Raw genomic sequence first — 72,089 nt, 5'->3', positions numbered from 1 at the left:
GAACAGCACCTCATCTTTCGATTAGGCACTTTACAGCCTTCTGGACTCAACATCGAGTTCAACAATTTCAGACCACAACCTCTGCCCCTATTTTTTCACATGGCAACTGTTGATGATTCCGCCATTCTCATTTACACCTCTTCTAGACTCATCTATTGTTTCTTTACTTATTCTATTGTCATCTCCTTTTGCTTTGTACAATCATACCTTTTGTCTTTTAATCACTCTTGCCTTCCAGCCTATCACAGACCTTCCCTTTTGTTCTTTCCTCCCCTCCCCCCTTTCCCTGCCACTACACTTGCTTAAAATCTGTTACATCTCACATTTTTTCCAGTTCTGATGAAAGGTCATCGACCTGAAACGTTAACTCTGCTTCTCTCTCTGCAAATGCTGCCTGACCTGCTGAGTATTTCCAGCATTTTCGATTTTCCTAATACAGCTTACCTCAAGTGATTTCCTCAAAAAAGGAGTCCTTCAAACATAATTATTAATGATTATTTAGTAAATTGTAATGCGGAACAATTTCAAGCATAAAATGACAATACTTTTTTAAACCATCCACTCTTATGACCGTGAATTCATGAAAACTTATCAAGCAATACTATTGCACATTCATCTTATGAAGGTTAAATATTGGGAAGAGTGAAGCCATTGTCTTCGGTCCCTGCCACAAAATCCATTCCGTAGACAATGACTCCAATCCTCTCCCTAGCATCTGTCTGCGACTGAACCAGACTGTTTGCAACCTTGGTGTCATATTTGACCCTGAAATGAGCTTCCGACCACACATCCACACCATTACTAAGATCACCTATTTCCACCTCCGTAACATCGCCCGACTCCGCCCCTACCTCAGCTCATCTGTTGCTGAAACCCTCATCCATGCATTTGTTACCTCTAGACTTGACTATTCCAATGCACTCCTGGCTGGCCTCCCACGTTCTACCCTCCGTAAATTTGAGGTCATTCAAAACTCTGCTGCCCATGTCCTAACTCGCACCAAGTCCCGTTCACCCATCACCCCTGTGCTTACTGACCTACATTGGCACCCGGCTGAGCAACGCCCCGATTTAAACATTCTTGTTTTCAAATCCCTCCATGGCTTCGCTCATCTCTGCAGTCTCGTCCAATCCCACAACCCTCCGAGATATCTGCGCTCCTCAAATTCTGGCCTCTTGAGCATCCCTGATGTTAATCGTTCAACCATTGGTGGCCGTGCCTTCAGCTGCCAAGGCCCTAAGCTCTGGAATTCTCTCCCTAAACCTCTCTACCCCTCTACCTCGCTTTCCTCCTTTAAGACGCTCCTTAAACTTACCTCCATGATCATCTGTCTTAATATCTCCTTGTGTGGCTCGGTGTCAAATTTTGTGTTATAACACCCCTGTGAAGCACTTTGGGATGTTTTATTACATCAGCAGCACTATCTAAGTACAAGTTGTGGTTGGTGTTAAAGGCTTTATGCTAATGGCTACAACTGAGCTCCACCTAAAACAATGGGCAAGGTGTACAATAAGAGTATTTTCTAAAGGAAACTAACTGTATTTTGGAATGTAAAGATTATTTATCTATTTAAAGTAAGTATTAATATTATTGTTAGCATCTTCCCAATAAAATAGATGTTATCAAAGATGATCATTTTTCCATTGTATCAAATTACCTAAAATCTACAGCACAGAAACAGGCCATTTGGCCCAACTGATCTAGGCCGGTATTTATACTTTCCACGAGCCTCCTCCCACTTTAATTACCTCTTCTTCCAATCCAAAGCAGTTTCCGTTGTGCTTCAGCAATTTAACACAGGAGTCAGGAGGCAATGTGACATCCTGGTGAATTGACGCTGAGGTTTTGAGGCATGCTCTGGTAGGCAGCCTCACATCACCTGGAATTAGACTGTACCTGCCATATAGACTATATTAGTGACCCAATAAAGAAAGAAAGACCTTGGGCAGGATTTCCATTGGACCGTGGAGGCAGAATTGGAGGCGTGTGGGGGGTTAAAATCCCGAAATCGGGGGTCCCGAACCCATCCTGCACCCAACCCGCCTCCATGCCAGTTTCAAAGGAGGCGAGTACCCGACCCGCACTGGGACCCGTCTCCCCAAGGCGGGAAGGGGGATTAGTGCCAATTAACTGCCTGTTAACAGTTAGTTAACAGGCAGTTTTTAGCCTAATCCCTATTTTTAATGTTGAAGTGTGGGATTCCCAACGACTCCAAACCACGCCAAGTTAGAGGAGGCGGACCGTCGGGATGAAGGGCTTGGAGGGTTCGAGATTACCTTCCAACAAGGTAAATCAAGTCAAAATCGTGAGGGTTGGCTAGAACTCGATGGATGCGGGACTACAACCCAAAAGTTGTAGTCCCGCCTCCTACCCAACTCCTGAATGAAAATCCAGCCCCTTTAATGCCTCTCAAGACCTCAGGATGTCCCAAAGCACTTTAAGTACTTTTGAAGTGTAGTCTCTGTTGTAATTAAGTTCATTTGAAGTGTAGTCACTGTTGTAACGTAGGAAGCACGGCAGCCAATTTGCGCACGGCAAGCTCCCGCAAACAGCAAAGAGATTGAGATTAGGAGAAATCGAATGCTGTCACCCACTCCCTCATAACAATAAAAATGTTGCCACCCAAAGAACAGAACACTGCTTTCATGCTGGGTCCAGTGCAGTGTGCAGCAAACACTGACCAACAAGGTAACTCAGGCCTGCTGGATGCACATTTCACTTTACAGATACCAGTCTCAGACCAGTATAATGACACCATAAGGTTCAAGAGTTCTTAATCATTTAAATCTATACTTATTTCTATGACCTTCAAGACCTTTCTTAACCAGATACTTTCAAATTTTGTTTAGGAGTTAATCAACAAAGCATAATTCATTTAATAGGAATCTTGCTCCTAAACAGTCACACAGTAGAAAGTACAATACTCTCCTATCTTTAGGCTTGCCTGAAGTTTTCCAATTTTATGCTCGTGTTCTCCTGTTCTGTGATCTCTGTTCACATTAAATTACCTGCTTGCATCCTCATTACCCATATCTTTCATTACTTTATGTTTCCCCCTTAATCAGTTCTCAAACAAGAATTACATTTAAATCTTTTAGCCTTTCTTCTTAACTTTGTATTCTGGATCAGTAATTAGTTGGGAGATAGAAGTAGGGATAAAGGATTGGTGACATCTGACAAGTGGTGATCCCCAGGGATCTTTTCTGGGGCCTCAGCTTTTCACCATTGTAGGGGGGCATCTTTTACCTGGTTTACGGTCATTTACCTTCCTTTACCTGGTTTACGGTAATTCACCTGGTCAGGCAGCCTTTTTCCACTGCACGGTGACCAATCCCAATCAGCGGTTTTGAATCGCTAAACCACCCCTTCCAGTTCTTACTGGAGGAACTTATAATTAATGATATATTAAAATGGACAAATGGTCTGGATGCGTGAAAGTCATATTTTATTAAACTAAAGAAACTACACCACAGGATTAAAGTAATCATGGTAAAATGGCTTAAATAGGGGAGGGAAAAATGGACACAACGAGGGAAAATGACTAAAATAACAATTCTTAATGAAATCCCCACTTTACCCCCACCCCTAAGCCTACCCTAAGTTGCCTTGTGGAAGGCCAGGAAAATATATGCTCACCACTATAATGCCAGCTCCGTGCCCCACGAGATCTTCACTGTCCTGAAGTAAAGAAACACCCCAGTGTTTTAAAAGTAAACTGCTGGTGTTTTTACCTCTTCAGACAGACTCCACGCTGTAGAGGGCACACGGAGGCAAGCCAGAGAGAGAGAGATGCCTCTGAGAAGCTATCTCTTATACTCCAATTTTGGGGCCCAAATATTCCCGTCCAGATCCGGAAGTTTCTGGGCTAAAACAAAAGGGATCCAACTGTCCCCATTGTCCAGTAATGGGTGATTCAAACCCATTCAATTTTAAACTGTTCCTCTTCTCAGTTTAAGTGTCTCTTCTGTGATAGCTGCAGTTTTGAATGTGTCTTCATTCAACCTGATGGGTTTGAATGGAGTTGTATTACTATGTAAACAGAAACCCATTGTCTGTGGTCAACTGAGACTGCAGTCTCAACTGGTTACTCCTTGTGCAAACATCCTTGTAGCAGTTTCTGTAAACAAATCAATTGTCTCTGCAGGGAGGGGCTTCCTGAACTGCCTTTGATTGGCAGATTCAAACGGGCTACTCCCCAGTGTAAACAAACAGCTTGTAGGTTACCTGACCCGCCCAATACCACAAGGTGATTGACAGCTCGGGCTCCATTGACATGCTAATGACCTGTCTGTCCTTTTTTTCATGCTGAAAATTCTGTTTCCATGAGGTTCAAAACTCAAGAGTACATCCTTTTCTTTAATAAAATGTATTATCTTAAAGTGTGCGATTTTTACAAAGTCCTTTGATTCCAGTGTCCAAGTGCTGCTTAGCTCATGGACTCCTTAACGCAGCCTTTTGCGGTTCTGGGCACGTTTTAAAACATTGTCCAACCCAGAGACAATTTAAATCACGCAGTCTTCATCCACGATGTGGATTAATATTTCCCGATCTTCGGGGCTGAGGGGATTTTGCAAACCCCTACATTCCGCCCTTGGACACTCCTAACTTGCTTGTAGTATCCTCTTGAAGAAGTGAGCAAAATTTTCTGACCCCCGACAAACAACCATCCCCTGGCCTAGAAATTCAGTTAAGGCCCGCCAGCAGGCTAACACCCAAAAGTTAGCGCTGCGCGCGGAGCCACTTGCGCCCGCCGGAAATTCAGTTTCAGCGCCCCAAGTCGAAGGCGGCCACTATTCAAGGGTTTCGGCGCCCCCGCTTGGGGCGCTGAAACTGAATATCGGCGCGCTAGGTGGCGGAGCGGCAGGCTGCGGTAGTGCAGGCCTCCTCCTTCTCTTAAGGGGGAGGTGCCTGCAACAGCGAGATCGCCGCTGGATTGTGCCGGGACATGAGCCCGGCACCACGGAGAAGTGCCGGGCTCACGGAAAGCAGCCGGCAATGCCGCGGGGGGGGGGGTGGAGGAGGCCGGGGAAGGAGGTGCGGGCAGGCGGCCGCCAAAAAAGCGTCCGGCCGCACCTCCACCTTAAAGCGCCCCAGTAGCACAGCAGTACGGCCCCGTTTTTCCAGCGCTGTTTGCGGCCGCTGCAGAAGAGGCGGCCGCAACTAAATATGGGGTTTGGGCCGGAAGCGGGGCGCAACCGGGGCACTGCGCACACCGATGATGTCATCGGTGTCGGCGCAGCGCTACCGGCTACCGCCGCCATTACCGCAGCGCTGAATATCAGTGCACCCTCTTACACTGGCGCAGAAACCCTCTTTGGGCGGTAACTGGGCGCAAAGCCCACTGAATTCCTAGGCCCCTGTATTTACCTATAGCTACCTATCACTGATTCCCCGACCCGTCTATTCCCCTCAAATCCGAGAAAAACCGTGTTACAGTAGGCATTTACAGATACATCAATTACAAAATGTTACAATAAGGGGTCTCATACCTCTGCACCACTTGTTACATTATAACATATTACAAAATGTTGCAATCTTGGTTATACAATGTAAACTTAAACCCAAAACTACTAGTAAATTCTAAACTTACAATTTAAACACCTTAAAAGCAAGCTATAAACATTGGTTACTTAACACAAAGCTATAATACAAATGCCGCCCGTCTCCGGATGGCCAGGCTAATCTCTGGTGTCACTGTCACAGATTACTGCTGCCTGCAGCGAAGCTGGACTGCCTCCTGCTTGTTGTCCCTGGCAGCTTATGGCTGCTGATTGGGGACCTCTGCCCTTTGGCTTCTCCCTGCTTCAGGAGACCACCCTTCTCCACTGTAAAGTGGGTAACCATGCTTTCTTGGGCTGGGGCACCCAAAGAGACCTTCTGAGGGGTGTCTCTGTGGGGGAAAATTTGGCTGACGGACCCTGAGCTTGGGTCACAGCCCTAGCTGGCTGGGAACCTTCTCCCCCTGATGGAAGCAGCCCGCACTGTTTAATATACCTGGCAGCCTGCCGGTACTCTGTGTTTGTCTCCTTTTCCCTACCCACTCCTGTACTGGGGGCAGGTATCCCCTCACCACCTGCTGCTGGTGGCTGAAAATCTTTCTCTCCAGGTCCAAAACCTGGCACCAGTCCCTTCCATGTGTCCCCCGCAAGAGGAATTGCAATCCCTTCCTCTCCAGAGTCCCACACCATAGGAGGAACCACTCTAGAAGCGGGCTGGGAAGCTTGTCCCTTTAAACAGGCGAATGCGCCTGCACGAACCTCCTCCCTGGAGTCCCACGGCAGAGACTGTGAAACCTCTGTATTCAAACAGGCGTCTGCGCCTGCGCGGGAAAACTGAAGAGGAGCCACTGGGGTCACAGGCTGGGGAACTGCGCCTGCGCGAACCCAGCGTTGGGAAACCTCTCCCCTCAGGCGCATGACTGCGCCTGCGTGAACCTCCTGTTCAAAAGACTGGGGAATCCCTGTCTCCAGACCCGGGACTACGCATGCGCGGGCAGTCTCTTTTGTGAATGAACTCGCAGCAGCCTGCAGATTTCTACTCTCAGTTCTGTTTCTGAACTAGATAACTGGTTCAAATTTAAACTTTGGCCAAAACTTAGGTCCCACTGGGGCGGGGAAGTGTCCCAATTGGTGGGCCGGACAACTTTTCCCTTGTAACAAGCCACAGTGCCTGTTTTTACAGCCTGTGAACTTGAACTTGTATGGTCAGATTTATACAATTTACATTGGTTGGCGTGGAACCACTTTGTGCACCGGGGTAGTTTTACTGAATAGACCATGGGGCTGGCCTTATAACTATACTATAGGATCCCATGTAGAGTGGCTCTAAACTTCCCACCCGGGCATAGTTTCTTACCATCACTAGGTCTTCTATCTCCCACTGGTGGCTCCTGCTGGGCTCGAGCAGCAGCCGGTTATTCCGATGCTGCTTCCCCATGCAGCGAAGATTCACCAGGCTGATACCTGGGATGGCAGGAATGACGTATGAGGAGAGATTGTGTCGATTGGGATTATACTCACCGGAGTTTAGAAGATTGAGAGGGGATCTCATCGAAACCTATAAAATTCTGTCAGGCCTGGACAGACTAGATGCAGGAAGGATGTTTATGATGGCCGGGGAGTCCAGAACCAGGGGTCATAGTCTAAGGATAAGGGGTAAGCCATTTAGGACTGAAATGAGGAGGAATTTCTTCACCCAGAGAGTGGTGAACCTGTGGAATTCTCTGCCACAGAGGGCGGTGGAGGCCAGTTCATTAAATATATTCAAAAAAGAGTTGGATATATTTCTTAAGGCTAAAGGGATCAAGGGATATGGGGAGAAGGCAGGGACAGGGTACTGAATTTGGATGATCAGCCATGATCTCATTGAATGGCGGAGCAGGCTCGAAGGGCCGAATGGCCTACTCCTGCTCCTATCTTCTATGTTTCTCTGTTTCTATGTCTGCTGCCTGAATAGGTAACTCCTGGACCGCTTCCCTCCTAGCCTTATCTATTGCCCTCTCTCCTGTGCGGACAGTCAGACCCAGGAATTTAACCTCTTGCTGCGATTTCTTGGGGTTGACTTTAAACCCCTTTTTCTGCAGCAGCTCCAGCAGCTCAGCCAGCAGTGGGCCATGCTCCCCGACCAAGTCGGTAAATAAGAGCAGGTCATCCACATACTGCAGTAACTGAGTGGGCTGACTGAACTCTTTTAAACTATCCTTCATGCATTGGTGGAAGATGCTGGGGTTGTTGTGGAAACCCTGTGGCAGACAGGTCCAGGTATATTGCTGTCCCTTAAAGGTGAAGGCAAACTTATATTGGTCCTCCCGTTTTAAAGGGATGGACCAGAACCCATTTGAAATGTCCAGCACCGTGAATGTGTTCGCTGATGCTGGAATACTGCTAATAAGATTAGCCACTGCTTCTACTGTGGGGGCACATGCGGGGGTATTGCTGTTAAGCACCCGATAGTCCACCATGGCTCTCCGAGAATTGTCCGGTTTCCTAACCGGCCAAAGTGGAGAATTAACATGTGTGGCTATGCGCCTCAACACTCCCTGTTTAACTAAGGAGGTGATGGCTGCCTCCATGTCGGGTTCTGCCTCCTTGGGGAAATTGTACTGCTTCTGTGGTCGGGCCATGGGGTCCCCGTCCATTTTAACCTCAAACCCTGTGATCCTCCCGCAGTCGTGTTTATGGGTGGGAAAGGCTGTGAGGTTTGCCTGCACGACTGCCTGCAGTGCCTCCGGGACACCATTTACCATGAGCCCGAGGTCGTAACCTTCTTTGGGCTTCACAGTACATAAGGTCCCCTTACCCTCCTTGGCTGGGATGCCCACTACATTTTCTTCCCTGTCTGTGCTAGCCCCCCAAAGGCAATGGTTGCGGAGATCCACGAGGATCCCGTGGCCCACCAGGAAGTCGGCTCCTAGGATCCCCTTTCCTTCCTCCTTATTCCACCTTGCCAGGATGCACGTCCACATAGTTTGGAGCGTGCCCAGATGGACTGAGAGGGGTCTGGAGTATACCCCCGCCTGCTCCTGACCGGTGAATCCCGATAGTATGTATGGAACTCTGTCAAACAGAGGTGAGGTGGTGGGATTATCCGTATGGATCACGGTGCATGATGCCCCCGTATCCAATAGATAAGTCCCTGTAACCTTCTCTACCTCCATCTGTACGAGCGGTCTCTTCCATTCTCGTACCGGAGATTACACAGATGGACAGGCTGCGCAGGCTCCAGTCATTGTGGGGAGGCAGAGGTGGGCGACAGGGCTACAGCACCACTGATGGCTGCTACCTTTCCCTGATTGGCCCTGAGGAAAGATTTTATCGACTCCATGACGGACTCGAATGTATCGGGAGGAGTTTCTGTCTCTGCCTTCTGAGTTGGGACTGCGGGGGTCCTGGCTTTATCGTCTCTCCCAGGCTTTTTACAATCCCTGCGCCAGTGGCCCTCCTCCCCGCACCTGTAACAAGTGACCTTGTTCTGGGAGGGACGGCTCCCCTCCTGGCGCCACTCTTTCTTGTATTGAGCCCCAGGTTTAAACTCGTGGACCTTACCCTTTTGCTGGGGGGTCCCACTATTCCTACCATTCCTATATGCTACCGTGAGCTGCCGGATTACAGTCTCTTCGGTTGCTAGGGGGTCTCGGTGGTCAAACCAAGTATCAGCCTTTGCTTTTATCTGGGGCAGGCAATTGGACACCAGGCAACAAAGCCATTGCGTCCGCTGCTGCGGGTTTATGTGTGCCCTATTTTGTCCCCCTGTACACGCGCTGTTGTAGACTGGCCACAGCCTGTCTGCAAATGCCTGTGGGGTCTTCCCTTCCTTCTGCAGTGTTTTCCCTATGCGATCGAACGGACTGCCGTCGTTCACACCCATGGCTTCCAGTATTTCCTCCTTTAGGTCCTCAAAACCCTTCTGCCCTCTCTTAGCCTCATCTGAAAGGGTCTGCTAGAGTTTACTATCTACAGAGAAAAGCAACATTTTGGCTTTCTCCTCATCATCACAGCCGTTAACACAGGCTGGCTGTTCTATCCCTTGGAAGTGCACTGAGGGGTCTCCCTTTTTGGAGAGCAGGGGAATATGTTTCACCAGGCCTCTGAGCTGTGGGGTATCATAGGGTACCAAGTAGGTATGCTGAACAGCCCCATGGTCATTATCATTCACGGGCGGACCGTACCTCCGTTGTCGGAGGGGGTACACTGGTCCTGGTCCCCGCCTGCCTAGTGGGACATGCTGGCATTCTCCTACCACCCCATTGTCCATCCCTTCTTGCTGCCAGAGCTCCTGAAAACTCAGAGCTGTGGGCTGCGGTCTTGGGATCTCTAATTCCCTGGCCAGCTCTGTTCTGGGTGCTGCCTGTGGGGCGGTTTGATTTGGGCGGCTGGTACTGTCCGACGGACTTCCCTTCGGACTTATGAGACATACCATCCCTTTAGTCCTTAATAACGCCATACCCAAACTCTCTATCTTTCTGTTACATGGGGTATGATCTGCTCCACTAAACCTTTGGTCGCAGGCCAGCTTATAAGCTGCCTTTACCTCCCGAACCATTTCCTCCTGCTCTGTTACTTCTAAGGTGAGGCGGGCATTCTCTTCCCGCAGTGTCATTTCGTTACTCTTAGCTTCTGTAATTTGGCACTTTAGGAACTCTATCTTGTGCCTCGCATGGCTTTTGCCCTCGCTAGCTTCTTGGGTGAGGTGTGCGTTTTCCTCCTGTAGCCTCATCTCACTGTCCCTAGCCTTTGTGACTTCCTGCACAAGGCGCTCTATCTCTGCCTGGCATTTCGTGACCTCTAGTGTGAGGCGTGCATTTTCTTCCCGCACCCTCATCCCACTATCTCTGGCCTCATTCACCTCTCTTATGAGGCATTCTACCTCCGCCTGGCATTTTCCAAACTCTGACTCCCGATTCTTGGCCTCTATAACCTCCTCCCGCAACCTCATCTCACCCTTCTTAACCCAGCCACCTATACCATAATAGGTCAGCTTACACGCTGCTGCTAACTTCTGCAGGGCTACCCACAGACTAAAAGCAAGAAAAGCAAGAGCTGATGCTTTCTCCAGATCCAGACCACTTATCATATCAAAAACTGCCTCCATTCCTGCCGCGGTCGCAATTTGTAGGGGGCATCTTTTACCTGGTTTACGGTCATTTACCTTCCTTTAACTAGTTTACGGTAATTTACCTGGTCAGGCAGCCTTTTTCCACTGCTCGGTGACCAATCCCAATCAGCGGTTTTGAATCGCTAAACCACCCCTTCCAGTTCTGGCTGGAGGAACTTATAATTAATGATACATTAAAACGGACAAATGGTCTGGATGCGAGAAAGTCGAATTTTATTAAACTAAAGAAAATACACCACAGGATTAAAGTAATCACGGTAAAATGGCTTAAATAGGGGAGGGAAAAACGGACACAACGAGGGAAAATGACTAAAATAACAATTCTTAATGAAATCCCCACTTTACCCCCACCCCTAAGCCTACCCTAAGTTGCCTTGTGGAAGGCCAGGAAAATATATGATCACCACTATAATGCCAGCTCCGTGCCCCATGAGATCTTCACTGTCCTGAAGTAAAGAAACACCCCAGTGTTTTAAAAGTAAACTGCTGGTGTTTTTACCTCTTCAGACAGACTCCACACTGTAGAGGGCACACGGAGGCAAGCCAGAGAGAGAGAGATGCCTCTGAGAAGCTATCTCTTATACTCCAATTTTGGGGCCCAAATATTCCCGTCCAGATCCGGAAGTTTCTGGGCTAAAACAAAAGGGATCCAACTGTCCCCATTGTCCAGTAATGGGTGATTCAAACCCATTCAATTTTAAACTGTTCCTCTTCTCAGTTTAAGTGTCTCTTCTGTGATAGCTGCAGTTTTGAATGTGTCTTCATTCAACCTGATGGATTTGAATGGAGTTGTATTATTATGTAAACAGAAACCCCTTGTCTGTGGTCAACTGAGACTGCAGTCTCAACTGGTTACTCCTTGTGCAAACATCCTTGTAGCAGTTTCTGTAAACAAATCAATTGTCTCTGCAGGGAGGGGCTTCCCGAACTGCCTTTGATTGGCAGATTCAAACGGGCTACTCCCCAGTGTAAACAAACAGCTTGTAGGTTACCTGACCCGCCCAATACCACAGGGTGATTGACAGCTCGGGCTCCATTCAAATGCTAATGGCTTGTCTGTCCTTTTTTTCATGCTGAAAATTCTGTTTCCATGAGGTTCAAAACTCAAGAGTACATCCTTTTCTTTTAAAAAATGTACTATCTTAAAGTGTGCAATTTTTACAAAGTCCTTTGATTCCAGTGTCCAAGTGCTGCTTAGCTCACGGGCTCCTTAACGCAGCCTTTTGCGGTTCTGGGCATGTTTTAAAACATTGTCCAACCCAGAGACAATTTAAATCACGCAAAGTCTTCGTCCACGATGTGGATTAATATTTCCCGATCTTCGGGGCTGAGGGGATTTTGCGAACCCCTACACCATATATACCAATTACTTGGCTGAAGGAATAGAAAGTTGTATATCCAAGTTTGAAGATCACACTATATTAGGTGGCACAGTAAGTTGTGTGGATGGGAGCAGGCAGTTGCAAAATCGACTTAGACAGACCAAGTGAGTGGGCAAAACTATGCAGTTCAATGTGAGGAAGTGTGAGGTTATCCAAAGGCAAATCGATATATTGTTTTAAAGGTGAGAGACTAGGAGCTGTGGAGGTGCAAAGGGATTTAGGTGTCTATGTACACAGATCACTAAAAACTAGTGCGCAGGTGCAAAAAGTAATCAAAAAGACTAATGCAATGGTTGCCTTTATCGCAAGGGGTTTGGAATTTAAAAGTGAGGAAATGATGCTTCAGTTGTACAGAGCCTTGGACAGACCCCGTCTGGAGTACTGTGTTCAGTTTTGGGCACCAAACCTCAGGAAAGGTATAACAACAGAAAACGCTGGAAAAACTCAGCAGGCCAGGCAACATCCGTGGAGAGAGAAACAGAGTCAACGTTTTGGGTCGAAACCCTTCGTCAGAACCCTTCTCAGGAAAGGTATAATCACTTTGGAGAGGTTCAGTGAAGATTCACCAGAATGATACCAGGGCTTAAAGGGTTAAATTGTGAGGTCTGGCTACATAAACTTGCCTTGCATTCCCTTGAGTTTAGAAGGTTGAGGGGTGATTTAATTGAGGACTTTAAAATGATAAAGGGATTAGATAGGGTAGATACAGAGGAACTAGTTCCAGATCAAGGGGGAGAACTCTCTCCCCAAAAGTCTTTGGACATTGGATCAATTGAAATTTTCAAGACTGAAATCGATAGATTTTTGTTAGGTAAACTTTTTTTTATTATTCGTTCATGGGATCTGGGCGTCGCTGCCCATCCCTAATTACCCTTGAGAAGGTGGTGGTGAGCTGCCTTCTTGAACCGCTGCAGTCCGTGTGGTGAAGGTACTCCCACAGTGCTGTTAGGGAGGGAGTTCCAGGATTTTGACCCAGCGACGATGAAGGATTGGCGATATACTTCTAAGTCAGGATGGTGTGTGACTTGGAGGGGAACTTATCAAGGGATGTGGAACAAAGGCAGGTAAATGGAGTTGAGGTACAGATCAGTCAGGATCTAAATAAATGGTGCAACAGGCTCAAGGGGCTGAATAGCCGACTCCTGTTCCCATGTTCTCTGAACTATCTTCAATGTCCATATGAAAGCAGTGTGCCCAAGCAGCAGCAAACTATTGTCCTGGGGAGGGAGCGGGGTGGGGTATAGAAGAGACCAATTCTAATCTTTAAATTTGAAGCTAATTATCCATACATTTTCTCACACCCTGAGGAAATATCACTTGTCAGTTATTACCCAATTATTCAAAGTAATAATGGTCTTATTGCACTTTTTTGCCGAAATTACATGTTTTGTTTCTAAGGAAAATTTTCAGCCATTTTAGTGGGTACTGAGGCAGGCTGCAAACTTTACTATGCGGCGGTAGAAAGAAATTTTGCCTGTAGGCATCACTGACCAAAGACTAGAGACAACAGTTAGCAAACAATAATGAAAATTGTTTTTTTAACAGATGACTCAGTCCGTTCCATTGACACTCAGTATTTGACATTGAAGCACCTTATCCTTAATTCTTTTTGACCGTGAAATGTAGGAGTATGACCAAAATTGAACATCAAACTAATCTATTGTAGTTTTCTTGTTCAAATAATGCTTTAGCTACTATGTCAAACAGCTGGAGTATGTAAGATTCTTCGAAAACAAAATGACACGAGATTAAACCTTGCATTTGGCAGGTTTCTTTTCTCTGGGGAGATTACATCTATGTTTTGACACAAAAATGTACAACCCAATTTAATTGTGTGGAGGGAAAGACAAGACGAACGAGGGGATGATAGTAAGGAGTAGCGAGAGTCAAACTTCCTTATTTATACCAACAGTTGTCTCTTTAGATTTAAGTGCAATATCTCTGAATAGCAGCCAAAGGCCATGTTTGAGTTCAGCAACTCAACAACAAATATTTATGAAATGTTCAAATCTGCCTCTGTAATGATTGTAATATTTGAACTGTGTTCATTCATAACCATCTCAGTTGGTATTTCTTAAGCTCTCAAATGGCTCTTTTCAAGCTCTTGAATCAATTTTTAGCAAGCCAGTTGTGAAAAAACAGGAATAAAAGCTTCACATATTAAAGTGGCTGCAGTCAATGTGGTGAATGTATACCCACAGTGCTGTTAGGGATGGAGTTCCAGGATTTTGACCCAGCGACAATGAAGGAATGGTGGTATACTTCTAAGTCAGGATGGAGGGGAATTTGCAAGGTGGTGGTGTTCCCATGCACCTGCTGCCCTTTTCCTTCTAGGTGGTATTCCCATTTTCATGTCCCTACCCCATATCCTTTCATATTCGTCCTTTTCAAATACTTATCCATTCCTTTTTAACTGTTGTCATAATCGCTGCCTCAATAGTCATTTGTAGTAAAGCATTCGATGAAGTAATAACCTTCTGTATGAAAATATTGTTTCCAACTTTCTCCTACATTCTTCTAGTGGCAATCGTGAGTCTATGCCACATTGTTACCGATTTGTAAACTAGCAAAAATAATCTTTCTCTATTTACCCTCTCAAAACATTTCATAATCTCTCAAAATCTTTCATTATCCCCCACTGGTTCTCCCCTAAACTTCCCTGTGTCATTGAAAACAGCTCTATCTGAATTAGCTTTTAATGACTTGAATATTTGAACCTTTAAATCCCTTTGTTCATCTACTACAGTGTCAGCTGTGGCTCAGTGGGAGCACTCTCACCTCTGAGTCAGAAGACTGTGGGTTCATAGTCCCACGCCAAAGACTGAGTTACCAAAATCTAGGCTGACAGTTCAGTGCAGTACTGGGGGAGGGTTGCACTGTTGGAGGTGCTGTCTTATGGATGAGACATTAAACTGAGGCTGTCTGCTCTCTGAGGTGGGCATAAAAAGTCCCATGGCACTATTTTGAAGAAGAGCAAGGGAGTTATCCCCGGTATAGTGGCCAATATTTAACCCTCAATCAACATAACAAAAAACAGATTATTTGGTCATTATCACATTGCTGTATGTGGGAGCTTGCTGTGCACAATTGGCTACCGTGTGCCCTACATTACCACAGTGACTACACTTCAAAGGTACTTCATTGGGATGTCCTGAGGTCATGAAAGGTGCTATAGAAATCCAAGTCTCACTAATTGGATGTAAGAATGGAGTTGGGAATGCAAAGTGCACTATTTCATATGTATCTGGCTTTCAAGAGAAAATTGTGCAAACATGGATATAAATGTTTAAAATACTGTGAAGCAGGTAGGTAACACCTCAATGCATTGGCATGAGTGGAGATTTTTATAATGTATACTTTAAAAGAAGGCTGAGTTTACATGCTCAGTGGTATTTTTGACGAAAGGTCATCATCCTGAAACGTTGACTCTCTCCACAGATGCTGCCTGACCTGCTGAGTATTTCCAGCATTTTCTGGGTTTTTTTCAGATTTCCAGCATCCGCAGTATTTTGCTTTTCTATTATCATTGATATCTTTGTAGGTCACCTGTTTATTTCTAAAAGTACTTGGCAAATTTTAGGAACAGAAAGGCCCAAAAATGATGTCCTCATCCCCACTTTTTGATTAATCGGAATCCCAACTTCTCACCATTTTTTCATAAAATGCATTTGCTTCAATGGTGACCCTAGTAACCTATTCCATCGGGCCAATTCTAACTTTGGGCCAGTTTTTAACATTCATTCTTGAGAAATAATAGAGGTGCCATTAAACTACTAGGTGTATTCTAAAGGCCATCTACTAGTGGGAAGGATATAGAGGAGCAAATTTGCAGGGAAATTACAGTGAAGTGCAAGAACTATAGAGTAGTGATAATGGGGAACTTCAACTATCCTAATATAGACTGGGATAGTAATAGTGTAAAGAGCAGAGAGGGGGAAGAATTTCTGAAGTGTGTTCAGGAGAACTTTCTTGATCAGTACGTTTCTGGCCCAACGAGGATGGAGGCATTGCTGGATCTGGTTCTGGGGAATAAGGTGGGGCAAGTGGAGCAAGTGTCAGTAGGGGAACATTTAGGGAACAGTGATCACAGTAACATAAGGTTTAGATTAGCTGTGGAAAAGGGCAGGGAGCAATCTAGAGTAAAAATACTTAATTGGAGGAAGGCCAATTTCAGTGGGTTGAGAAAGGATCTGGCCCGGGTAAATTGGAATCAAAGATTGGCAAATTTGCTCCTCTATATCCTTCCCACTAATCGAACAATGGGCTGCCTTTAAAGAGGAGATGGTTCGGGTACAGTCGTGGTACATTCACATGAGGAGAAAAGGTAGGACAACCAAAGCCAGAGCTCCCTGGATGACAAAAGAGATAGAGAGTAAGATGAAGCAGAAAAAGGGCGTATATGACAGATGTCAGGTTGAGAATACAAGTGAGAACCAGACTGAATATAGAAAGTTCAGAGGGGAAGTGAAAAAGGAAATAAGAAGGGGCAAAGAGAGAGTATGAGAATCCAACAACAACTTTAATGTAGTAAAACGTCCCAAGGTGCTTCACAGGAGTATTAAAAGACAAAAAAATTAATTGGTAGCTAACATAAAAGGGAATCCAAAAGTCTTCTATAGGCATATAAATAGTAAACGGGTAGTAAGAGGAGGGGTGGGGCCGATTAGCGACACAAATGGAGACCTACACATGGAGGCAGATGGCATGGCTGAGATACTAAATGAGTAATTTGCATCTGTCTTTACCAAGGAAGAAGATGCCGCCAAAGTCATGGTGAAACAGGAGGTAGTTGAGATACTGGATGGGATAAAAATTGATAAAGAGGAGGTACTAGAAAGGCTGGCTGTACTTAAAGTAGTTAAATCACCAGGACCAGATGAGATGCATCCCAGAATGCTGAAGGAAATAAAGGTGGAAATTGCGGAGATACTGGCCATAATCTTCCAATCCTCTTTGGATACGGAGGTGGTGCCAGAGGACTGGAGAATTGCAAATGTTACACCCTTGTTCAAAAAACAGTGTAAGGATAAACCCAGCAACTACAGGCCAGTCAGTTTAACCTCAGTAGTGGGGACACTTTTAGAAACGATAATCCAGGTCAAAATTAACAGTCACTTGGACAAGTGTGGATTAATTAAGGAAAGCCAGCACGGATTTGTTAAAGACAAATCATGTTTAACTAACTTGATTGAGTTTTTTGATGAGGTAACAGAGAGGGTTGATGAGAGCAATGTAGTTGATGTGGTGTACATGGACTTCCAAAAGGCATTTGATAAAGTGCCACATAATAGGTTTCCCAGCAAAGTTGAAGCCCACGGAATAAAAGGGACAGTGGCAGCATGGATACGGAATTGGCTAAGTGACAGGAAACAGAGAGTAGTGGTGAACGGTTGTTTATCGGACTGGAGGAAGGTATACAGTGTTGTTCCCCAGGGGTTGGTACTAGGACCACTGCTTTTCTTGATATATATTAATGACTTGGACTTGTGTATACAGGGCACAATTTAAAAATTTGCAGATGACACAAAACTTGGAAGTATAGTGAACAGTGAGGAGGAGAGTGATAGACTTCAAGAGGACACAGACAGGCTGGTGGGGTGGGCGGACACGTAGCAGATGAAATTTAATGCAAAAAATTGTGAAGTGATACATTTTGGTAGGAAGAACAAGGAGAGGCAATATAAACTAAAGGGTACAATTCTAAAGGAGGTGCATGAACAGAGACACCTAGGTGTATATGTGAACAAATCGTTGAAGGTGGCAGGGCAGGTTGAGTAAGTGGTTAAAAAAGCATACGGGATCCTGGGCTTCATAAATAGAGGCATAGGGCTGGATTTTGTCACTGGGGCGGGCTGGGGTCGTGGAACCCACATTTCGTGTTAGCCACCTGATTCTAAATCGATGTGGGAGAATGATGCGATTTTTAATTTAATTGGCCAATTGAGTTCCAATGTGTGGGAACCCATGGCCAATGAGTTTTTCCAGTCTGAAAGTCGCCTCCGATGACGTCATCATTGCTGCTGCATTTAAGGTCTGCAACAAGCCTTGCTTCTTCTGCAGACTGCCAACCTTTTAGCCTTTGCAGTGAGAGGCACCTGCAGGAAGAATGGCCAGCCAGAGACCTAGGTCTGCTCCCAGGTTTGATGACGTTGCCCTGCAGGCTTTAGTGGAGGGAGCAAGAGCACATAAAGAGGTGCTCTTCCCTTCTTCAGGGAGGGAGAAGCCTCCCCAGCAGACCAAGGCTGTGTGGATCCAGGTGGCAGAGGAGGTCAACTCTTTGTCAGTAACCCGCAGAACCTGGCTTCAGTGCAGGGAAAGATTTCATGACCTTCTGCGCACTGGAAAAGTGAGTATGAATTTCCCATCACCCTCAATCTGATCCCCATTGCCTTTCCTCACCAGCACTCAGCTTTAGCAATCTCTTCCTCCACATCCCACTTGACACTGACATCCATGCACCCTTACCCATTCCCTCTCCCTCTATGGTCACATTCACCTAACTATTCAACTATGCAGCCCTCACACTCCCTATCACTGTGACGCTATGAAAACAATTGACAACACACAGGGAGGGCCCTTGGTCTTGCCACCTCACTCCATCTTTGTCTCCTCCTAAGCATCTATGCTATGGATTCTCTACACTCACTCCTTCATTCTCACTCAACCTCCACTTGTCTCCCTCATTGCAGGAAAAGAGAGCTCACAATAAGAGAGGAAGAGCGAGGACAGGAGGAGGGCCATCCTCAGTAGCCCAGCTCACCCCCTGGGAGGATGCGGTCCTGGAGATCATGGGTGTGGAGGATGATGCGCAAGTGGGGGACGGACAGAGGGGTGCATCACAGCAAGCTGGTAACGGAATAGTTTTCCATCTCTCTCAATGACATTGCATGAGTCGCTGATAATGATTCTGAAGCTCTAACAGATGGACTTATGATCATCTGCAATATGCAATGTGCATGTAACCTTGGCATCACATCTCTGACTCTTTCCTTTACTCCCCCACAAGACCATCGCAAGCACCCGTCCCCACTAGCCAGGAGGAAGAGCCTGAGCATCCAGACTCCTCAGAAGAAGCTGCAACCTCTGAGGGCACAGCGTCAGCAGAATTCAGCACACCCAGCACCAGCGCAGACACTCACACCTTGGTGGGAGCATCGCAAGATAGAGTAGTGTTGTCACCTGGTGTATCACAGCTCACAAGTGAGCATCAGCAGATTGTGGAGACAGGGACAGCAGTGGAGAGTCCTAGTCGGAGGGCGCAGGACTCTGCCAGCTCGGCTCAGCTGCATGTCGACCCTCTGCCTCTGGGTCCATCCATAAGGTCAGCGGGGCTGCAACTCCAGGAACAGATGCAGGAGTCACTGGCGGGTTTTGTCTCCAGGGTCGCTGTGAGTGTGGAGCGAATGGAGGAGTCCATTGCAAACATGAGCAGAGCTTTTGTGGAGTCATTGGCACATGAACGCATCACCATGGAAAGGATGGCAACCTCCATGGAGGTGATAAGTCGCCAGAGTGCAGAAAACATGGTGAGTGTTCTGAATAGAATGACATCTCTGGAGGAGCGATGGTCATCTATTGAACAGAGAAACCAGACCTTCATGGAAGTCCTTCTGAGTAGGACTGCCAGTGCAGATACAGGTCCCCATGGCCCCCCTGATATGCAGCAAGGTGCTCTCAAGCCACTTGCAAGCACGGAGGGGGACCTGACCCATGAGAGGGAAGTTGGTGGCAGTCATCAAGGAAGTGAGGGCTCCTCTCCAAGCGCTCACACTTCCATGCCACTGCAGAGCCCTTGGTCAGAGCCCCACCAGAGTCCACACCCATCTGAGATTGGCGCCTCAACCCCTGCACAGCCACAGAAGCAGCAGACTGTTGACGAGCCCTCACAGGTTCGCAACCCCAGAGGACGCCCACCAAAGGTGTCGAGACAGGAGCAGCAAGGAAGTGAGCAAAAGGCCTCCATATCTGCTGAAGCCACAGGGGAAGCACCATGTAGGAGCATGCGTAAGAGAAAGATACTGCACAAATAGATACAAGGTGAAATTTGATGTTTTATGTTAAAAAGCCTTCAGATGATTGCTGTAAATAAAAAATCTGATGGCTACTGCTGTAGTTCTGGTGTGTGTCATTTTGCGAATGGGACTTCCACATTGAGGGCTTAGGATTACTTGGTATATGCCTCAGTTGAGGAAGCGCTCAGTGAAGGTGGCGAGAGGTGTTTCCCAGGAGGTCACACTGGAGATGGGTGTCAGGCTCCAAACTTCCACAGCTGTGGTTATGCCTTCTAAAAGTTCCCCCAGACCTGAGACAACAAAGTCCTGCCACCTGCAAATGATGGCTGCTCAAATCTCCTATTTAATGGTGGAGCTGCAGCTGATAGTCAGCAATCCAATTGTGCTCCCGCCAGGTTTTACCGTCGTGTATCAGAAGAGGCGTGCTTCACGTCGGAAAAGGGTTAAAATCACCAAGGCCTATCAAAATGGCATTATAAAGGCAATTTATTTCTTGTTAAGGGGCTTAACGGCCTATCCCGCCTCTTGGAGGCGGGTCGGAGACGGGACCAGTAGACACGATTTCATGAAAATTGCTTGGAGGCGGGATGGAGGTGGGGTTGGGCCCGCCCTGGGCCCGCCCCCACCCGCCAGTTTTTGCAATTTTAACCCCCCACACACCTCCAATCCCGCCTCAACGGCCCGATGAAAATTGAGCCCATAGAGTACAAAAGCAAGGAAGTTATGATGAACCTTTATAAAACATTGGTTCGGCATCAACTGGAGTTGTGTCCAATTCTCAGCACCGCAATTTAGGAAGGATGTGAAGGCCTTAGAGAGGATGCAGAAAAGATTTACAGAATGGTTCCAGGGATGAGGGACTTCAGTTACGTGGATAGATTGGAGAAGCTGGGGTTGTTCTCCTTAGAGCAGAGAAGGAGATTGAGAGCAAATTTGATAGAGGTGTTCAAAATCATTGGCGGTAGGGTCGAGAACCAGTGGACACAGATTTAAGGTGATTGGCAGCAGAACCAAAGGTGGCATCAGGAAAAACTTTTTTACGCAACGAGTGGTTAGGATCTGGAATGCATTGTCTGAAGGTTGGTGGAGGCAGATTCAATTGTGGTTTTCAAAAGTGAATTGGACAAGTACCTGAAGGAAAAAAATTTGCAGGGCTACGGGGAAAGGGCTGGGGAGGGGGACTAGCCGAAGTGCTCTTGCAGAGAGCCGGCATGAGCCCGACGGGCCGAATGGCCTCCTTCTGTGCTGTAACCATTCTATGATTCTATGATTCTATGTGGGCACTGCTGGCAAGCCCAGCATTTATTAACCATCCTGTGTTGTCCTTTAAAAGGTGGTGGTGAGTCTCCTTCTTGAACTGCTGCAGTCCGTGTGGTGAACGTGCTCCCACAATGCCATTGGGTAGGGAGTTCCAGGATTTTGACCCAGCGACGATGAAGGAACGGTGATATACGTCCCAGTCAGGATGGTGTGTGACTTGGAGGGAAATTTGGAGGTGATGGTGTTCCCATACCCCTGCTGCCCTTCTCCTTCTAGGTTTTCAGTGAGTGAGCAATGGTGTGAATTAGAAACTAGCTTGCTGCTCCAGCAATGAGGCTCAGTGTATTTTACCTCCTGAGCCTCATTTAAATCCCACTGCTGGACTTCCTACCTGTTCCAAGCAGGTAAGTAAACTGAGCAATTTTAACTGCCCAGGTTCCACCAAAGGTAGGGTTAAAATTGAGCCCCTTTATGTGCATTATCTTTTGTGTGAAATATTTCTGTTTCAATTCATTATTTGCCCTTAATTTTTAACTGATGCCCATATTCAAGTCAAGTCACAAACAGAAACTGATTTTTCGTACTTCTGGTTAACGGCTCTGTACAATATTAACACGCAGAACTGGAACAGTAACACCACAAAAGTTGCTGCTACGCTTTGTACACTGTTCTTTACGAGCACCTTTTGAAAATGGGTCAGAAAACTGGAATTGATAATGCATTTTAACAATCACTGTATGTGGATTTGCTGTATTTAATAGACTTTCAAGCCAGCATAGTTCAGTAAGGAAAAAGAATACACACCATCTATCATATAAATGCCTAATGTCAAGATATTTCCAGAAGGCTAAGTATTTCACACAGAAAAGCTATGCATGTAAACAAGAAAAGATGGAATGTCAGGAAATATTGAACTTTAAAATACATCAAGTGTTCAAATCAATGTCTACCAATGTCATTTAAATGGCCTCGGTGTTATCATTGTGCTTCAGAGACTGCAGCAACCGTTTGATAAAGGTAACTTGTTGTCACAGCAGGGACAAAAACAGTAGGATTCTTAATTGACTTCAAAATAGAGGCATTGTTAGTGTACGAAAGGACAGACCCAGAGAAACATTTTGTGACCTGTAGCTAACCTGGCAGTGCCTTGTGAAGGAAGATTGCAGCTGCAGTGCTGAAGACAGTATTATGTATGTAACATTGAGAGAGATCAAATAGGCTATTGCAGTTAGGAGTAGACGGCATCCCACTCTGGGTATCTCCCTCTATGATACACCAGAATTTGCCACGCTAATAAAATTATTGAACGTATACATAATTGCTGTTGCACCTAATAGCCTTATCTCCAGAAATATCAGGCTAAAAGTTTAAAAACTACACAATGGCCCGTATTTTCCGATCGGAGGCTTCCTGCGTGCGGAGGCCTCCGAACTGGGAAAAATTTGCCTGAGGGCTCCCGAGGTCCGGACACTTCCACTCCTGGGCCTCTCCAACTCGAAATGCGCAGGGCCCACGTATCCCAGGCGGTTCGCAAGCATCCCTGGGATCACGTGGGCCCTGGGGAGCCAATCAAAGAAGGGAATCTCCCTTCATACACTTGACAGATAGGCCTGTCAAATATATGAATGGAGATCACCCCAAAAACACTGTAAAACATTAAATAATTTTTTTTTAATCACATTTTTAAATGAATTGAAATCACAATAAATTAAATATTTTAAACAAAAATTAAATTTTTTGAAAAAAATAATTAAAGTTTTTTACGGGGCTAAAAATAGACTTTTTAAAAAGTATTTTTCAATGATAAATGAGTGAAATTAAAAAAAAAAAATTCAACTCTTCTGCTGGTAAAAGCAGGCCTTATGTCTGCTTTTACCAGGCATAAGATTTCTAAGGGTTTTCTGCGGGCGGAGGTTCTGCAGAAAGCGGAACTCTCCCCCCGCAGAGGCCCTTCTCCAGGGCAGGCGTCCGATCTGTCAGGAGCATTCTTGACAAATCGGAAATGCCGGTTTTCAGCGCATGCGCTTGGCATACCTGAAACCGGCATTTCCGATATCCCACAGCGCGTACACAACCAGAGGGATCAGAATATATGGCCCAAATATTTTAAACTTCTGCCCTTTCTGTTAGACTAGTGTGGATTCTGATCATTGCTGATCAAGACTCAGAATTTGTGTGAAGTATTCAAATATATGGCTGGGTTTCCAAACAAGTCAATATTTTATAGAAATAAGTAATTTATACACACAAATAACTTAACTAATTAGTTAATTTAGGCCAGATTTTGCAGTAGAGTTGACTATTCCAATGCTCTCCTGGCCGGCCTCTCATCTTCCACCCTCCATAAACTTAAGCTCATCCAAAACTCTGTTGCCCATATCCTAACTCGCACCAAGTCCTGTTCACCCATCACCCCTGTGCTCACTGACCTATCAGTCCAGCAACACCTTGGCCTAGAAATTCGGTTGGCTTTGCGCCCAGTTTTCGCCCAAAGAGGGCTTTTGCGCCACTTGCTAAACTTTCCCCGATATTCAGCGGTGCGGTAATGGCGGCGTTAGCCAGTAGCGCTGCGCCGCCACCGATGACGTCATCGGTGTGCGCAGTGCCCCGCTACTGCCCCGCTACCGGCCCGACCGCCATATTGAGTTGCGGCCGCCGCAAACAGCGACCAGAAAACGGGGCCTACCTGATGCGGTAGTGGGGCGAGTTAAGGCGGATGTGCGGGCGGCCGCTTTTTCGGCGGCCGCCTGCCCGCACCTCCTTCCCCGGCCTCCTCCACCACCCCCCCCTGCGGCATTGCCAGCTGTTTTCCAGGAGCCCGCCACTTCTCCGTGGTGCCGGGCTCATTTACCGGCACTAGCGAGCGGCGATCGCGCTGTTGCAGGCACCTCCCCCTTAAGAGAGGGAGGAAGGCCTGCAGTACCGCAGCCTGCCGCTCCGCAGCGGGTGGCGCTGCGGCACTTAGCGCGCCGATATTCAGTTTCAGCGCCCCAAGCGGGGGTGCCGAAACCCTTGATTTGCGGCCGGCTTCGACTTGGGGCGCTGAAAGTGAATTTCCGGCGGGCGCAAGTGGCTCCGCGCGCAGTGGTAATTTCTGGGCGCAAGCGAGCTGGCCGCCCCAAACTCAATTTCTAGCCCCTTGATTTTAAAATTCTCATCACTATTTTCAAATCCCTCCATGGCTTCGCCCCTCCCTATCTCTGTAACCTCCTCCAGTCCTACAACCCTCCAAGATACCTGAGCTCCTCCAATTCTGGCCTCTTGCGCATCCCGAATTTTAATCACTCCACCATTGGCGGCCGTGCCTTCAGCTGTCAAGGCCTTAAGCTCTGGAATTCCCTCCTTAAACCTCTCTGCCTCTCTACCTCTCTTTCCTCCTTTAAGACACTCCTTACAACCTACCTCTTTGACCAAGCTTTTGGTCATCTGCCCTAATATCCCCTTATGTAGCACGGTGTCAAATTTTGTTTGATAACGTTCCTGTGAAGCGCCTTGGGATGTGTTACTACTGTAAAGGTGTGATATAAATACAAGTTGTTGTTGTTGGTATAAATAATGGTGAGGCTAACAACGCTCACCGTTATTTATGTGGAAATCGGACAGTAACTTCCAGCGACTGCACATGTGCAGTTAAACACGAAAATCAGGAACTTGCTGTCCGAGATGCCCTGCTCCTTAGAAGCTGCACGATAATGGCATCTCGCCAAGAGGCTCACCATTCAAGTACATTGAACGGCGTGAAGTTGCTGTATTTACTTGATATTGTAGGTATTCGGGTTCACCGATGTAGGTATTGGATGAATGCCTACTTAATAATCGAGTTCGACTTCAGGAGAAACAATCAAATAGTTCTTTAATGCAGGAACAGATGAATACAAGCAGGTTGCCGAGATCGGTACAGGAGAGCCATGCAGTAGATCTTATCCGGACGGAGACGCCATGAGGACTGAGTAGGCAGTCCCGTGGATTGCGTGATGACGTCATCGCGTTCTTCCTGCGCTTGGGCAGTCACGTGACTTGCGTGATGACGTCATCGCGTTTACCCATGCTTGGGACGGTCACGTGACTTGCGACATGACGTCATCGCGTTTACCCGGCACCCGGCACTGCAGCTGGCCGTTGCAGCCGAAGTCGTGGGAGCGGGAGGCCGAGCCGGGCCGGCGATTGTCGCGGGAGCGGGAGGCCGAGCTGGGCCGGCTCGCGTTTACCCGCGTCATCGCGTTTGCCTGCGTCATCACGTTTGCCTGCGTCATCGCGTTCGCCCGTGTCATTGCGTTAAAGAGAATTATGTCCGGTAAGTAAGGGACACTCGGTGGTACCGCTACATGCGCCCCCGCAGAATTCGCTTTAACGGTCGGCGTCAAACGATGAGATGGTCTGACGAGCCTGTCCGAACGACTCCTGTAGTCTCGAGATGGAGACTGCTGGGTGGCTGACGGTCTGGCGGGCGGTCGTACTTGGGTTGGCGTAACGATGATGGATGGTCGGTGGTCTCGGCAGTCATGCTGTCTCGACTTGGCGGGCGAGGTCCAAATATGTGCTGGTCGTGAGCGGATCCTTGCGTGCGTCATGGCGGATAAAACGTATCCAGCCTTGCGAAGGACCGTGGCGTCATGGCGAATAAAACGTATTCAGCCATGCAAAGGATCGTGGAAGTGTATGACCTCTGTAGCCTGTGGTTTGAAGCGGGCACCGGGGTGAAACAGCTGGCCGCGGCATAGCGACTGGCAGGTTGGGCAGACGCGGACCATGGCTCTGTCATTATTGGGAAAAGGTCCCCAGTCTGACGAAATCTGCAGGAACGCTGAACGGGTGATCCAGGAGGAAAAAAACGTGGGTCTGGGCAGGTCGGTGAACTCGCCGACAGGCGAGTGAACTCTCCGGCAGTCGGGAACGCACGGAACGGTGCGTGCCGTAGTGCTACTACGGTAACACAGAAGACAGTGAACAGTTGCTGCGTTGATCAGTGATCGGTGATGACAGCAATTTTCGCGTGGCCGATCGTGGCCGCGGGATGCCCGTTGGACCCGTCCTCGATGGTCGCAGCGTCAGTAGATGTTTGCTTTTGTTGAGGGGAAAACTGTAGAGAGGGCAGCAACGCTTCTAGTTGTTGTTGATTGCGGTAGGGGGAAAAACTGCCGGGAGGGCGGTAACGCTTCTAGTTGTTGTTGATTTCGGTAGGGTGAAAAACTGCCGGGAGGGTGGCAACGCTTTGCCGTCGCGCCGAAAAGCGTGGTAGAAAAGACAGACCAGCAGGCTGACGGGCTGGTGCGCCATCGGCGGGGGATGGGTCCTCGTGGTTTGTGAGGGGCGAGTCCTCGTGGGTTGCGAGGGGTGAGTCCTCATGGTTTGTGAGGGGCGAATCCTCGTGGATTGCGAGGGGCGAGTCCTTGTAGGTTGCGAGGGGTGGTTTGCGAGGACTGAGTCCTCGTGGCCTCTCCGCCGGGGCGCGCTCCGATCCTGTGAGCCCGTAAACGTGCTGTACCCGCGCTGTGAGGGTGTTATACTTGCTGTTCTGCCATGGGGTTGTTGAAGAGGCTAACGCTCCGAAAGTCGGTAGAGCTGTCGAAAACGGAGACCGTATCCAGATACGTGGTCTGCGCCATATCGATGTTGCACAAGGTGAACGGGGCTTCTACCAGGATAAAGCACGAGGGCGGTTGTTGCTCCCAGTGTTGCGGTAGCTGAGCGAAATGGCTGTAGCTTCCAGGCGTGCTTCTTTCGGGGTCCGGCTGCGCTGCTTTCGTGAAAAATGTTCACAAAAAATGGGGTCACCAATGTAGGTATTGATGAGCTCCCGTCCTCACGTTGTTGGTCACCAATTGTAGGTATTCGTGATCACCGATGTAGGTATTGGACAAATTCCTGCTTAATAATCGAGTTCGACTCCAGGAGAACAATCAAAAACGTTTTTAATGCAGGAACAGAGGAATTCAAACAGGTTGCGGAGCTAGGTACAGGAGAGCCATAAAATAGGTCTTCACCAGACGGCGACGCCACGAGGACTGAGTAGGCAGTCCCGTGGATTGCGTGATGACGTCATCGCGTTCTTCCCGTGCTTGGGTAGTCACATGACTTGCGTGATGGCGTCATCGTGTTTGCCCGCGCTTGGGACGGTCACGTGACTTGCGGCGTGACGTCATCGTGTTTACCCGGCACCCGGCACTGCAGCTGGCCGTTGCGGCCGAAGTCGCGGGAGCGGGAGGCTGAGCCGGGCCGGCGGCCGTCGCTGGAGCGGGAGGCTGAGCTGGGTCGGCTCGCGTTTACCCGCATCATCGCGTTTGCCCGCGTCATCGCGTTAGGTCGCGTTCTTAAAGAGGCAACGGCCCGAACATGCAAACTCTACACAAACGTAGTTAAAGGGAATTATGTAGGTAAGTAAGGGACACTCGGTGGTACCGCTACATGCACCCCCCCAGAATTCACTTTAACGGTCGACGTCAAACGATGAGATGGTCTGACGAGCCTGTCCGAACGACTCCTGTAGTCTCGAGACGGAGACTGCTGGGTGGCTGACGGTCTGGCGGGTGGTCGTACTTGGGTTGGCGTAACGACGATGGGTGGTCGGTGGTCTCGGCGGTCGTGCTGTCTCGACTTGGCGGGCGAGGTCCAAATATGTGCTGGTCGTGAGCGGATCCTTGCGTGCGTCGTGGCGGATAAAACGTATCCAGCCTTGCGAAGGACCGTGGTGTCATGGCGAATAAAATGTATTCAGCCATGCGAAGGACCGTGGAAGCGTGTGACCTCTGTAGCCCGTGGTTCGAAGCGGGCGCCGGGGCAAAACAGCTGGCCGCGTCATAGTGACTGGCAGGTTGGGCAGACGCGGACCATGGCTCTGTCATTGTTGGGATAAGGTCCCCAGTCTGCCGAAATCTGCAGGAACGCCGAAGGGTGATCCAGGAGGAAAAAATGTGGGTCCGGGCAGGTCGGTGAACTCGCCGACAGGCGAGCGAACTCTCCGGCAGTCGGGAACGCACGGAACGGTGCATGCCATAGTGCTACTACAGTAACACAGAAGAGAGTGAACCGTTGCTGTGTTGATCAGTGATCGGTGATGACAGCAATTTTCGCTTGGCCGATCACGGCCGCAGGATGCCCGTTGGACCCACCCTCGATGGTCGCAGCATCAGTAGATGTATGCTTGTGTTGAGGGGAAAACTGTAGAGAGGGTGGCAACGCTTCTAGTTGTTGATGATTGCGGTAGGGGGAAAACTGCCGGGAGGGCGGCAACGCTTCTTTTTTTTTTAATTCATTGATGGGATGTGGGCGTCGCTGGCTGGCTAGGCCTGCATTTAGTGCCCATCCCTAATTGCCCTTGAGAAGATGGTGGTGACCCGCCTTCTTGAACCGCTGCAGTCCACATAGTGTAGGTACACCCACAATGCTGTTAGGAAGGGAGTTCCAGGATTTTGGCCCAGCGACAGTGAAGGAACGGCGATACAGGTCCAAGTCAGGATGGTGTGTGGCTTGGAGGGGAACTTGTAGGTGGTGATGTTCCCATGCGTCTGCTGCCCTTGTCCTTCTAAGTGGTAGAGGTCACGGGTTTGGAAGGTGCTGTTGAAGGAGCTTTGGCGAGTTGCTGCAGTGCATCTTGCAGATGGTACACACTGCAGCCACGGTGCGCCGGTGGTGGAGGGAGTGAATGTTGAAGGTGGTGGATGGAGTGCCAATCAAGCAGGCTGCTTTATCCTGAATGATGTCGAGCTTCTTGAGTGTTGTTGGAGCTGCACTCATCCAGGCAAGTGGAGAGTATTCCATCACACTCCTGACTTGTGCCTTGTAGATGGTGGAAAGGCTTTGGGGAGTCAGGAGGCGAGATACTCGCCGCAGAATTCCCAGCCTCTGGCCTGCTCTTGTAGCCACAGTATTTATATGGCTGGTCCAGTTCAGTTTCTGATCAATGGTAACCCCCAGGATGTTGATAGTGGGGGATTCAGCAATGGTAATGCCATTGAATGTCAAGGGGAGATGGTTAGAGTCTCACTTGTTGGAGATGGTCATTGCCTGGCACTTGTGTGGTGCGAATGTTACTTGCCACTTGTCAGCCCAAGTCTGAATGTTGTCCAGGTCTAGTTGTGCCGAAAAGCATGGTAGAAAAGACAGACCAGCAGGCTGACAGGCTGGTGCAGCGTCGGCGGGGGATTGGTCCTCGTGGTTTGCGAGGGGTGAGTCCTCGTGGGTTGCGAGGGGTGAGTCCTCATGGGTTGCGAGGGGTGAATCCTCGTGGTTTGCGAGGGGCAAGTCCTCGTGGGTTGCGAGGGGTGAGTCCTCATGGGTTGCGAGGGGTGAATCCTTGTGGATTGCGAGGGGCGAGTCCTCATGGGTTGCGAGGGGTAGTTTGCGAGGACTGAGTCCTCGTGGGTTGTGAGGGGTGAGTCCTCTTGGGTTGCGAGGGGTGAATCCTCGTGGATTGCGAGGGGCGAGTCCTCGTGGGTTGCAAGGGGTAGTTTGCTAGGACTGAGTCCTCGTGGCCTCTCCGCTGGGGCGCGCTCCGATCCTGTGAGTCCGTAAACGTGCTGTACCCGCGCTGTGAGGGTGTTATACTTGCTGCTCTGCCGTGGGGTTGTTGAAGAGGCTGACGCTCCAAAAGTCGGTAGAGCTGTCGAAAACGGAGACCGTATCCAGGTACGTGGTCTGCGCCGTATCGATGTTGCACAAGGCGAACGGGGCTTCTACCAGGATAAACCACGAGGGCGGTTGTTGCTCCCAGTGTTGCGGTAGCTGAGCGAAACGGCTGTAGCTTCCAGGTGTGCTTCTTTCGTGAAAGACGTTCATGAAAAATCGGGGTCCGGCTGCGCTGCTTTCGTGAAAAATGTTCACGAAAAACGGGGTCACCAATGGTATTGATGAGCTCCCGTCCTCACGTCGTTGGTCACCAATTGTAGGAATTGATGTTTGTCGGTTATTGTTCGTCGGTTGTTGTTTGTCGGTTGTTGTTCGTCGGTTGTTGTTTGTCGGTTGTTGTTCGTCGCGCCGTTCTCCTGTGAAAATGTTCACAGAGACGGGGTTCAGACTGTGCGCTTCTTCCATGAAAAACGTTCACGGAGACGGGGTCACCAATTGTAGGAATTGGTGTTCGTCGGTTGTTGTTCATCGGTTGTTGTTCGTCGCGCCGTTCTCCTGTGAAAATGTTCACAGAGACGGGGTTCAGGCTGTGCGCTTCCTCCATGAAAAACGTTCACGGAGACAGGGTCAACAATTGTATTGATGAATTCCTGTCCTCACGTCGTTGGGTCACCAATTGTAAGTATTCGGGTTCACCGATGTAGGTATTGGACGAATGCCTACTTAATAATCGAGTTCAACTTCAGGAGAAACAATCAAATAGTTCTTTAATGCAGGAACAGATGAATACAAGCAGGTTGCCGAGATCAGTACAGGAGAGCCATGCAGTAGGTCTTATCCGGACGGAGATGCCATGAGGACTGAGTAGGCAGTCCCGTGGATTGCATGATGAAGTCATCGCATTCTTCCCACGCTTGGGCAGTCACGTGACTTGCGTGATGACGTTATCACGTTTACCCACGCTTGGGACGGTCACGTGACTTGCAACGTGACGTCATCACGTTTACCCGGCACCCGGCACTGCAGCTGGCCATTGTGGCCGAAGTCGCGGGAGCGGGAGGCCGAGCTGGGCCGGTGGCCGTCGCGGGAGTGGGAGGCCGAGCTGGGCCGGCGATTGTCGTGGGAGCGGGAGGCCGAGTTGGGCCGGCTCGCGTTTACCCGCGTCATCGTGTTTGCCCGCGTCATCGTGTTCGCCCGCGTCATCGCGTTAAAGAGAATTATGTCCGGTAAGTAAGGGACACTCGGTGGTACCGCTACAATATAAATGCGCTAAACTCACCAGAAAAGGTTAGGGCTTGTTCATTCCATGTCATGTGAAGGTGACGGTAGCAATTAACTTTTATGTGTCGGGCTTCTTCCAGACTGGAGCTGGAGATATTTGCAACATCTCGCAGTTTGCCGTCCACTGTTGCGTGAGGGAGGTCACTGAAGCTCTGTATTCAAAGATTGCTGATCACATTTCATTCTCTCTGGCCAGTCGGAGTGAGCACGCAGCTTTGCAAGGATTGCAGGCTTACCCATGGTGCAGGGTGCCATTGACTGCATGCACGTCACTTTGCAGGTGCCGCATACAAACTCTGAGCTGGTGGTGCGACCATAGGCAGCAAACCATGCAGGCCAATGCCCGGTATCCATGCCATGATGCCTTCATACTGTGACAGTCTGCTGTGCCAGCTGTATTTCAGCCACCATGGCAATCCAAAGGGTGTCTACTGGGCGACAAGGGCTGGCTGCTGATGACATATCCCACCCACACATGCACAGCATGCAGACAATGAGAGCCATGCTGCCACAAGAAATGTGATAGAGCAGACCATTGGCGTGCTGAAGCAACGATTCTGCTGCCTGGATCATTCTGGAGGATCCCTGCAGTACTCGGCTGAGCGAGTCTCAAGCTTTGTGGTGGTACGCTACATGCTGCACAACCTTGCCATCATGAGGCAACAGCTCTTGTAACCACCTATCAGGCGAGAAGCTGAGGAGCAGGTGGAGGAGGAAGAGGAGGACGCGGAAGAGGAGGACGCGGAAGAGGAGGAGGAGGAAGAGGAAGGGAGTCTGCAACCTAGACAGCCTCTTTCTGCCCGGGCTGTACGTGAAGAACAAATTCAAGTGCAATACCAGTAGCCTCAACCCCAATTCCCCATTCACCAACAGTCCCACACTCCTTACATTTCATCTGTCTTACTGACCATCACATTGTCCTCTTAAGCACAATGCAAAAGTAAAAGCCAACACAAAATAAACATTCCAAACCAAATTTATAAATGAAATCATGTCATATTGCATTCAAATTTAAACTAATCACCCTTGTGCATTCCCTTAGTGCCTGTCTTCCATGTACCTTTTTTTTTCCTAGTGCTCCTACGCAGTGCTACCCCAATGGTTGCAGCATGGCTGGTGGAAGGCTGCTGACTTACAGTGGGGGAGACTGCAGATGGCCTTGGAGGACGACCTCGAGCAGCTCTAGACCTAGCAGGCCCGGTTTTGGACTGCACCGCCTTGGTATGGGTGGCAGCAGTCGGGGCTGGCTGAGCGGCAGTGGTGGGAGGATGAATGCTGTCCTCCTGAGAGAGAACAGCAGGTTCGTGCTCCACGAAGCCACTGCCAGTCCCCCCGGGGCGGCGCCACAGCAATCCTAGTAATGTGTTGGAGGACAGATTGCTGGACTGCTGTGACACACTGCAAGCCACTTTGAACACTGGTATCCACAGCCATGATGGCAGCAGTCTGAGTTTGCATGGCAGCAATCTGAGCTTGCACTGCATCCAGACGTTGCTTTTGCTGCAATAAAATCTGAGACATCAGCAATCAAATGCTGCATCATGGTTGTGTCCACAAGTGTGTTGATGGAGTTGGCCACCAGTTCCATGCTGGAAAGGATGGGCTCCAAGCTCTGCGCAAAGCTCTGTGCCAAGTTGGTGCCGGGCACCTCCATGTTCCTTGACATTGAACACAGGCTTTCTAGCAGGCTTCCCAATGCACCAAGAATTTCATTGTGTACACCCATCATCCTTCTTTTGTAGCCTGGCCCATCAAAGTCCTCATCTGAGTCCTGTGCAGCAGGACACGTGTGTGACCGCGCCCTCTGGCGAGCTGGCACTTATGCTATCCTTTCCCCCTGCCCTGGCTGCAGCGCACTTGTGCCCAGTGTCTCACCATGTGCAGATCCTGCCTCTATGCTATCCTCTGAGCTGACGGCTGCGAGTGTGAAATCAAGTGATGGGGCGTCTTCATCATCACTGTCTTCTTGGTCTTCCTCCACTGGCTGGCCAGCTTGCACTTCTTGGTTGCCTGAAAGGAAAATGGCACAAGGGTAAGGTTGTGGTGAGGGGAGGTGGTAAAGTAAGAGGTGCGTGCTTACACCAGTTGCAGCTTGTAAGTCAGAAGAGATTGTAGGGTGAGGGGAAGTGGGATGTGAGAAGGAGGACTAGGTTTGAGGATATCATCATCTTCGATGGTTTCAGCCCCACCGCTGGCCGAGAAAGGCCAACACCGTTTCCTCCATGGGGGTTCGAACATGCAGACGCGCCTCTCCCCCACTGGTTAGTTCCTGCTGCCTCCGGTTGTGCGCCACGTTCTCCTGCAAGAGAGGGAAGTGTGTTAGTGAGTGTTGTGCAATATGTTTGGGTGATGTGGCTGTCATGGTTCAATAGCTAGCAGTGTGTGCAAGCTGTGAGATGTGGGTGTGAGGCTTGCCACAGTGTGTGAGGGTACGGTGGAGCATATGAATGTTAGGTATGATTCCTGATTGATAGAAGTTGTTGGTAGGTGAGTGATAGGGGTGTGGTGCATTGAGTAGTGTGTGAGGCAAGTGGTGCAGTTGGTAGAAAATGGTATTTGAGGATGCATTCACTGACCTTGACCACTCATGTGAGGTCATTAAACTTCATGCAACATGGCATTCAGGGCCTTGCGGCTGCACTCCTGGCATTGATCTCAGCGGCTATCTGCTTTCTCACTGTGTGTCTGGAGGACCTCTTGGCCCCCTCTGGATACAGGACATCTCTCCTCCTTTCCACCTCCTCCACCAAGACCTCCAGTGCACCATTGGAAACCTTGGTGCACACTTTCACCCATGGTCAGCCATTATACTTTGTCACACAGTACAATTCGGAAAGATCGCAGCACCTTCATCAGCCACAATGCACCTTCCCTTTAAGAGATGCAAGCTGGCTTTAAGCAGTGCAGGCTAGCTTTACGTAATGCTAGCAAGTAATGATCTTGGGCCTGCTGCTGAAGCATGCAGCCAATGAACAGCACGGTTAATACTGGCTGCACGCAAAAATCATGATAATGAGCAGGCGGCACGCAGATTCCATGCTGTCTGCATTACATCGAACGGGCGCAGGTTAATTGTGTATCTCGATCCCCATGGCCATTTTCGGGGGTTATCCCATTTACTCCCGCAGGTATCTGTTTAGCACCTCCAGACAAGTTTAAATTATGGTAATCAGCAATTAGGACCAAAATTGTGCACTAAATCCTATCAAACAGGCGTGTCTTATTAGCACTGCACCCAGTTAGTGCGTGTTTTCACCCTTGGCCAAAATAACCCCCCTCAGATTCTTAAACAATTAAGCAAGTTATGCGATTAACTGTGAAATTAAATGATTTTTATAATCACCTCCATTCAAAGCAGTTATTAATACTTTGTATAAGATAGACTCTGTTTTCTATGGAGGAACTGGTAGTAAATATATTTGAAATAATTTAGAGAATTTAGCTTGTCCTTGGAGTTGGTTCAGTGCATTTATAATTCAAATACACAGTAAGTGCCTCCGTTTTCTATTTAAGCCATTGCATTATGTTGATTTGCCTTTGAAAAGCTTCAACTGGCAGCTTTTCATAGAATCATAGAATGATACAGCATAGAAGGAGGCCATTTGGCTTGTCGTGCCCGTACTGACACTTTGAAAGAGCTATTCAATTAGTTCCACTCCCCGGCCCTTGCCCCGTAGCCATACAAATTTGAGTCATAGGTCTGTCTTTGGTGCAGGAGGGAAGCTCCCCAGTTTAATAAATTCAGTAACGATTCAGCTTGAGGTTTACTGGAGCTGGTTCTCTGAACACTAGTATGACTGTGTACTAATTGGTATCTATAATGAAGCGCTAAACATCAGGTACGAGCCTCCAGGGATGCAGCTACATTAACAATTCGCTATTAAAACCCATGCTTTTTCGCTGCCTTTCCCAATACAGAAAATCTATATAAAAGCATCACCTCTAAAATTTCCGACTACAGCAAACGTTCTGTATGTCTTCCAAAAATAACCACACAGAGGACCCTCTGTACCTGAACATGTATCTTTCTCATTGGAGCACTTTACTTGACATTGTAGACCTTTCTCCCCTCTCCCATTCATAGCCAACAAGTGAAAAATCTAAAATAACAACAGAAAATGTTGGAAAAACTCAGCAGGTCAGGCAACATCCGTGGAGAGAAATTTGAGTAAAATCTAAATCTAGCCCTATGCGCCTAAGCATTGATGTATTTTAACAATTGATATTTGTAGTCCCAGTGTGTCATTGGGGGAGGTACTGAATGGAGGTCTGATGTATAATTACCAGGCAAGGAAAGAAAATCCAAAGACGTCTAACACTGGGCTATTTCTGTGCACTTGCTAGATATTTGTAGTCCCAGTGTGTCATTGGGGGAGGTACTGAATGGAGGTCTGATGTATAATTACCAGGCAAGGAAAGAAAATCCAAAGACGTCTAACACTGGGCTATTTCTGTGCACTTGCTATTGGCGTGACTTTGGCAGATGGTTATGACAAGGTTTCTTGCCCTCTAGAGAATAGGGGGGTGGCAGGGAGAAATGCAAGGTAAATTACATAAAAATATTCAATATCTCCAGATTGTTCATCTCTCCATCGTTTAACAAGATGAAATAAAATCATTTGGCTCATCCAGATTGCTTCATCAAGAGTCAATATATGATCATTGTTAAATGAACTAATTTCTCTTATCTGGAAGGAGGAGAGCATGCCAGGGGATCTCAGAGACGCTGTAATTGTGACCATCTTCAAGAAAGGTGACAAGTCTGATTGCGGTAATTACAGAGGAGTTTCCCTGCTATCTGCCACAGGGAAAGTCATCGCAAGAATCCTCCTCAATCGCCTTCGCCCAGTGGCCGAAGAGCTCCTCCCAGAGTCGCAATGCGGATTCCGCCCACTAAGAGACACAATGGACATGATCTTCACCGCACGTCAATTACAAGAGAAATGCAGGGAACAGCACCAACCACTGTACATGGCCTTCTTTGCTCTCACAAAGGCCTTCAACACTGTCAACCGTCAGGGATTATGGAGTGTCCTCCTCAAATTCGGCTGCCCTCAAAAGTTTGTCACTATCATAAGAACATAGAACATAAGAACATGAGCAGTAGGAGCAGGAGAAGGCCATATGGCCCCTCGGGCCTGCTCCACCATTCAATAGGATCATGGCTGATCCGAACCTAGACTCACATCCACTTCCCTGCCCGCTCCCCGTAACCCCTAATTCCCTTATCAGCTAGGAAACTGTCTATCTCCATTTTAAATTTATTTAATGTCGCAGCTTCCACAGCTCTCTGAGGTAGCAAATTCCACAGATTTACTACCCTCTGAATGAAGAAGTTTCTCCTCATCTCAGTTTTGAAAGGGCAGCCCCTTATTTTAAGATTATGCCCCCTAGTTCTGGTCTCACCCATCAGTGGAAACATCCTCCTCCGCCTGCTTCATGACGACATGCAAGCCGTGATCCTGACCAACGGTTCCACCACAGACCCAATTCACGTACGAACCGGGGTCAAGCAAGGCTGTGTCATCGCACCAACGCTCTTCTCAATCTTCCTTGCTGCAATGCTCCATCTCACCCTCAGTAAGCTCCCCACTGGAGTGGAGCTAATTTACAGAACAAGCGGGAAACTGTTCAACCTCCGTCGCCTCCAGTCCAGATCCAAGGTCATCCCATCTTCTGTCATCGAATTACAGTGTGCAGACGATGCTTGTGTCTGCGCTCACTCGGAGGTCGAACTCCAAACCATCGTAAACACCTTCACCGAAGCATACGAGAGCATGGGCCTTACACTAAACATCCGTAAGACAAACGTCCTCTACCAACCTGCCCCCGCCACACAGTGCTGCCCCCCGATTATCAAAATCCACGACAAGGCCTTGGACAATGTGGACCACTTTCCATACCTCGGGAGCCTACTTTCAACAAGGGCAGACGTCGACGACGAAGTCCAACACCGCCTTCAGTGTGCTAGTGCAGCCTTCGGTCGCCTGAGGAAGAGAGTTTTTAAGACCAGGACCTCAAACCCGGCACTAAGCTCATGGTCTACAGGGCAGCAGTGATACCTGCCCTGCTGTATGCCTCAGAGACATGGACCATGTACAGCAGGCACCTCAAAGCACTGGAGAGGTACCACCAACGCTGCCTCTGCAAGATCCTGCAAATCTATTGGCAGGATAGGTGCACCAACGTCAGTGTTCTTGCTCAGGCCAACATCCCCAGCATCGAAGCTCTGACCACGCTCAATCAGCTCCGATGGACGGGTCACATTGTCCGTATGCCCGATACGAGACTCCCAAAACAAGCGCTCTACTCGGAGCTCAGGCACGGCAAGAGAGCCCCAGGTGGGCAGAGGAAACGCTTCAAGGACGCCCTCAAAGTCTCCTTGAAAAAGTGTAACATCCCCACCGACACCTGGGAATCCCTGGCCCAAGACCGCACAAAGTGGAGGAGAAGCATCCGGGAAGGCGCCGAACACCTCGAGTCTCTTCGCCGGGAGCAAGCGGAAGCCAAGCGCAGGCAGCACAAGGAGCGCACATCAACCCAAGCACCCCACCCACCGTCTGCCCCACCTGTGACAGAGACTGTAGGTCCCGCATTGGACTAATCAGTCACCTGCGAGCTCATTTTTAATGTGGAAGCAAGTCATCCTCGGTTCCGAGGGACTGCCTAAGAAGAAGATTCTTAAATGCACTCCACCCACCTCACCCCAACCCCACAACCTATTAAATTGCTACTTTAAAGAACAGAGGTAAAAATTCTGTATGCTGGCATCTGAAGTGCATGCCAGATGCCAGGGGAGCGGAAAATTGAGCAGAGGCCTTGTGCTCGATATACGCTGTGGACATCCTGCCTGGAGTTTTCCGTCGAGCTGCCACTAGGGGATGCAAGAGGCTTGTGCGGCTCCAGGGTGCAAGCCTCGTTGATTCTTTAAAAGTTATTTATTTTAAGGTGTGCCCTGGATGCTCCAGTGGTTTTGCTCTACCAGCGCTCCATTACTCACTCCATTAAGGCTGGTCCACAGGCCCCAACAGAGCACTCATCACAGGAGCTTGATGAGGCCTTTCTCCAGGTTGGCATTGTGCTCCTGAGGTTTCAGCAAAAAAGTAGTCTTGAGAGGTTGGAAGTTGAAGGAGCACAATGCAAAATCACATGCAATAGCCGCGATTTTTGCCGACACTCAGTGGACCCGATTGGTAGCGGGTCAGTTGTGAAATATAAAATGATTCACAGCAGGTCAGTAACCCGCTGGCAAAACCCACACACCTGCAGTTCCCGGTGTCGGGTCTGCTAGCGCTGAGCAGACCCGACAGGCAGTGGCAGAGGGACCCAATTCAAATCATTAGTGGCATGTTTACAGCCACTTAACAAAGCTTTTTTTCCAAAGCTTTTTAACTTTCACAGGTCTCCCACCGGTTTCCCGCTGTGCCTAGATCTTGTTAGTGAAGCTGAGGTGAGAGGTCAGTGGCCATTGAATCAGCTGCTGAGTTGACAGCATCAAATGTCAACTCAAAGCTCCCAGCTGAACCAGATATCTTCGCTTAAGCACTACCAACTCTAAACTGCATTTCCACTACAGATTCAGGATGCTGCAAGTCTTCACATAAGTCTCCATGCAGTCTGACCTCATTACCTCTTCCACCATTGACAGATTGCTTCTGTCATCTCTACATCACCTGCCATCTATTCCATCAGCATGGATGCACTTTATACACTCTGAATTTGGTCCTCAGAATCTGACCACGATCAGCCCCAACACCAGCATCACCAGGCACACCAGCAGCGCCAACAACCACACCAACCTTCTCCGCAATCACCTGATGCTGCACAGGATGCAGGGCATCAGCACCTGCCCACATTGCTGCCCGGAATGCCAGGGATGGTCTCATCATAGCCACATTTACTTCACTTGATGCTGCATACCCTGGCTGCCACAGGATGCGCCAGGTTGGCACCACCCCACACTAACAACATAAAGCATCCCTACAATGTCCAAGCCATTCCTTTCACACTCATCAACATTGCGGGGGGTAGCGTTATGTCTCACCTGTCACTGCAACTCACTAAGCCACTTCCAAAGATACACACAAATCTGTCCACTACCGGAAAGTGTAGAAAATAAAGATTTCAATGTTTGACAGCACCTTAACAGAAACTTCACATGAACATTGGCTAAAACACACAAGTGCTTAACCTTGTGTGTTGTTAGTTGGTATGATTGGACTAGGACGAGGGTGAGTGTGAGGGGTGGCTAGTGAGCCATCTGGGAGACGCTACAGATGCATTCGCACCCGAACGACCAGATTTAGGAACAGCTTCTTTCCCAGGGCTGTCATCCTACTGAACTCCACAAAGAAAATCTAAAGCCTGCACATCTGCCAATGCACTTTATTATGTTTATGTTAATGTATTACAAGCCAAATGAATGTTCAAAGTTTAAATGTCTTAATCTAAATGTACACTCTCGGGAGCCACAAGCCTACATTTCGTTGTACTGCACTTGTGCACTAACAATGACAATAAAGTTGATTATTATTATTATAATGTAGATCGAGAGGGATGGGTGGAGGTGCAAGGTAAGTTGGTGGGAGTAAGGATGTGCCGGAGTAGGGTAGGGAAGGCACAGTGATGGGGATGAAATGCATGGCACAGTTGAGTGTGGCTTTGTACTAACATTCCGTGATCCACTGTGATCATTGAAAGGTTTGCACCACTGCAGCCTAGTCCTCCCGATGACATTCCTGCTTGTGCCCTCCTGTGCAATGTGCAACCAGGCTGCGTTGGTGTCCTGGGGAGGTCTTTTCCGCCCATGGGAAGGGAAGAGAACCTCCCTGCGTGCTGTACATAGAAACACAGAAGATAGGAGCAGGAGTAGGCCATTCGGCCCCTCGAGCCTGCTCCACCATTCAATGAGATCATGGCTGATCATCCAAACTCAGTACCCTGTCCCTGCCTTCTCCCCATATCCCTTGATCCCTTTAGCCTTAAGAAATATATCTAACTCCTTCTTGAATATATTTAATGAAATGGCCGCAACTGCCTTCTGTGTTAGAGAATTCCACAGGTTCACCACTCTCTGGGTGAAGAAATTCCTCCTCATCTCTGTCCTAAATGGCTTACCCCTTATCCTTAGACTGTGACCCCTAGTTCTGGACTTCCCCGCCATCGGGAACATCCTTCCTGCATCTAGTGTGTTTAGTCCTGTTAGAATTTTATAAGTTTCAATGAGATCCCCTCTCATTCTTCTAAACTCCAGCGAGTATAAGCCTAATCGACCCAATCTCTCCTCATACGTCATTCCTGCCATCCCAGGTATCAGTCTGGTGAATCTTCGCTGCACTCCCTCCATGGCAAGAACATCCTTCCTCAGATAAGGCGACCAAAACTGCACACAATACTCAAGGTGTGGTCTCACCAAGGCCCTGTACAACTGCAGCAAGACATTTTGCTGCTGTACTTGAACCCTCTCACTACGAAGGCCAACTTACCATTTGCCTTCTTAACTGCCTGCTGCACCTGCATGCTTACCTTCAGCGACTGGTGCACAAGGACACCCAGGTCTCGTTGCACTTCCCCTTCTCCCAATCTATTGCCATTCAGATAATAATCTGCCTTCCTGTTTTTGCCACTAAAGTGGATAATCTCGCATTTATCCACATTATACTGCATCTGCCATACATGTGCCCAATCACCCAACCTGTCCAAATCATACTGGATCATGCCTATGTCTATGCTTCTATGATCATCCAAATTCAGTACCCTGTCCCCACCTTCTCCCCATATCCCTTGACCCTTTAGCCTTAAGAAATATAGAAACAGCTTGGTCTCTTCACAATGAGTTGAGGCATTGTGGCCTTTTGGGAGGTGAATGTGACCAGCTTTTCAGCTGCATGTTGCAACTTGAAAGTGTGCCTTCCTCAGGAACAGGAATGCACAAGATGTAAAGAATGAGCTGTAAGGTTGTGTGAGAGCTTGACAGGGATGGAGAGTACATGTGGAATAAGCAACATTTTACAGCAAGCAATCGTTGGTTAAAGAATTAAAATCTCCATTTGTGCAGCTATATAACCGTATTATCCACTCCTACTTCTACACTTTTTTTACTAATACATTGATATATATCAGTCATTCTAAGATTCCTTTAGCATTAATTCTGTCACAAAATGCCTAACATCAAACTGTCAGTAGATCAAGATAAAGCATACTGGACACTCGAGAAGCTAGGAAACACTTTCTTCATGCAAAAAAAGAAAGAAAAGAAAGACTTGAATTTATATCGCGCCTTTCACAACCACTAGATGTCCTAAAGCACTTTACAGTCAATGAAGTACTTTTTGAATTGTAGTCACTGTTGTAATGTAGGAAATGCGGCAACCATTTTGCACACAGCAAGCTCCCACAAACAGCAATGTGATAATGACCGGACAATCTGTTTTAGATGTTGATTGAGGGATAAATATTGGCTAGGACACGAGGGATAACTGCCCTGCTCTTCTTCAAAATAGTTTTTTTTTTATTAGTTCCTGGGATGTGGGTGTCGCTGGCAAGGCCAGCATTTATTGCCCATCCCTAATTGCCCTCGAGAAGGTGGTGGTGAGCCGCCTTCTTGAACCACTGCAGTCCGTGTGGTGAAGGTACTCCCACAGTGCTGTTAGGGAGGGAGTTCCAAGATTTTGACCCAGCGACGATGAAGGAATAGCAATATATTTCCAAGTCAAGATGGTGTGTAACATGATGGGGAACTTGCAGGTGATGGTGTTCCCATGCGCCTGCTGCCCTTGCCCTTCTAGGTGGTAGAGGTCGCAGGATTGGGAGGTGCTGTTGAAGAAGCCTTGGTGAGTTGCTGCAGTGCATCTTGTGGATGGTACACACTGCAGACACATTGCGCCGGTGGTGGAGGGAGTGAATGTTTAAGGTGGTGGATGGGGTGCCAATCAAACGGGCTGCTTTGGCTGGCCTGGATAGTGTCGAGCATCTTGAGTGTTGTCGGAGCTGCACTCATCCAGGCAAGTGGAGAGTATTCCATCTCACTCCTGACTTGTGCCTTGTAGATGGTGAAAGATTTGGGGAGTCAGGAGGTGAGACACTCGTCGCAGAATACCCAGCCTCTGACCTGCTCTTGTAGCCACAGTATTTATGTGGGTGGTCCAGTAAAATATCTGGTCAATGGTGAACCCCAGGATGTTGATGTTGGGGATTCGGCGGTGGTAATGTCATTGAATGTCATGGTGCGTAGTTAAACTCTCAATTGTTGGAGATAGTCATTGCCTGTCACTTGTGTGGCGCGAATGTTACTTTTCACTTATTCTGCTTTCTGGCATGGACTGTGAAAAGGAAAAAACTGGCAAAGGTAAATGTAGGTCTTTTACAGTCAGAGATGGGAGAATTTATAATGGGGAACGTGGAAATGGCAGAGAAATTAAATAAATACTTTGTTTCTGTCTTCACAGAGGAAGACACAAAAACCTCCCAGAAATACGAGAAAACCAAGAGTGTGGAGAGAATGAGAATTTTAAAGAAATTATTATTAGTGAAAAAACAGTACTAGCAAAATTAATGGGACTAAAAGTCGATAAATCCCAAGGACCGGATGACCTACATCCTAGGGTTTTGAAAGAGGTGGCCATTGGGATAGTGAACACATTGGTTGTCATCTTCCAAAATTCTATAGACTCTGGAATGGTTCCTGCAGATTGGAGGATAACAATAGTAACCCCGCTATCTAAAAAGGAGGGAGAGGAAAACGGGGAACTACAGACCTGTTAGCCTCACATTAGTAGTTGGGAAAATGCTGGAATCTATTATAAAGGATGCAATAAATGGGCACTTAGAAACTAATAGTAAGATTGGGCAGAGTCAACATGGATTTATGAAAGGGAAATCCTGTTTAACAAACAGCACGGTGGCATAGTGGTTAGCACTGTTGCCTCACAGCACCAGGGACCTGGGTTCGAATCCGGCCTCGGGCGACTGTCTGTGTGGAGTTTGCACATTCTCCCCGTGTTTGCGTGGGTTTTCTCCGGGTGCTCCGGTTTCCTCCCACAGTCCAAAGATGTGCGGGTTAGGTTGATTGGCTATGATAAATTGACCCTTAGTGTTAGGGGGATTAAATACGTGGGGTTACGGGGATAGGGTGGGATATGTGTTGGTGTAGGGGTTACGGGGATCGGGTGGGATATGTGTCGGTGCAGGCTCGATGGGCCGAAATGGCTTCTATCTGCACTGTGGGGTTTCTGTGATTTCTGTGAAACCTATTGGAGTTCTTTGAGGACTAGTAACTAGTGGAGCCTACAAAGGGGAACTGGTAGATGTGGTGTATTTGGATTTTCAGCAGGCCTTCGATAAGGTCCCACACAAGAGGTTGGTGAACAAAATTAGGGCACATAGAATTGGGGGTAATTTACTAGCATGGTTAACTGACAGAAAACAAAGAGTAGGGATAAACGGGTCTTTTTCAGGATGGCAGGCTGTGACTAGTAGGGTACCGCAAGGATCAGTGCTTGGGCCCCAGCTATTCACAATCTATATCAATGATTTGGATGAGGGGACTAAATGTAACATTTCCAAAATTGCTAATGATACAAAGCTAGGTGGCAGTGTCAGTTGTGAAGAGGATGTGAAGAGGCTTCAAGGGGATCTCAACAGGCTCAGTGAGTGGGCGAGAACATGGCAGATGGAATATAATGTGGATAAATGTGAAGTTATCCACTTAGGTAGAAAAAGCAGAATGGTGAAAGATTGGGGAATGCAAATGCTCAAAGGGACCTGGGTGTCCTTGTACATGAGTCACTAAAAGTGAATGTGCAGGTGCAGCAAGCCATTAGGAAGGCAAATGGTATGCTGGCCTTCATTACAAGAGGATTTGAGTAAAGGTGTAAAGAAGTCTCACTCCAATTATATAGGGCCTTGGTGAGACCACACCTGGAGTACTGTGTACAATTTTGGTCTCTTTACCTAAGGAAGGATATACTTGCCATAGAGGGCGTGCAACGAACGTTCACAAGATTGATTCCTTGGATGGCAGGACTGTCGTATGAGAAGAGATTGAGTAAACTAGGCCTGTATTCTCTTGAATTCAGAAGAATGAGATGGGATCTCATTGAAGCATACAAAATTATTACAGGGCTTGATAAGGTGGATGCTGGGAGAATGTTTCCCTTGGCTGGGGAGTCTAGAACCAGGGGCCACAGCCTCAGGATAAAGGGTAGGCCATTCAGGACTGAGATGAGAAGAAACTTCTTCACACAGAGGGTGGTGAATCTTTGGAATTCTCTACCCCAGAGGGCTGTGGAGGCTCAGTCGTTGGGTATATTCAAAACAGAAGTCGATAGATTTCTGACTAGTAAGGGCATCAAGGGATATGGCGATAGGGCCAGTGAATGGAGTTGAGGCAGAAGATCAGCCATGATCTCATTGAATGGTGGAGCAGGCTCAAAGGGCCGAATGGCCTACTCCTGCTCCTATTTCTTATGTTCTATTATCGCAGGAGTTGCGAATGGAACTGTAGACTGTGCAATCCTCAGCGAACATCCCTACTTCTGATCTTGAGAAGGTCATTGATGAAGCAGCTGAAGATGGTTGGGCCCAGGACACTGCCCTGAGGAACTCCTGCAGTGATGTTCTGTGGCTGAGATGATTGACCTCCAACAACTACAACCATCTTGCTTTGTGCCATAGGATCTTTTGCATCCACCCAAGAGAGCAGGTGGGGCCTCAGTTTAACGTCTCATCTGAAAGACGACACCTCCGACAGTGCAGCTCTCCCTCAGTACTGCACTGGAGTGTCAGCTGAGATTTTTGTGCTCAAGTCTCTGGAGGGGGACTTAGAACCTACAATCTTCTGACTGAGAGGCAAAAGTGCTACCCATTGAGCCACTGCTGACACGGTGCTCGAAGGGTGGAACTCTCTCCCACAAAAAGTAGTAGATGCTAGCTCAATTCTTAATTTTACATCTGAGATCGATAGATTTTTTGCTAGCCAAGGGTATTAAGGGATATGGCGCCAAGGCGGGTGGATGGAGTTGGGATACAGATAAGCCATAATCTCATTGAATGATGGAACAGGCTTGAGGGGTGAACGGCCCACTCCTATTCCTATGTTCCTATGTACATACTCCACCGATACTGTTGCTGTTTCCTGACCTGTTTGCTCCTGTTGTCTTGCTCTGTAGAGTTTAGTTTTGTAAAATGTTCACTCGAAGAGTTCAAAGCATATCAAATCACTTTCATAGAAAATCAAGGCTTCAAGGAATTAGCATCCATATTTACCTATGAGCTTATAAAGGTAAATTAAACAATGTTTCACTGACATTTTAAAATTATGTGACTATTGACCCGTACCAAGGAAATAGTCCATCAATTTCCAGTCCAGGTTTTATGAGCAATACTGGGATATGCACTGTCATTATGCTTTGCTGATCATCTCTGCAGTGGATTAGAAAAACATAAATCTGCCGCCCAACCCCCCCCCACCACCGACACCCCATTCCCCCTCCCTCCCCCGCCCACCCATCCCACCACCACCATTTCCAGCACTGAGATTATCCATTTGGGGATTTACATTTCTCAAACAAGCTTACTGTCTGCATTTCCCCCTAAGATTCTATCTCGATGGCTTTCCTTGGGGTTGTTAAGTGCTGTTAGATTTGTTCATCTGCGATTATCCACTCAAGTGAGATGCTTCAGACTGATGATGTAGGCAGTACCTCCTCATCTGTAATCTATAAGTAAGGAGCTGGGAATTTAGAATACATTGGCAATCAAAGCCAGTTGCCACCGCACAGTGATTTGTTCCATCTCTAACTCTAAGGTATCAACAGTCGAGCTAGATTTTGAAAACAGTTTGGTGAGCGAAATAACTCCCAGTAATATCAGTGTATCTTTTAATAACTGAATTCTTTCAAACTGTTACCTTGTAACGGTCGGCTTCTGTCCGACAGTGTGCTAGACAATGGACTAAGCAAAATACCGCATCTTCTGGAAATCTGAAATAAAATACAGGAAACACTCAGCGGGTCAGGCCGTGTCTGCGGAGAGAGGGAGGTCGGGTTAATGTTTCATGCCAATCAGTGTTTCCAGCAGTTGCTGTTTATAGTCGATTAGGTTTGAATCCTAATATCAGCTGACTTTTGCAATCTGGCTGCCCTCCAGCTGCCACATTCCCTGCGTTAGCCATGATGTCAAGTGGCGCACCAATCCGAGGACAGCGGCCTAACTCACTAGAGCAACTGGAAATCAGCCAAGGCCAGCCTAGCACTAGTGGCTATGGATAAGTAGCAGGGCTGTCGAGGAGATGGACTAAGTTGCACATCATTCTCTCAGCCGGTTCCCAGTAGGCAGGGATAATTGGAAATAATGGCCCAGAAATTTGGGTCGGAGGCTTCCCGCGGGTGCAAGCCTCCGACCTGCACTTACCTAGAGCGCCGGCCGTTGTGCTGTGGGCCCGCGTGGGATTCCGATCCTGGGCCTCCTCCAACTGCCGGCGCGCAGTGCTTGCGTATCCCAGGGGCGCAGTTAGTTCGAAGCGTCCCCTGGGATCACGTGGGCCATGGAGAGCCAATGGTAGCAGGGAATCTGTATTCATAGATTTGACAGGAAGACCTGTCAAATCTATGAATACAATTCAGCCCCAAAACATAACTAAAACTTCAAATAAATTTTTAAAAGAAATCATATTTTTAAAATAACTATAAATTACATAAAATAACTATTTTAAACAATAATTTAAATTTTTGAAAAAATTAATTACAGTTTCTAACAGGGCTAAAAATAAACTTACCTTTCTTTAAAGTATTTAAAAATAATAAACCTGTGGAAAAATGTTTTAATTTTACTTAATTCACCACTTACCTTATTAAAAGCAGGCCTTACGACTGCTTTTTAGAAGCATAGCTCCTGGAGACTTACCCTCCCGGAGAAACCTGCAAGAAAAACGGAAGTTCCAGGCGTACGCGCTGCCTCTCCAGCGCACGCGTTCCACCTGTGAACCCCTTCCTTTAAGGGAACGGAAGTTCCGGTTTCCCGCGCATGCGCAGTGCATGCACGAAACCGGCACTTTTGTTGGGCCGACGCGTGAGTATCCAACGCGTATTCACCCGTGGGGACCTGAATTTCTGGCCCATTATACATAAAAGAAATGTTTTAAAATAAGAATTGTCTACCCATACAAATGCTACTATAGAATTGGTTGCAAGAGGAACATCCAATTTTAATCTCCCTTACATCAAACTATGTGTTCTCATGCTGTTCTTTATTTGTACATTCCACATGTTGTCCTTTAGGACTTGCTATTTTTGGTTGAATATCATGCAACATGCTTGAATGAAGTGTTCCTTTATTGATGTTCGTGATTTGACAATAGCAATGCTGTTGGGTAAATAATTAATAAACTGTTAAATATTAATGGATGGAGAATAATATTGTCTCAAAATATTACTTTAAAAGAGCACTATTTCTAATTTAACTATGAGTGACTATGATAATTCTCTTTGATTATATGGTAACCTTTCAGATCTTCCTAAAGTAATAGGTTGAATAGCAGTACAACCGACTCCATTATTCTGGACATCTGACAGAAGTTAGTTGCTGACATAAGAAGGTTTACACACAGCCCCATTTTTTTCTCTCCTAATTGAGTGCATATTGATAGTTCCTTTTGCAGAAGCAATTCTAGTTAAAAGCAATTTGCCAACTCAATTGCAGAGACAGATTCCATTACCACAAGAGCCTAACCTATTCTCCTGTTGAAGAACACAGGATTCAAAGTAAATCTCCAAGAAGACCAAGTCGAAACTCACTTAATTGCTGAAAAAAAAGACTTGGATTTATATAGCACCTTTCACAACCACTGTAGTGTAGTCACTGTTGTAATATAGGAAATGCACCAGCCAATTTGCGCACAGCAAGCTCCTGCAAATAGCAATGTGATAATTGTAGTGTATGTGCTTTAAGTCAGAACTACTTTTTACAGCTCCTGTATATTGTAGTACCGGCAGTAACCACACCGGTAGATAAGCTGTGCGCATGCCTCTGTACCCCAGTCTAGAGCTTGCCCTCCTCCAGTAAAGACCTGTTATTTGTTTATGTACAGCATCCATGTAATTATTTATCCACTGAACCATGGATCTAACAGTGGCGACGAGTGTTGATGCGAATCTACCTGCAACATTAAACAAAAAAAAATAGTCGAGTCCAGGAACATGGGCGTCGACCGCGAGCAACCGCCCAGCAGTCAGGCAGAGATCCAACTTCGCTGGGGAGGCTGTGGAGAGCCGGGCTTGGTTCCCCAGCCACAATGAGCAGTAAGAGACCGACGACAGGTCCAGAGCAGACCCTTCCCGAGCAGCGGCGGCTGGAGCCGACCGACGGCAGAGAGAGAGAGCCGGGCAGCATCGGCGGGGTAAGAAAAAGGGTGAAGAGAGCAGGGCGCAGCCGGGAGTTGATCACCGAGTGGCGTCGAGGAAAAATACTGCAAAACCGGAGAGAGAGAGGGTAAGAAACAGTCGGGTTCTAGACTGAGCGGCGTCGACAAATATCAAGAGAAGAACGCGCAGAGCACAGCCAGGGATCACGGGCTGATCAGGGTCCGCGGGGCGAAGCAAGGGGAGACGCCATTGAGCCGCGGAGAAGCAGGGAGAGCACGGGAGACGCCATTGAGCCGCGGAGAAGCAGGGAGAGCGCGGGAGGCACCATTGAGCCGCGGAGAAGAAGGAAGAGCGCGGGTGACGCCATTTTGCGAAGCCGCAGCGGAGAAGACGGGCGAGCGCGGGAAGGAAGGAAAGTGCGGGAGATGCCATTTTGTGCCAGCAGAGAAGAAGGGGAAGCGTGGGAGGCACCATTGGTGATAGTTAACGCACAACCAAGGATGCCGAAGAGTGGCAGTATCTCTACGTTCGACAATGAAGTCGAAGATTGGGCGACATATGTGGAACGTATTGAGGTGTACTGCAGGGCGAATGAAGTGCCAGATGCTAATAAAGCACTGGTTCTGTTAAATTCCATGGGTGCAAAAACTTATGGGTTACTGCGAAATCTAATAACCCCAGAGAAGCCGGTAAACAAGAATTTTGAAAGCATAGTAGAAATCCTACAGGACCACTTAAACCCCACACCGCTGCTGATAGCAGAACGATTTAAGTTCCATAAAAGGAACCAACACAAAGACGAAAGCAATGCTGAGTACCTAATGGAACTGCGCAAGCTATCGAAATACTGCCAGTTTGGAGCGGGACTAGCAGACACGTTAAGGGACAAGTTTGTGTGTGGGCTACAAAGTGAAGGAACCCAGAAACGGCTTCTATCAGAAAAGGACCTTACGCTGGACAAAGCTTTCAGTATGGCAGTATCACACGAAGCAGCCGCAAGGGGCGCTGCAGAGATACAACGGAGGCTGCAAGAATATGGCACCAAAGAAATGACCTATGGAACAGGGAAGTGCTATTGCTGCGGCAGAACAACACATGACCAGAAAGATTGTTGGTTCAAGGACCAAGTGTGCAGACAGTGTGGGAAAGCAAGACACATAGCAAGAGTCTGCAGGTCTGGGAAGAAAACCAACAGTAAGAAATCTCCACAGGAGAAGTACAAAAAGGTACACCAGGTGATGGACAGTGGTTCAGAGGAACAGAAAAGTGACACAGACTCCGGAAGCAAGGAGCTGGGTTGTCTGAAACTACATAATGTAACCGAAATGGAGGATCACCAGACTATCTGGGTTACACTCAAGATAGATGGAGTCCAAGTGGAAATGGAATTGGACACAGGTGTAATGATCAATAACATGTCATTCTATAGTGGACACTAGGTGGAGCCGTAGAGCTGTGTAGAGCTGTATATATATATAAGACTACACTACCCAGCTGTATGTATATTAAGACTACATTACCCATGAGGTAATAGGCTACCCACAAAGCAGCAGTCAAGATGGATGCCTCTACAGATACTGTACCTAGTCCACATGTGCTCAATAAAGTGTCTAGCAAAAGCTAGCTGTGTTCATAATAAGAATGTCTATTTATTAATGAACATAAGATGGTACCAGGAGCAGGATTGGTGAAGATCTGCTGAAAATTGTGAAAAGTGACATGGAGAATTTGAAGCCACCAGAGCGTTTGAAACTCACAGGAAATATCGACTACAATTGGCAGACTTTTAAACAACAATTCGAACTCTACATTGCAGCCATCAGATTCGGTACGAAGCCAGATGCAAGGAAGATAGCGTTGCTGCTCACGGTTGCAGGCCCACAGGCGATAGAGGTATTTAATACATTTGTATTTAATCCAGAGGAGAACAGAGAAAAATTAGAAGATGTGCTAAAAAAATTTGATGCACATTGCTGTCCCAAAAAGAATGAGACCTATGAAAGATACATCTTCCGTTCTCGGACACAGCAGCAAAATGAGACTTTTGATAGCTTTATAACTGATCTGAAGCTGAAAGCACAGACATGTAATTTCTCTGAGCTCAAAGCATCCATGATTCGTGACCAGATTGTGTTTGGTATTCATGATAAAAAAGTCAGGGAACGTCTGTTGAGAGAAACCGAACTAAATTTGGAAAATGCGGTGAAAATATGCCAAGCCAGCGAGCTAGCTCAAAAGCACGCGAAGACTTTCAGTGAAATCAATAATGATGTGATTGTAATGAGTGATAATGCTGCTGTCGGTGCTGTGTCCTACAAGGGGAAGAAACGTGGGCAGAACAGAAATGAAAAGCAATCGGAGGATGACATTTTTAATTGTAAACGCTGTGGTTACAAACATCAGTTAAGACAATGCCCAGCATTTGGAAAAATGTGCACAAAGTGTAATGGAAAGAATCACTTTGCCAAACAATGCTTTTCAAAAGTACAAACTAAGAAAGGGCAAAGAGTTAATGTAATTGAGGACACTGATTTAAGTGAGACATTTTTTGTAGGAATGGTGTCATGTGACAATATCAAAAAGGATACAGAAAATGTGCAGCCCTCAGAAATGGACAATGCTGAACATAAAGTTAATGCAGTAAAAGAGGACAAATGGATGATCCCACTGCAGGTAAATGGAGCATTAGTTACCTTGAAACTAGACACTGGGGCAAAAGCAAACTTAATCAGTATGAGTGACATTAACAATATGAAAGAAAAGCCCAAAATACAGAAAAAGTCAGTACTACTGAAGGACTATAATGGACAGAAAATAGATAGCTTAGGTGTATGCAGACTTAAAGTGACAGTCAAAGACAAAGTGCATCATCTCATGTTTTCTGTTGTGGCTGAAAGACTTGATTCACTACTGGGTGACAAAGCTTGTGAGGACTTAGAACTGGTCAAGAGAGTCTACCATATAAACTGTGCCATAAGCAGACCAGATGACTCGGTGGATTCTGTAGTGAATAATTTCCAGGATGTGTTCAAAGGATTTGGAGTTCTACCATTCACTTACAAGATCCAACTAAAGGAGAATGCTCAGCCAGTGGTACATGCTCCACGAAGAGTTCCAGCACCCCTGTGTGACCGGCTCAAGAATGAACTGGAAAGAATGACCACACTAGGAGTCATCAGGAAAGTTGAAGAGCCAACAGACTGGGTTAACTCCATGGTATGTGTAAAGAAAAAGAACAATGATCTAAGAATATGCATGGATCCAAAGGACTTAAATGCAAACATAAAACGTGAACACTACCAGATTTCCAAGCGAGAAGAAATCACCAGTGAAATGTCAGGTGCCAGATACTTTACAAAGCTCGATGCCTCACAAGGATTTTGGCAACTAAAACTGGATGAAGAGAGCACCAAATACTGTACCTTCAACACACCATTTGGCAGGTATTGTTTCCTCAGAATGCCTTTCGGGATAATATCTGCATCTGAAATCTTTCATAGAGTGATGGAACACATAATTGAAGGTCTGGAAGGAGTTCGGGTCTATGTTGATGACATCATCATCTGGGGCTCCACACTGAAAGAACAGAATGAGAGACTGACTAAAGTGCTACAGAGCATACGCCAGAATGGACTGAAGCTCAGCAAAGCCAAGTGTCAGTTTGGCGTCCAGGAAGTCACTTTCCTAGGAGGTAACCTATCTGGTAAAGGAATAGAGCCAGATATGGAAAAAGTAAATGCCATACACAAAATGCCCCGACCCACTGACAAAAAAGGAGTGCTACGCATCATGGGGATGATAAACTTCATTGGAAAGTCCATTCCTAACTTGTCAGCCAAGACAGCCTGTCTGCGAGACCTGCTACATAAAACAAATGAGTTCGCATGGACAGAAAGACATGAACAAGAGTGGATAAACCTCAAAACAGTGCTGACAACCACACCTGTACTCACCTTCTTTGACCCAACAAAAAGAATCAAAGTGTCAATGGATGCATCAAAAGATGGCCTAGGTGCAGTCTTGCTACAAGCAGAGGGCGAAGATTGGAAGCCTGTTGCCTATGCCTCCAGGTCTATGACTGATACCGAGTGTCGATACGCCCAGATTGAAAAGGAATGTCTAGGCTTGGTAGTTGGACTAGAAAAGTTTCATGGCTACATATATGGACTTCCCACCTTCACAGTTGAGACAGACCACAGCCCTCTGGTTGCCATCATAAAAAAGAAACCTGAATGAGATGTCTCCAAGGATTCAACTTGATGAAGCTGCAAAGATATGACTTTGAACTGATCTACACACCAGGCAAATACATAGCGTTAGCAAATGCACTATCCAGAGCACCCACAATGAGTCATGTGAGCTCTACTGAGGAAGACATGGATGTTCATGTGAGTATGGTCACTGCTGCGCTGCCCGTGTCAGACACAAAATCAAAGCAAATAGCAGAAGAAACAGTAAAAGATACAGGCCTAGAAATTCGGTAGGCTTAGCGCCGCATTTGAGGCGCTAGAGGGCCTAGCGCCGGAGTTATGGCCAGTTGAGAAATTCCCTGGGGCCCTAAATCGGCGTTGCACCGGTAGCGCTGCGCCAGCACCGATGACGTCATCGGTGTGCGCAGCGTCCCGGTTGCCGTGGTAACCCGGCCCCAAGCCGAAATTCAGTTGCGCCCGCCTCGCCCATGGCAGGCGCAACTAAGACTCTGGCAACAGAGTCTTCCCCCAGTGTGCGCCGGCGCATAAAGGTGGAGCGGCGGCCGGCCGCATTCCCGGCGGCCGCCTGCCCGCACCTCCCTTCCCGGACTCCTGCATTCCCCCCCCGCGGCCCTGATCAGTGTCTGATGCGAGCCCGGCACTTCCCCGAGGTGCCGGGCTCAGATGTCGGGTCAATCCGCCGGACAGTTGTCGGCTGCAGGCAGCTCCTCCTTAACAGGAGGAGGAGGCCTGCAGTTCCCCCACCTGCCGCACCGCATCGGGTGCCGGAGCGGGGGATTAGCGCCGGGAAACCCAAGTTCACGCCCGTTTTGAGGCGCTAAAGGAGGGTTTTAGCGCCCGCCGCCGTCTGGGCCTGGCGCACACGAATTTTCGTCGCACGCTGCCGCATTACCGCTGGCGCAAACTTTCTGGCGCTACAGCCCTGGCAAGACCAAAACCCAATTTCTAGGCCACAGTGTTACAAGCAGTAATAGAGAACATTCATCATGGTTGGCCAAAAGGTTCCTGTCCAAAATATTTTCACATAAGGTCAGAATTGAGTGTCGCAAGTGGACTATTACTAAAACAGAACAGAATAGTAATTCCACAGGCTCTACGTCAAGACATGCTCAAAAGGATTCATGAGGGACACCTCGGAATTGAAAAATGCAAAAGGAGAGCAAGAGACACTGTTTATTGGCCTGGCATAAATAAGGACATTGAGAACATGATAGGCAAATGTGAGACATGTCAGAAACACCAAAACAAACAAGCAAAGGAACCAATGATAGTAGCTGACATACCAACAGCACCATGGCAAAATGTTGGTATGGACCTTTTTCATTTAAATGGTAAAGACTATCTAATAGTGATTGACTACTATTCTAACTATCCTGAGATGGCGCTGCTCTCATGCACCACAGCAAGCAGTGTCATAATGCAAGTGAAATCCATCTTCGCCAGACATGGAATTCCCAGGATTGCCATTAGCGACAATGGTCTGTGCTTCAACTGTAAGGAGTGGCAACAGTTTGCAGCACATTATGACTTTCAGCACATCACATCCAGTCCTTTGTATGCTCAGTCAAATGGTAAGGCAGAGAAAGGTGTTCAAGTTCTCAAGCAGCTACTGAAGAAAGCGACAGAAAGCAAGTCTGATCCTTATCTCGCCCTGCTGAGCTACCGAGCCTTACCTTTAGACTGTGGTTCTTCACCTGCTGAACTACTAATGGGTCACAAGTTACGCACCACGCTACCCTGCTGTGTAAAAGAACAGCAAAGTGAGGAACTGAGACAGAGACTTCAACTGTTAAAGCTGAAACAGAAATCATACTATGACAAGTCATCCAAAACTCTAAAACCATTGACAAGGGATGATGTTGTCAGGATTGAGGATCCAGATGCATGGAACAGGAAAGCTACAGTTCTTGAGGAAGTAGGACCAAGGTCATACACTGTTAGAACTGAGGAAGGACAGATTCTCAGGAGGAACCGCCGTTCCCTCCTAAAAACACAAGAGACTATTCAAGACCATATTGATGACCATGCCGCAACTGCATCTTGTCATTCACCGCCAGAACAATCTCATGAAGACACATCAGACTTACCCGTGTTGAGAAGATCCACACGTGAAGTAAAAAAGCCTGATAGACTTAATCTTTGAGTAAAATGTAAAGCTTTGAAAATGTGTTGACTGTTTTGAAAATGTTTATGCTTATAGAGCACTAACAAAAGTGTTACTGATATTATCTTTATTGTTTTCTTGAAAGTTGATTGATATTGATTTTGTTAAACCTCAAAGAAAGGGGGATGTAATGATCAATAACATGTCATTCTATAGTGGACACTAGGTGGAGCCGTAGAGCTGTGTAGAGCTGTATATAGCTGTATGTATATAAGACTACACTACCCAGCTGTATGTATATTAAGACTATATTACCCATGAGGCAATAGGCTACCCACAAGGCAGCAGTCAAGATGGATGCCTCTACAGATACTGTACCTAGTCCACATGTGCTCAATAAAGTGTCTAGCAAAAGCTAGCTGTGTTCATAATAAGAATGTCTATTTATTAATGAACATAAGAACAGGGTCAGCTCTAACAGTCATAAATCAAAGAGACTACAAGCGGCTATTTTCACACATACCCTTGAAAGCTACAGAGATTGTCTTGAAGACGTACACGGGGCAAAAAGTCTACCCCAAAGGAAAAATAAGGGTGAAAGTGACATATAAAGGTCAGGAAATACCTAAAATGTATATATATGTATTGCCAAATGGAGGACCACCACTGCTAGGACGTGAATGGATCCGGAAGACACATTTAGATTGGCATTCCATACAGGCACTGAAGGTGGAGGCTAAAAAGGATGATAACATCACACCTGGACGACTGTCAAAAATGCTAACTGACGCAAAAGAAGTGTTCCAGGAGTTACTAGGAACACTAAAAGGAATAACAGCAACAATTAAAATAGAGGATAATGCAAGCCCAAAGTTTCTGAAGGCCAGACCAGTGCCTTATGCGATCAGACCAGCGGTTGAAGCAGAGCTGGAAGGGTTGGAACGTTCAGGAGTACTGTCCAAAGTGGACTGGAGCGAGTGGGCTACACCCATCGTTCCTGTAATGAAGAGGTCGTTGAGTAATACGCCTGGGGAACCAAAGAAGGTCCGCATCTGTGGGGATTTTAAGGTGACAGTGAACCCAGTCCTTCACACGGTGCAATATCCGCTTCCACGAATTGAGGATAATTTCGCCTCGCTATCTGGTGGTAAACGCTTCACAAAAATTGATCTAGCCCAGGCGTACTTGCAAATGGAGGTAGAAGAAGCTTCAAAACATTACCTGACGATCAACACCCATAAAAGGTCTCTATCAATACAACCGGCTGGTGTTTGGCGTAGCCTCGGCTCCGGCTATCTGGCAAAGGCCGATGGATCAGATCCTGCAAGGGATTCCAGGGACCCAGTGTTATTTGGACGACATCTTGGTCACGGGCGAAAATGACGGTGATCACCTCGCTAACTTGGAGAAGGTGCTCGCCAGATTAAAGGAATATGGGCTACGAGCTAATCGCCACAAGTGCGAGTTTTTCCAGAAACAGATCTCGTATTGCAGCCACGTCATCGATGAAGAGGGGTTACATAAGTCCCCTGAAAAGATAGAGGCAGTAGTCAAGGCTCCAGCACCAGAAAATGTGTCACAACTGAGGTCGTTCCTCGGGCTGGTAAACTATTACCACAATTTCTTACCAAATTTGTCTACGGTATTACACCCGTTGAACACCCTACTGCAAACAGGGGTACCATGGAAGTGGGATGACAAATGTAGACGAGCTTTCCAGAAGTGTAAAGAATTGATCACATCAAAAGAGGTGTTGGCCCATTTCAACCCAGCACTACCAATTCGTTTGGCATGTGATGCATCACCCTATGGCATTGGAGCGTTGCTGTCGCACAAATTCCCGAATGGTTTGGAGAGGCCAGTAGCCTTTGCGTCTCGGTCACTAACCTCAGCCGAGCGCAACTACGCCCAGATTGACATGGAGGCCCTCAGCCTAGTATGGGGAGTAAAAAAATTCAACCACTATCTGCATGGACAGAAGTTCACCTTGCTGACTGACCACCAACCACTTGTCTCCATCTTTAATCCTAAGAAGGGCGTGCCAGTAAGGACTGCACAGCGGTTACAAAGATGGTCCCTGTTTCTTAGGGTGAATCAATATGAACTAGAATATAAAGGCACGAGACAGCATGGGAACGCTGATGGGCTATCGCGCCTGCCACTGCCTACCGTGGAGGAAGCAGCAGCAGTGGACACTATCGAGATATTTTATTCGTCGATAATTGAACGATTGCCTGTAACAAACGCGGATATAGAGAAGGAGACCAGCAATGATCCAACGCTGTCACGGGTATATGAATTGACGGTGAGGGGATGGCCAACACATGGCGACTCACTGTTGCCAGCATTCTCATCCAGAAGAGAACAGCTGTCAGTATGCCAGGGGACAGTGATGTGTGGATCCAGAGTGATTCCACCCAAGTTAAGGGAGAGAGTGCTAAATGAGCTACATGAAGGTCATCTGGGGGGAGTGAAAATGAAAAGCCTAGCTAGGGCTTATGTGTGGTGGCCGGGAATCGATCAACAAATCGAAGACCTAACTAAGAGCTGCTTAGGATGCCAGAAGGTCAAAAATGCACCACCACATGCCCCTCTACACCCATGGGAGTGGCCCTCCTCTCCATGGCAACGGGTGCGCATTGATTTCGCTGGTCCATTCATGGACTCAATGTTCTTTATAGCAGTGGATGCTCAAAGTGTCCTGAGGTGATAAAGATGTCTTCAACCACTACAGAGAAAACGATTGCAGTCCTACGGACCATATTTGCCAGAAACGGGTTGCCAGAGCAGATCTGCTCTGATAATGGACCACAGTTTGTGTCCGACGAGTTCCAAAAATTCATGAAAAGGAATGGGGTAAGGCATTACACATCTGCCACGTATCATCCAGCCACCAATGGATTGGCTGAGAGGTTCGTACAAACCTTTAAGAAGGCGATAAAGGCCATGTGCAATGAGGAAATTCCACTACAGCATAAGATGGACAATTTCTTATTAGCCTACCGAAACGCAACACATGCAGTTACCAACCAGACCCCGGTCATGATGTTCTTTAGCCGAAGGTTGAGATCTCGTCTGGACTTGCTCAGACCAAATGTGCGAAGAAATGTTGAGGACAAACAATTCCAGCACATCAACGAGAAGCCGACAAGGAGCTTCAATGTAGGGCAACCAGTCTTGGCCCGGGACTATCGAACAGAGAAGTGGCAACCCGGAACAATATGTACAAGGCAGGGGCCATTAATGTACACAGTGGATGTCGGGGAGAACATTGTGAGATGCCATGTCGATCAGATCTTAGCATCACAGGAATGCATCAACCCCATGTCTCGAGTACCTGGGGATGAACCTGACATACCGGTAGTATCTACTTCAGACCCAGTAGCAGTGGAGCCCGATGAACTACCCGATGAAAGGTGGTCAGAATCGTCTCTGCACCAAGAACAAGAACCTCCGGAAAGGCGCTATCCCGAAAGGGTCAGGAAGCCGCCCCAAAGACTGAATCTATAAATGGACTTTTGTTATTGAATGTACATGTAAAAATGTAATTGTTATTTGAATATTAAGGGGGTATTATTAATCTAAAAAGGGAGGAATTGTAGTGTATGTGCTTTAATTCAGAACTACTTTTTACAGCTCCTGTATATTGTAGTACCGGCAGTAACCACACCGGTATATAAGCTGTGCGCATGCCTCTGTACCCCAGTCTAGAGATTGCCCTCCTGCAGTAAAGACCTGTTATTTGTTTATGTACAGCATCCGTGTAATTATTTATCCACTGAACCACGGATCTACCAATAATGACCAGATAATCTGTTTTAGTGATGTTGATTGAGGATAAATCTTGGCTAGGACAGTAGGAATAACTCCCCTGCTCTTCTTTGAAATAGTGCAATAGGATCTTTTACATCCACCTGACAGAGTAGACTGTGTTGTGTATGTACCTTTAAGAGAGAACTACTTTTACAGCTCCTGTATACTGTAGTACCGGCAGTGACCACACCTGTATATAAGCTTTGAGCATGCCTCTGCACTCCCAGTCTTGAGACTACCGTACTCCAGTAAACACCTGTTGATTGTTAAGTTACAGCCTCCAAGTAGTTATTGGGAAACATTATACCTTAAAAATCACGGATCCAATAGTGGTGACGAGGTCGATTAGAATCCACCTGCAGCTCTGCATTTCCCTTCAAGGATTCGCTCCGGGAGGGCGGTGGAAGCAAGTCGAGGCCAGAAGCACGGGCGTCGACCACGAGCAACCGCCCAGTCGTCCGGCAGAGAGTGAACATCACAGGGGAGGCTGTTGAGAGCCGGGCTTGGTTCCCCAGCCACGACGATCCAGCAACAGACTGGCAACAGGTACAGCGCACACCCTTCCTGGACAGCGGCGGCTGGAGCCGACTGACGGCAGAGGAAAAGCCGAGCAGCGTCGACGGGGTAAGACAGAGGGTGAAGCGCACAGGGCGCAGCCGGGGGTTGAAAACCGAGCGGCATCGAGGAAAAACAAAACAGAGAGAGAGAGGGTAAAACAGCAGCCGGGTTCAGGACCGAGCGGCGGAAACGGGAAGGCGCACAGGAAAACGCGCAGAGCACAGCCAGGGCTCAAGGGCTGAACAGTGTCCACGGGGAGAAGAAGGGAGAGCGCGGGAGACGCCATTGAGCCGTGGAGAAGAAGGGAAGAGCACGGGAGGCGCCATTTTTAGAAGGCGCAGCGGAGAAGAAGGGTGAGCGCGGGAAGAAAGGAAAGCGCGGGAGACGCCATTTTGTGCCAGCGGAGAAGAAGGGAGAGCGCGGGAGACGCCATTTTTGACAGTTAAATCACACCCAGGGATGCCGAAGAGTGGCACTATCTCTACGTTTGACAATGAAGTCGAAGATTGGGCGATATATGTGGAACGCATTGAGGTGTACTGCCAGGCGAATGAAGTGCCAGATGCTAGGAAAGCACTGGTTTTGTTAAATTCCATGGGTGCAAAAACTTATGGCTTGCTGCGAAACCTAATAACCCCAGAGAAGCCTGTGGATAAGAATTTCGAAAGCATCGTAGAAATCCTACAGGACCACTTAAACCCCACACCGCTGCTGATAGCAGAAAGATTTAAGTTCCACAAAAGCCACCAGCATAAAGACGAAAGTAATGCTGAGTACTTAACGGAACTGCGCAAGCTATCGAAACACTGCCAGTTTGGAGTGGGACGAGCAGATACGTTAAGGGACAAGTTTGTGTGTGGGCTTCAAAGCGAAGGAACCCAGAAACGGCTTCTATCAGAAAAGGATCTTACGCTGGACAAGGCTTTCAGCATGGTAGTATCACACGAAGCAGCTGCAAGGGGCGCTGCAGAGATACAATGGAGACCGCAAGAATATGGCACCAATAAAATGTCATATGTAGCAGGGAAGTGTTATCGCTGCGGCAGAACAACACACGACCAGAAGGATTGTTGGTTCAAGGACCAAGTGTGCAGACAGTGTGGAAAAGCAGGACACATAGCAAGAGTCTGCAGGTCTGGGAAGAAAACCAACAGCAAGAAATCTCCACAGGAGACGTACAAAAAGGTACATAAGGTGATGGAGAGTAGTTCAGACGAACAGAAAAGTGACACAGACTCCGGAAGCAAGGAGCTGGGTTGTCTGAAACTACATAAGGTAAACAAAATGAAGGATCACCAGACTATCTGGGTCACACTCAAGATAGATGGAGTCCAAGTGAAAATGGAATTGGACACAGGATCAGCCCTAACAGTCATAAACCAAAGGGACTACAAGCGGCTATTTTCACATATACCCTTGAAAGCTACAGAGATTGTCTTGACGACGTACACGGGGCAAAAAGTCTACCCCAAAGGAAAAATAAGGGTGAAAGTGATATACAAAGGCCAGGAAATACCTAAAATGGACCTATACGTATTGCCAGATGGAGGACCACCACTACTAGGACGTGAATGGATCCGGAAGATACAATTAGACTGGCATTCCATACGGGCACTGCAGGTTGAGGCCAAAAAGGATGACGATGTCGCACCTGGACTGTAGTGTATGTACCCGTCTATCTTTAAGGGAACTATTGAATGTAACCGTTCACCTTTATGGGAACTACTTTAGGTGTGGCACTATTTGTTTGGCTTCTGTATACTGTAATACCGATAGTGACCACACCAGTATATAAGTGTTGTGGCATGATTGTTGGGGCAGATTCGCCCGGACCTTCGAATAGTAAAGACCTGTTTGTTTGTTACTTCTGAAGTCTGTGTATTTATTAACTGCACAACCCACAGACTTTACAGTGGCGACGAGTCCGATCGTACCCTGCGGCAAGATTATCAAAAGCAACGAAGAGCGTCGAAGAGAGACAACCGCCCTCGTCGTGCTACCAAAAGAAAACACGAGGCTGCAACAACAGAAAGCAGGAAGACTAACAACAAAAGCTGTATCAGCAACAGGCACTGACTACCCTTCTGCCACGGTGCGGAGTGAGCCGACCAGCAAGAAACAAGGCGGCCGAAGAGACTGTGAGTAGGGGAAGGTGTAGAAGTATCGGGAGGATAAGGGCAGAGCACTCGACCTCGGTCGAGGGGGAGCTGTGCCGGCCAAAAGTCGGGTCCAACGGCGTCGGGTGACAGCCGGACCGCGATCGGCGGGAAAAATCCGGGCAGCGACCGCAGCCACGAAGCGCTGAGCCTGCGAGTAGGCGCGGGAAGAGAAACCCAGCCGCAGCCGGGGAGGGAAACACCGGTCTGCGAGAGGGCTGGGGAGGCGAACGGGAACCGTGCGGGTGAGAGCCGGGTGCGGAGAGAGAGACTGCGAGGAGCCAGTCCAGCGGCTGAGCTGTTCTCCACCAACGGGGTACTCCGAGCCGGCAAAACCGAACGTGCGGGAGTGGGTGAGAGACACAGCCGAAAACGGGGTGAGAGACTGCGCGAGAGCCAGTCCAGCGGCTGAACTGTTCTCCACCAACGGGGTACCCAGGGCCGGTAGCACCGAACGTGCGGGTGAGAGAGCGACAGAGCCGGGGACGGAGAGAGAGACTGCACGAGAGCCAGTCCAGCAGCTGAACTGTCCTCCGTTAACGGGGTGTACCCAGCGCCGGTAGAGCCGTGCGGGCGGGAGGAAAAGACATAGCCGAGTAAGGGGAGCTGTGCGGAAGCCAGCCAGCTGCTGAACCTGTCCGCTGTGGGGGAAGCGTACCCCTTCCACCGGGAAGAAACGCGGGAAGCCGCCATTAGGCGGAGAAGACGCCAGAAGCGGGAAACCGCCATTGAAGTGGGCAGGGCGAGAAAGGAAGAGTGGGAAACCGCCATTTTTGCGGGAAAACCGCCATCTTGATTGACGTACCGCCATTGAAGTGGGCGGGGAGAGAAGGAAAGAGCGGGAAACCGCCGATTTCGCGGGAAAACCGCCATCTTAGAAACAAACAAGTAAATAAGAATACTTAAAGAAATACTGGTGCTGCTCCCAAGGGGAGAAAGATGCCTAAGCGAGGGAATATTAACGACTTTAATTCTGAAATAGAAGACTGGGCCACGTACGTGGAACGCATAGAGATCTATTGCGAAGCCAACAAAATAGAGGAAGACGACAAGGCGATAACATTGCTAAACTCGATGGGGGCAAAAACATACGGGCTCTTGAAGCATCTAATAGCACCAGCTAAACCAGCGGATCAGACCTTCGAAGAAATTGTGGCTGTGCTGAAGGACCACTTGAACCCCACACCGTTGATGCTGGCTGAACGATTCAAATTCTACGCAAGAACGCAGAGGAAAGACGAAAGCAATGCGGAATACTTGGTCGAGCTGCGTAGGCTGGCAAAATACTGCCAGTTCGGAGGGAATCTGACAGAGGCACTGTGGGACAAGTTCGTATGCGGATTGTCCAAAGAAGGAATGCAGAAGCGACTACTGGAAGAAAACGACCTCACACTGGACAGGGCTGTCCTCATAGCTGCATCACACGAAGCCGCAGCGAAAGGGACGGCGGAAATGCAGCTAAAGGCGGCGGCACTCGGGGTGGACCAAATTACTGCGAGCACAACAAAATGCTACCGTTGTGGGAAGACAACGCACGACCAGAATCAATGCTGGTTTAAGAACCAAGAGTGTAGGAAATGTGGCAAACTGGGTCACATCGCGAAGGTATGCCGGTCTGGGAAAAAGACCAACAACCAACGGAAGCCACCACAAGAAAAGTACAACAAGGTACATCAGGTGGCTGAGAAGAGTGCAGACGAACAGAATTCAGACTCAGACCCAAACAACCAGGAGCTGGGTAGTCTGAGAATCCACAATGTGGGGAAAGAGACGGATCTACAAACTATCTGGGTCGTAATAAAAATAGCTGGAGTCCAAGTAAGAATGGAGCTGGACACTGGATCAGCTCTATCAGTCATCAACCGAAGGGACTACCATTGGCTATTCTCTCACATACCTTTAAGAAATACCAAGTTTGTATTACAGACATACACGGGACAGAACGTATACCCCATGGGGAAAATAAGAGTCAAGGTGAGAGATAGAGGTAAAGAACACCCAAGAATGAATTTGTACGTAGTACCTGAAGGAGGACCACCACTTCTAGGACGGGAGTGGATTAAGAAAATAGATATGGAATGGCACTACCTAAAAGCCATAATGAGGGAGGACTCGGTGCAAGCTATCAGCTCAGATTCTGAAATGGATGACGATAAGACCAATGCAAATATGGAAGACAAGGCTAAAAAGGACTTGCCGACGATGGGGAAGGAAACGCAGACATGCAGAAGGACTTATGGTACCAAGAAGAATAAAGCTGCAGAGCAGAACTCCAGGTTGACAGAGAATTCTGAGCCTGTTCAAGCAAAGGATTCATCCATGATGGAAGAACACCGAGCTCGGACGCAAACTTATGTCAAAGTACGACAACAATTAGAACAGTTGAGTGACCGTCTCGTACAGGAGATGAAAAATATGGAAAAGTTCTGGGACACCGAATGGGGGAACCTGGAAAGACTACAGAGACAGCTAGCTCAAGCAGAGAGCGACCATAGAGCCATCATGGTCAAATACCAATCACATTCCCCTGATGCTGTTCAGGAACTAGAATATTTACAGAATGAACCAAAGGAAGAGGAATCTTCAGGGAGCCAGGATTTTATTCCAGTTCTTCGCTACGACTCCTTACAAGCAGAGTGTGAGAAGTTGAAAGAACAGTATGAACAGGCCCAGGCTACAATTCTGGAGGGGGTTAACTCGGCAGCCTCCGAAAAGCTAGTTTCAGTAGAAGCATATGAACAACTAAAGGTTGAACATGAGCAAGAAGTCCAAAGGCTGCAGGAAATTCTTGATGAACTCAAGGCCAAGACAGACTCATCGATAGAAGCTCCATCTATAGATGAGCAATTAGAGGTGAAAATCATGGCAGAGCATGAAGGACAGGATGTCCAAGAACTTATAAAAACATTGAAGGACACCCAAGACAAGTATGAGGCGGCAATGACCGAGGTTCAACAACTTGAAGAACAGATTCAACTGGGAATTCTTTCAGTGGAAGAACAGGACACTGTAAGAATGGTCCCTGAACATGAACTAGAGAGCATCAGGGCGCAACTTTTCCAAGCGCTGAAAGCCAAAGTTCAAGAGGAATGTAAGGTGGAAGTATTGGAGAAAGAGGTGGATGAAATGGAGAAGACTCTGATCCACCGTGTTCCCAGGGAAGAGTTAACGGTCGGCCAACTCCTTCATATGCTGAAGGACAAGACTCGGCAAGGGGATCAATCTGAACACGAGCTTCAATCTTCAGGGGCAACGAGTTCGGAGCTCTCAAAAGTCACGGAGATAGCTGAGGTGGCAACACAAATTTTACAAGGATGCCAAAAGTACATTGAATCACGTCAAGGTGAACAGAAGAATGTGGAAACCGTTATTTCAGTAGAAGGGTTAAATAGCCTGATAACGCAATTACCGATGGAAAGGAAGGTATTGAACTCACAAATGAGGTCCGTCGTGAAGGAATGGCAGATAACCCAGGAAGAGCGGGATGAATATGAATGCATGAAGAAGGCTTTTCAAGAAAGATGTTTAGGGAAGGAATCACCGTCAGCTAACGTCCAGACGGGTGAGGAGGAAGAAGAAGTCTCTCTCGCTGGCCTAACTCAGGACGAACCTGAATATTACCATGACCTTTTGAGTGACACTGAATATTACGAGGATGTGGTCTGCCCAGCTTGTGATGAAAACTCTCAAAGTGCTGAAATCCGGATGAAGCACTTAAGGTCTAAGGAACATAGAGAGTTGGTGGCGCTACAGCTGGCAGCCGAGAAAGGAGCTCCGAGAGTTTCAAAAAGGCAGAAAAGAAAAAGAAGAAGCAGAAGATAATAACTGTCTAAAATATTAGCACTTCTACCATTCCAGGCGGGACATTACGAAAGGAGCTAAATTAGTTGAAAAACTGGAAAATGTCAAGACAGCCAGTTGGTTGTAAAAGTCCGCACTGCTGGTTCAACAGGACGAAAGTTCAAGCTGTTACGTCAAGAAAAAGGCTATGGAGGAGTCACGCTAGCCAGGTGAACCGGCTACACCAAAGAAATGTTGTTCGGAACGAGTCAAGATCAGAGACTGAATCTATGAACTGTTTCCGCAGAGACAGAACCTGTGAACTGTTTCCACCGAGATTATATTTGTAAATTGTTTTATATGACATTGACTCCACCGAGATTATATCTGTAATTTGTTTTATAGGAATTTGAAGATATGTATGTTTAACGGGGACTCTGTAAGTAATAAGCTAAAAAGGGAGGATTGTAGTGTATGTACCCGTCTATCTTTAAGGGAACTATTGAATGTAACCATTCACCTTTAAGGGAACTACTTTAGGTGTGGCACTATTTGTTTGGCTTCTGTATACTGTAATACCGATAGTGACCACACCAGTATATAAATGTTGTGGCATGATTGCTGGGGCAGATTCACCCGGACCTTCGAATAGTAAAGACCTGTTTGTTTGTTACTTCTGAAGTCTGTGTATTTATTAACTGCACAACCCACAGACTTTACATGGACGACTGTCAAAAATGCTAACTGACGCACAGAAGTGTTCCAGGAGGGACTCAGAACACGAAAAGGCATAACAGCAACGATTAAAATAGAGGAAAATGCAAGCCCAAAGTTTCTTAAGGCCAGACCAGTGCCTTATGCGATCCGACCAGCCGTCGAAGCAGAGCTGGAAGGGTTGGAACATTCAGGAGTACTGTCCAAAGTAGACTGGAGCGAGTGGGCTACACCCATCGTTCCTGTAATGAAAAGGTCGTTAAGTAATACGCCTGGGGAACCAAAGAAGGTCCGCATCTGTGGGGATTTTAAGGTGACAGTGAACCCAGCCCTTCACACGGTACAATATCCGCTTCCACGTATTGAGGATATTTTCGCCTCGCCATCTGGAGGTAAACGCTTCACCAAAATTGATGTAGCCCAGGCATACTTGCAAATGAATGTAGAAGAAGCCTTGAAACAATACCTCACGATCAACACTCATAAAGGTCTCTACCAATACAACCGGCTGGTGTTCGGGGTAGCATCGGCTCCGGCTATTTGGCAAAGGGCGATGGATCAAGTCCTGCAAGGGATTCCAGGGACCCAGTGTTATTTGGACGACATCCTATTCACAGGTGAAAATGACAGTGATCACCTCGCCAACCTGGAGAAGGTGCTCACTAGATTAAAGGAATATGGGCTACGAGCTAATCGCCACAAGTGCGAGTTTTTCCAGAAGCAGATCTCGTATTGTGGCCACGTTATTGATGAAGAGGGGTTACATAAGTCCCCTGAAAAGATTGAGGCAGTAGTCAAGGCTCCAGCACCGGAAAATGTGTCACAACTGAGGTCGTTCCTCGGGCTGGTGAACTACTACAGGTAGACTATCCTTTATCCGAAAACCTTGGGACCAGCCGTGTTTCGGATTTCGGAAAATTTCGGATTTCAGAAGGTATTACCGGGCAGCACCCCGCAAGCCACCACATTAATATTTCTGCAGCGAGCCTTATGAATACCTGTATTCACACTGAGTGGGATAAATAAAGACTATAAATACTGTAGTATTACAAGGATAAATACTCTAGTACAGTTTATTTGTAAGGAAAATGTTACGTCCGTGTGTAATTGAGACACGGACTGCAGGAGTTGGTTATAACAGGTGTTTACTGAGTGGAGACAAACTGGAACTACTATACAAAGTTACTGCACAGGCTTATATACAGGGGTGGTCACTACTGGTACTGCAGTATACAGGGGCTGCAGAATATAGTTCCTTCTTCAAAGTACATACACTACAGAAAACATTCAGTAAAACTTCAAACATATACAGGTACAAACTAAGCTAAATACCTGCACATATATATGCAGTAAAGGTACATTACATCTGGCTTGAGGATCTTGGAGAAGAGGGTACATCAGTGTTGTCATCGTCGTCATCAGGTTGGAGTCGGACATCTGAAGATGGGCCAGGAACAGGATTCTCAAGTGATGAAGCAGCACTGCGACAGACGGCCTTTTTAAAGATTTCTTCCAGTGTCATCTGTCTCATTAATATTGGTTTCTGTCTAAGCAGTCTCTCTTTAATTGAGTAAACTTGCATAATCTCTTGCTCACTGATAAATGCACGTTGTTCAAGGCCAGCAATTAACTGATCACACATTGTCACCATGTCGTCTATGAGGATTTTTCACCTGTGTTCACAATGTCATCATCATCACTATTATCCTCATGCTTGTCTTTATTTAACACCATTTCAGCAATTTCCCCATCACTCAACGAATGCACAACAGGTGCATCATTGTCAATGTTCAGCACTTCTTCGATGTCAGCTTCCTCTAACTTATTTACACTTTCGGATGATAAACCTTTGGCGTAAGTAAGGAGGTTTGATATCATCATCTTCTCCTGACTGACAGGAAATCCTTCAAACTCGTCATCTGCAGGTCCATCTTCATGAAACATCATTGAAGGCCAAATTCTGTGCCAAGCATTTATTAATGTTGGTTTGTCAACATCGTTCCAAGCATTAGCAACTGCGTAAATGGCATTCTTAACATTGAACTCTTTCAGGAAGCTTTGGATTCCTATGCCTCTGTTGATTGCATCAAGCATAGAGTTCAAAGAAAGGTCTTTATATTTGCTCTTCATGGAGCGTAAAATTCCTTGGTCACAAGGCTGTATTAAAGATGTCACATTAGGGGGAAAGTTAATGCCGAAAACATAACTTTTCACAAGAAGTTCAGGAGGGGTATGTGCGGAGCAGTTGTCCAGGAACAATAAAATTTTGCAGTTTTCTTCCAGTCCAACTTGCCTGCAATGAGCTCGTGTCGCTGGTACGAAGTGGTTATTGAACCAGTGAGAAAATATTCCTCTGGTTACCCATGCTTTCTTGCTCGCATAATAATGCACAGGTAAATTGCATACACCTTTCAAACATCTCGGATGTTGGCTTTTTCCAATCACTACCAACTTTAACTTGTGTGTGCCTGCAGCATTGGCACACCCAAGAACAGTCAACCTGTCCTTAGCATCCTTAAAACCTGCTGGTGCACTCTCATCAGCCGTTGCTAATGTTTTTCTAGGAACGTAGTGCCAGAACAGAGCTGTTTCATCAGCATTGTAAATTTGTTCAGGACCGAGGTTTTCATCAGATATTATTTTGGCAAATTCGTCTATGTAATTTTCAGCTGCTTCATGATCAGCAGAAGCTTTTTCACCACAGATTTTCAGATATTTTATACCATGACACTTCTTAAATTTATGCAGCCAACCTTCTGAATATTCACACTCAACTTCAATGTTCAGTTCTTCATGGTATATTCTAGCTTGTTTCATGACCATCAAACCAGTCAGTGGCACACGTTCACCTCTGCGTTGTCAAATCCACTCAATCAGCACACGGTCAAGATCTTCACCTTTTGCCCTATGCAATGCTTTCCTACTTTTCATTAGTTTATGGTCATCACTGTCAGTGTAAAACTTCAACAACTTGTCTTTCTGTTTCTTTAAGTCATATATGGTGGTAGTTCCCACACCATATTCTTCAGTAAGACGTCGCACAGACACACCACGATCAAGCTTCTGCAATAACTCCACTTTCTGCGATATCGATAATGAGAGATGCTTCCTTCTCTGCTTCTCACTGTTACCCATAGGGGTATCTGCAGCTCTTTTTAACATTTTCACAAATCACAAAAAAACAAAAAATATCAAAGAGAGCAGCAGGCGCACGTGTGACAGCGCTGAGCCACAACTGATGCCTCACACCTGCGTGGGTCAAGCATCGGCCGCGTCGGGTCATGTTTTGTGCCACTCGGGTCATGTCGTGCGCACGACTTACGCTCCACGAAAAAACTTTCGGTTGTCAGAGGTTTTCGGAAGTGCGGATAAAGGATAGTCTACCTGTACCATAAGTTCTTACCAAATTTGTCTACAGTATTACATCCACTGAACACCCTGCTGCAAACGGGGGTACCATGGAAGTGGAATGACGAATGTAAACGAGCTTTCCAGAAGTGCAAAGAATTGATCACATCAAAAGAGGTGTTGGCCCATTTCAACCCAGCACTACCAATTCGTTTGGCATGTGATGCATCACCCTATGGTATTGGAGCGATGCTGTCGCACAAATTCCCAGATGGGTTGGAGAGGCCAGTAGCCTTTGCGTCTCGGTCACTAACCTCAGCCGAGCGCAACTACACTCAGATTGACAGGGAGGCCCTCAGCCTAGTATGGGGAGTAAACAAATTCAACCACTATCTATATGGGCAGAAGTTCACCTTGCTGACTGACTACCAACCACTTGTCTCCATCTTTAATCCAAAGAAGGGCGTTTCGGTGATGACTGCACAACGGTTACAAAGATGGTCCCTTTTTCTAGGGGCGCACCAATATGAAATAGAATTTAAAGGCACGAAACAGCATGGAAACACTGATGGGCTATCACACCTGCCACTGCCTACTGTGGAGGAAGCACCAGCAGTGGACCCTATCGAGATATTTTATTCGTCAATAATTGAACGATTGCCAGTAACTAACGCGGATATAGAGAAGGAGACCCGCAATGATCCGACACTGTCTCGGGTATATGATTTGACGGTGAGGGGATGGCCAACACATGGCGACTCACTGTTGCCAGCATTCTCATCCAGAAGAGAACAGCTGTCAGTATGCCAGGGGACAGTGATGTGTGGATCCCGAGTGGCAATTCCACCCAAGTTAAGGGAGAGAGTACTAAATGAGCTTCAGGAAGGTCATCTGGGAGGGGTGAAAATGAAAAGCCTTGCTAGGGCTTATGTGTGGTGGCCGGGGATCGATCAACAAATCAAGGACCTAACCAAGAGCTGCTCAGGATGCCAGAAAGTCCAAAATGCACCACCACAGGCCCCTCTACACCCATGGGAGTGGCCCTCCTCTCCATGGCAACGGGTGCATATTGATTTTGCTGGTCCATTCATGGAATCAATGTTTTTAATAGCAGTGGATGCTCACTCGAAATGGCCTGAGGTGATAAAAATGTCCTCAACCACTACAGAGAAAACGATTGCAGTCCTACGGACCATATTTGCCAGGAATGGCTTGCCAGAGCAGATTTGCTCTGATGATGGACCACAGTTTGTGTCCGAAGAGTTTCGAAAATTTATGAAAAGGAATGGGGTAAGGCATTACACATCCACCCCGTATCATCCAGCCACAAATGGATTGGCTGAGAGGTTCGTACAAACCTTTAAAAAGGCGATAAAGGCCATGTGCGATGATGAAATTCCATTACAGCATAAGGTGGACAATTTCCTGTTAGCCTACAGAAATGCGACACATGAAGTTACCAACCAGACCCCGGCCATGATGTTCTTTAACCAAAGGTTGAGATCTCTTCTGGATTTGCTCAGACCAAATGTGCGAAGAAATGTTGAGGATAAACAATTCCAGCACATCAATGAGAAGCCGACAAGAAGCTTCAATGTAGGCCAACCAGTCTTGGCCCGCGACTACCGAACAGAGAAATGGCAACCCGGGACGATATGCACACGGCGGGGGCCATTAATGTACACAGTGGATGTCGGGGAGAACATTGTGAGAAGCCACGTCGACCAGATCTTAGCGTCACAGGAACGAGTCAACCCCATGTCTCGCGTACCTGGGGATGAACCCGACATACCGGTAGCATCTACCTCAGAAACAGTAGCAGTGGAAACTAATGAACTAACCGACGAAAGGGAGCCAGAATCGCCTCCGCACCAAGAACAAGAACCTCAGGAAAGGCACTATCCAGAAAGGGTCAGGAAGCCGCTCCAAAGACTGAATCTATAAATGGACTACTTCTGTTTAATGTGCATGTTAAAGTGTTAATTGTTATTTGAATATTATGGGTACTGCTAAACTAAAAGGGGAGGAATTGTTGTGTATGTACCTTTAAGAGAGAACTACTTTTACAGCTCCTGTATACTGTAGTACCGGCAGTGACCACACCTGTATATAAGCTTTGAGCATGCCTCTGTACTCCCAGTCTTGAGACTACCCTACTCCAGTAAACACCTGTTGATTGTTAAGTTACAGCCTCCGTGTAGTTATTGGGAAACATCATACCTTAAAAATCACGGATCCAATAGGCTGTGCCTCAGTTTAACATCTCATCTGAGAGACAGCACCTCTGACAGTGTAGCACTCCACTCGAGTGGCAGCCTAGATTTTTGTGTCAAGTTCTTAGTGTTGTGTATGTACCTTTAAGAGAAGAACTGATTCTATACTGCAGTACCGGCAGTGAACACCCCTGTATATAAAGCCATAGCAGGCTCCTGTACTTCAGTCTTGAATTACTCTCTGTTCAGTAAATACCTGTTTTATTGTTCTCCTGCAGTCTGAGTATTATTGATCCTCGGACACTACACTGGCGACGGGCAGGTTTGAACTCACCTGCAGTACTGCATCACCTCACGGGGATCTTTTCCCTGAAGAGAAGCTTCTTGGAGGTCGAAGTCAGAACGGCGGGCGTCGACTGCGGGCAACCGCCCAGGGATCCATCGGAGAGCTGCAGGGGAGGCTGTGGAGAGCTGGGCCTGGCTCCCCAGTCGAGGTGTTCCAGCAAGTCATGCTGGTAGCAGGTAGTGCGCTGACCCTTCCGGACTGCGGCGGGCTCGATCGAGCGGCTCTGCAAAGGGGCCGTGCAGCGTCGTCGGGAGGAAGAGAGAGAGAGAGGGTGGAGCGCACAGGGCGCGGTCGGTGCTCAAGAACAGGGCAGCGTGGAGAGGATAGAACGCGGGGAAGGAAAAGTGAGACGCGCCGAAGCCGCGGGTCGCC

The sequence above is a fragment of the Somniosus microcephalus genome, chromosome 15, assembly GCF_052327205.1.
Source record: "Somniosus microcephalus isolate GS21.2 chromosome 15, FLI_Smic_1.0, whole genome shotgun sequence".
Classification (NCBI taxonomy): domain Eukaryota; kingdom Metazoa; phylum Chordata; class Chondrichthyes; order Squaliformes; family Somniosidae; genus Somniosus; species Somniosus microcephalus.
Note: the sequence above shows the minus strand (reverse complement) of the source record.